The sequence below is a fragment of the Oncorhynchus mykiss genome, chromosome 18 (genome assembly GCF_057628025.1).
Source record: "Oncorhynchus mykiss isolate SJ-2025 chromosome 18, ASM5762802v1, whole genome shotgun sequence".
In the NCBI taxonomy this organism is placed as follows: domain Eukaryota; kingdom Metazoa; phylum Chordata; class Actinopteri; order Salmoniformes; family Salmonidae; genus Oncorhynchus; species Oncorhynchus mykiss.
Genome location: NC_143039.1, coordinates 50,197,766 through 50,269,854, shown reverse-complemented (window position 1 = coordinate 50,269,854; position 72,089 = coordinate 50,197,766). Strand labels below are relative to the sequence as shown.

The window sequence follows — 72,089 nt, the reverse complement described above, 5'->3', positions numbered from 1 at the left end:
CACAAGTACTTTTACCAACAATTGTTTACAGACAGATTATTTCACTTATAATTCACTGTATCACAATTCCAGTTGGTCAGAAATGTACATACACTAAGTTGACTGTGCCTTTAAACAGCTTGGAGAATTCCTGAAAATTATGTCATGGCTTTAGAAGCTTCTGATAGAGATGAATGTATTTTGGTGCGAAAAGTGCAAATCAATCCCAGAACAGCAGACAAAGGACATTGTGAAGATGCTGGAGGAAACAGGTACAAAAGTATCTATATCCACAGTAAAATGAGTCCAATGTCAACATAACCTGAAAGGCCGCTCAGCAATGAAGAAGACACTGATCCAAAACCGCCATAAAAAAACTGCACATGGGGACAAAGATCATACTTTTTGGAGAAATGTCCTCTGGTCTGATGAAACAAAAATAAAACAGTTTGGTCATAATGACCATCATTATGTTTGGAGGAAAATGGGGGGCTTGCAAGCCGAAGAACACCATCCCAACCATGAAGCATGGGGGTGGCAGCATCGTGTTGTGGGGGGGCTTTTCTGCAGGAGGGACTGGTGCACTTCACAAAATAGATGCCATCATGAGATAGGAAAATGATGTGGATATATTGAAGCAACATCTCAAGACATCAGTCAGGAAGTTAAAGCTTGGTCGCAAATGGCTCTTCCAAACGGACAATGACCCCAAGCATTCTTCCAAAGTTGTGGCAAAAAGGCTTAAGGACAACAAAGTCAAGGTATTGGAGTTGCCATCACAAAGCCCTGACACTCGATGTGTGGGCAGAACTGAAAAAGCATGTGCGAGCAAGGAGGCCTACAAACCTGACTCCGTTACACCAGCTCTGTCAGGAGGAATGGGCCAAAATTCACCCAACTTATTGTGGGAAGCTTGTGGACGGCTACCCAAAACGTTTGACCCAAGTTAAACAATTTAAAGGCAATGCTACCAAATAGTAATTGAGTGTATGTAAACTTCTGACCTATTGGGAATGTGATGAAAGAAATAAAAGCTGAAATAAATCCTTCTCTCTATTATTATTATGACATTTCACAAAGTGGAAAGAAAAGTTAAAACACAAAGTTAAAACAAAGTGGTGATCCTAACTGACCTAAGACATGGAATTGTTACTAGGATTAAATGTCAGGAATTGTGAACAACTGAGTTTAAATGTACTTGTCTAAGGTGTATGTAAACTTCCAACTGTATGAGCACCGGGGCAAACTAACAGAGCAGTTCATTCACTCGCAGAGCGGTGGCCAATGTTCGTTCCTTCGATTCTTTCCGAGCAGGGTTGGTTCGGCTCTAAGAATCTAATCAAATCAAATCCAATTTGACTCTGTTTGGTCGCCCCAGCATTCCATAGTTTCAGCTGAATAAACCAACACTTTTAGACAAAGCAATGATTGTCTAAACTCCCTCTTCAGCTGAAACTATGGAACGCTGGAGCGACCAAACAGAGTTTTAGGGCTCTTGCAAGCTCTTTAAAAAGGATGTAAATGAACTTGGCACATGGGGAAGGACCACCTTGCCCAAAGTGACTGGCCAATAGCAGAACACCTTACAGGGTGTTATTGGACAGGGGAAAGTTACCAGTCCCCCTGTCACGATATACACACGTTGATTTACACATGCACACACATTAATACATAAAATAAGTCCATGATCCAAAGAAAGTAAAGTAGGAGGCAGAAACCTGGAACACATGGTTCTCATTAGATTGACCACTTTAATACACCCGGTCTATATTTCTTTGCATAAGAAAAACAGTATAGACCAGCATAAATGCTGGTCCATGCTGGTCGGATACTGGTCAAGCTGGTCTGACCAGCATGGTCTACCTGGTTAGGCTGGCTGACTAGCTGGTCAAGCTGGTGATGCTGGTGACCAACTAATGCTGGAATGCTGGTGATGCTGGTGACCAACTAATGCTGGAATGCTGGTGATGCTGGTGACCAACTATTGCTGGAATGCTGGTGATGCTGGTGACCAACTATTGCTGGAATGCTGGTGATGCTAGTATGCTGGTGATGCTGATATGCTGGTGATCAGCTTATGCTGTTATGTTGGTGATGCTGGTGACCAAGCTGGCCCATGTTGGTCTTCATATCATATGTATCATATTTCACAGCGTGCTCTATTGCAGTTCGATTTTTAGAATTGTTTGTTTCAATATGTTTTTGTTTGTTGTGTTCTTGCACATCTACATGTACATTGATTGATTAATTAATGTTATGCTACACAAAGATAAATAACATACAGTTTTCTAAACCAATTCAATCTTAGTTATTTTATTGCACCCGTTACTGAAATGCTTGTTCCAGTTTAGATGATTTAGGTAGTCTAATTTATAAATTTTTCTAACCCTGACAATCATTATTTTCTTGCAATTTGTGGGTGAATAAAAGTTCAAATAGGAAGGAAACATCATAATGTGACTTAACACCGGATTTGCTTGTGACCAGCATATACCATATACCAATGTCCAAAACAAAGTGAAGGCTGGTCACCAGCAAAAACACAGCAAAGTCTGGTCACCCGTGTTCAAAACATAGCAAAGGCTGGTCACCCGTGTTCAAAACATAGCAAAGGCTGGTCACCCGTGTTCAAAACCCAGCAAAGGCTGGTCACCAGCAAAAAAACACAGCAAAGGCTGGTCACCAGCAAACACACAGCGGAGGCTGGTCACCAGTGTTCAAAACACACCGAATGCACCAGCCAAAACACAGCAAGGGCTGGTCAACAGCAAAACCAGAACTCGTCACCAGCATATGCTGGTTTATGCAGTTTTTTTTCAGCAGGGTTGCCAGAGTTTTGACAAGAAGACATGACAATGAAATGTGTCCACCCCCAGTCAGAAACATACACTACATGAACAAAGAGGACACCTGCTCGTCAAACATCTAATTCCAAAATCATGTGCATTAATATGGAGTTGGTTCCCCCATTGCTGCTACAACAGCCTCCACTCTTCTGGGAAGGCTTTCCACTAGATGTTGGAACATTGCTGCCAGGACTTGCTTCCATTCAGCAACAAGAGCATTAGTGAGGTTGGTCACTGATGTTGGGGGTGATTAGACCTGGCTCGCAGTCGGCGTTCCAATACATCCCAAAGGTGTTCTATGGTGTTGAGGTCAGGGCTCTGCGCAGGTCAGTCAAGTTCTTCCACACCAATCTCAACAAACCATTTCTGTATGGACCTCGCTTTGTGCATGGGGGCATTGCCATGCTGAAACAGGAAAAGGCCTTCCCCAAACTGTTTCCACAAAGTTGGAAGCACAGAATCATCTAGAATGTCATTGTATGCTGTAGAATTAAGATTTCCCTTCACTGGACCTAACGGGCATATCTCGAACCAAGAAAAACAGCCCCAAACCATTACTCCTCCTCTACCAAACTTTGCAGTTGGCACTTTGCATTGGGGCAGGTAGCATTCTGACATCTGCCAAATCCAGATTTGTCTGTCTGACTGGCAGATGGTGAGGCGTGATTCACCTCTCCAGCCGATGCTTGGCATTACGCATGGTGATAATGCTTCCAGAGGCAGTTTGGAACTCGGTAGTGAGTGTTGCAACCGAGGACAGACTATTTTTACGCGTTGCGCGCTTCAGCCCTTGGTTCCGTTCTGTGAGCTTGTGTGATCTACCACTTCGCGGTTGAACCGTTGTTGCTCCTAGACATTTCCACTTCACAATAACAACACTTACAGTTGACCGTGGCAGCTGTAGCAGGGCAGAACTTTGCCGAATTGACTTGTTGGAAAGGTGGCATCCTATGACGGTGCCACTCATTACCCCGATCCACCAGCTTTAACATGGTGGCCAGGGTCATAGAGGGGGTTGACATGGTCGTTCACGTGCTACTGTAAAAATAGCCTTGTCCCGAGCTCTTGGCACTGGCAGCCAAAGAAAACTTTACAGAGACAGCCAGATGAGGGAATTCTTTGCCATGTAAAACCCTTTAAGAGGTAGGGTGATATGAAGGTGGATATGAAGGGGGATAAGAGGGGTTTCGTTAATCGTCTTATGTGGTTAAGTGGGTGTTTTGGACTTTAGGCAAACCCTAAAAGCCTGTTTTCCAAGGAGAGTAACGTGACTCTGATCTAAACATCACGCTTATAGGGCCTTCGCCACCTGAGAAAGTTTGGTACCGTTTTTTGTTCTCTTCATATCAAAAGGCAGTCACCCAGTTAACTCTACAGAGTATTATATCAAGTTGCTAGCTTCACTGTGTCAATATCCTGTCAATTCAGAGCACCACTACAGCTTCTTAGGTGTCATCATCATCTCTCTCCCAATGCTCAGAAGTTCTAGTTGACCAAAGCTTCAAACGTGGCCTTCGTTGACCCAGTAGAAAGATCAGGATAACTCCCTCTGAATCCCCTGTCTTCTCTACCGCTGTTTATGTTCCCCCTGTAGGCACTCATCTGATGCAACACGGAGATTTCCGCTGTTTGTGATGTCCATTCTGTCATTTTCATTGGGTAACCCCACTAAGCCTGAAGAAGAGCTTAAGAGTGTGGAGGCAAGATAAGCCAGTAGGCACAGGTTCTGGTTTAAGCGCGCTACTGCTTCCTGAGTTGGACTTGACTTGAAAAAATAAAGGACTTGTATGAGTAGATGTATGAAGATACATTTATTAAGAATTATTGTAGATGTCAACTTCCACCTTCCGCCTACTTATAGCAATTGGTAGGGATGGGTAGCCACAGCCAATCGCTTCAGTATTAGGCAACTCGGTTAAGTGTGGGTGAAAAGTAACCGCACTCTATATTTAGACAACTCAATTTGATTAACAACTTTGTTGCTGGAAATCTGCTAGACCAGTGGTTCCCAACTTTTTCCTTCTCTGGGGAAAATTACTACCAGATCACTGTCCAAAGCTCTAGAGAACCACCATTTGTGGAATTGCTGAATTTGATCAGTCAAATGTGTCAGTGAATGCCGTACCCAAACTGCTGCTCTAGTGTAACTAGCTGTGCATTTGGGTAGATGGAGTTTCCAGTATTGTTAGGTCGGTGGTGGGGAGATTTCTGGAGGGCACTTTGGGAGAATTAGGACCACCACCAAAAATGTGGCTGCAACCTCAATGTAGAACTATCCACAAAATCCATTTCTTCATGATCAGAAAAGGTTGGCTTCTCACCCTTCTACTCTGCATCACCACTATCTTGGTTTTTTTATTTTTTTTGACAGCCATCCTATTATTATTTTTGACAGCCATCCTATTATTATTTTTGACAGCCATCCTATTATTTTTTTTGACAGCCATCCTATTATTTTTTTGGACAGCCATCCTATTATTTTTTTTGACAGCCATCCTATTATTTTTTTGGACAGCCATCCTATTATTTTTTTTGACAGCCATCCTATTATTTTTTTTGACAGCCATCCTATTATTTTGTTGAATGCCCTCCGGTCGCTGGAGTTCCAGTACAGTAGCTCTGCACGTCACTGTCTCAAATGTACGACACAGCCGGACGATGACCTCTAGTTTCAGAAGTGCTTGTGACCTCTATGTGGACGTTGCGCTGTGGTGGAGAACTCTGGGAACATCAAATGCTGTATGTATGTAGACCTCATCAACTCCAATGATGTCATTATCAGAATGTACAAGGCAGTAACCAAGGGCTATGAGGAGGTTGTGGGGAGCAGGACCAGCCATCACGTCATGTACACAAAGAGTGCCAGAGATCTGGACCACACCACGAGTCTCCTGCTCTTTAATTTCAAGACTTGTGATGAGGTGAATGTGTATGGATTTGGGAGGGGCATAAATGGGAACTGGCACCGCTACATTAAACACTAACCGACAAAAGGTTTGATACTGGACAAGAACACGAAGGGCCGGTTTCCCAGATACAGATGAAGCCTATTCCTGGACTAAAAAGCCAACTCAACGGAGCCTACGAGTACAATGTTATCACGAAGCTCTCTGAAAAACACAAACTACGTCCTTTAGAGGACGTTGACAATTCATCCAGGCAGTAATGTCGCTGTTAAAGAGTGAGTGGGATCATTTGGAATTAAAATGACATAGTTCCCACTTCCGGGTAAGAATAGATTACTCTGTGTCCGAGAAGTCGTCCATGGGGTTTACTTGACTTCACTGCATTACTGACCTGGAGTATGGTAACAGAGACTTTGACTTCACTGCATTACTGACCTGGAGTATGGTAACAGAGACTTTGACTTCACTGCATTACTGACCTGGAGTATGGTAACAGAGACTTTGACTTCACTGCATTACTGACCTGGAGTATGGTAACAGAGACTTTGACTTCACTGCATTACTGACCTGGAGTATGGTAACAGAGACTTTGACTTCACTGCATTACTGACCTGGAGTATGGTAACAGAGACTTTGACTTCACTGCATTACTGACCTGGAGTATGGTAACAGAGACTTTGACTTCACTGCATTACTGACCTGGAGTATGGTAACAGAGACTTTGACTTCACTGCATTACTGACCTGGAGTATGGTAACAGAGACTTTGACTTCACTGCATTACTGACCTGGAGTATGGTAACAGAGACTTTGACTTCACTGCATTACTGACCTGGAGTATGGTAACAGAGACTTTGACTTCACTGCATTACTGACCTGGAGTATGGTAACAGAGACTTTGACTTCACTGCATTACTGACCTGGAGTATGGTAACAGAGACTTTGACTTCACTGCATTACTGACCTGGAGTATGGTAACAGAGACTTTGTAACACGTTTATTCCGGACTCATGATCATGTTATTATTTCTCACAACCCCAATTTGCACTGTCTCAGTTCTATTAAGTCAGATTGACATTCGCTCGAGCTTTTGACGACCGAAAAGGGAAAAACATTTTGTCCAGAGTACCCAAGATATTTGGCACAGTAGCAGATAAAAAAAAAGAATTGAGGTCAGTGGGTCAAAATAACAACAATTAGAAAGCCCAGGAATGTCAGCTCATTTGGGCAGAGCGAGGCCTCAAGTTACTCTTGTGTCGCTCTTTTTGGAGACAGAGGGGTCATGCAATGTTTGGGAACAAGAAATGCCGCTTGATCAAATAGGTTCAAAATGCAGTGTACGTGCCGTGTACGTGCCCTTCAGGATCTGGTCTAGGAGTATGGGTGGTTGGTGAACTACTTAAAAGAGTTCTGTTCCAGAAGTGGCACACAGGAGCCGAGCTTAGCCGAGCCAAGTCAGCTGCACTGAGCTGACCTGGCTACGCATCCACCAGTTGCTTGGAACCATGCTTAAAAGAAACTAATAATAATAATAATAATATCATCTTCAGAGGAAGCAGTTTGGTTCCGGTCGGCGGCATGATAGTGTGAAACTGTCATCAGGCCTTGACAGGGAGCTCCATGCCTCGTGTAGGCACAACATGGCAACCCTTATCTACACATAACCATCACTCGCCCACTAACCCCCTCCATCTGCCTGGGATTGAAAGAAGACACATCATCACCCACCGCCTACTACATGACGGGACTAACGTGCTGACCACACCACTCGCATCGCGTGCGCGAGCGTTGCAAAATACATTTAAACGTACATGTTATTCAATTGTTGCACCCACACTGCTCGCGAGCGCCAACAAGTGTCTACATTGCCAAGCTCTAAAAGGGAAGTCCGTTCTATTTGTGGCGCTGAACGCAGTGCAAGTCCTGCCTCTCCCATCTCCTCATTGGTTTATAGAAGCAGATACCCACGTGCTATCTACTCATTGGTTATACCCACGTGGGTGTTTGAAAGATAAACTGAGTTGGGTCTGTCGTTGTGGTAGCTATGAAAGTTGCCAATCACCATATAAAGTCCAAAGAAGAAAACCCCAGGAAGGAGGAGAGATGACTAGAAACGATTTGGTTGACCGTTTTATGTGTGGATTAATTGGCGGAGTAGAGGACCTTGTGCATTTCAGGTAAAACAACAACTCAATGTTTGTATCCCTGGACAAATTAGCTAGCAACAGCAAGCTAGCTAAATAGGACAAATTAGCTAGCAACTGTAAGCTAGCTAGCTAAATTGCCATAAATGGTTAATGCTATTCGACCTGTCCCCCAAATTAATATAATTGGTTCAGAGTTTGTTTTGATATTTCAACCTGTGTGTCGTGATTGCGGTTGGTGTGGGGGGGGGACAAAATCAATTTGCGCACAATGGCACACGAAGGCCCACACGCACGGACGGTTTGGGTACGGTGTGAGGGTCACCCTCACAATGTACTCAAGGATTATTCTATTTAATTTCACTGTAAAATATGAAAGAGTATAGGTTGACATCACGGCCCCACTAGAGACACTTCATGTCATGACTGTACATTTTTTGGGGTTTGTTAGGCTCATCTCCAGCAGGTGTTGTTGTTATGTACAGTGTGTTGCTAATGAATGAAAAAATCCTGTTTATAGTATACAGTCTGTGGGAACCTGTGGGAAAATCCCTGGGCCAATTGATTTCACAGTAATCAAAATAGAATCTGCCCTAACTTAATTACCATGGACAAGAGTGCTTGTTCTTTGGACACTGTGTTAACTAACCAGACGAGCTTCAATGTCATACAACTCTCCTTCCGTGGCCTCCAACTGCTCTTAAATGCTAGTCAAACTAAATGCGTGCTCTTCAACCGATCGCTGCCTGCACCTGCCCGCCCGTCCAGCATCACTACTCTGGACGGTTCTGACTTAGAATATGTGGACAACTACAAATACCTAGATGTCTGATTAGACTGTAAACTCTCCTTTCAGACTCACATTACGCATCTCCAATCCAAAATTAAATCTAGAATGTGCTTCTTATTTCGCAACACAGCATCCTTCACTCATGCTGCCAAACATACACCTCATAAAACTGACTATCCTGCCGATCCTTGACTTTGGCGATGTCATTTACAAAATAGCCTCCAACACTCTACTCAGCAAATTGGATGCAGTCTATCACAGTGCCATCCGTTTTGTCACTAAGGCCCCATGTGCTACCCATTACTGCGACCTGTATTCTCTCGTTGGCTGGCCCTCGCTTCATATTCGTCGCCAAACCCACTGGCTCCAGGTCATTTATAAATCTTTGCTAGGTAAAGCCCCACCTTATCTCAGCTCACTGGTCACCATAGCAGCATCCACCCGTAGCACGCGCTCCAGCAGGTATATTTCACTGGTCACCCCCGAAGCCAACTCCTCCTTTGGCCACCTTTCCTTCCAGTTCTCTGCTGCCAATGACTGGAACGAATTGCAAAAATCACTGAAGCTGGAGACTCATATCTCCCTCACTAGCTTTAAGCACCAGCTGTCAAAGCAGCTCACAGACCACTGCACCTGTACATAGCTCATCTGTAAATAGCCCATCCAACTCCTCATCTCCATTCTGTTATTTATTTATTTTTGCTCCTTTGCACCCCAGTATCTCTACTTGCACATTCTTCTTCTGAACATCTATCACTCCAGTGTTTAATTGCTAAATTGTAATTATTTCGTCACTATGGCCTATGTTTTGCCTTACCTCCCTTATCTTACCTCGTTTACACACACTGTACATAGACTTTTTCTATTGTGTCATTGACTGTATGTTTGTTTATTCCATGTGTAACTCTGTGTTGTTGTTTGTGTCGCACTGCTTTGCTTAATCTTGACCAGGTCGCAGTTGTAAATGAGAACTTGTTCTCAACTGGCCTACCTGATTAAATAAAGGAGAAATAAAAAATACAAAAATACCATGGTAATTGTCTCTGTAACACACAAATAGAGCTCAGCTGCTTGGATAACAAGCAAGAGATCTCTCCAAAATAAATGTCAATATAATCATCATGAAACCACATGTACTGTAGGCCTGAACTTAGTCAATAGGTAACCCCTGGACTTCAAGTGTTAATCTGTCATTATGATTACCGTGGCTACCTGGGATCACTAAATTCTTCCCCACACATAGCCCTAACTGGGGCAGGATTTCCACACCACTCTGAGGAGACAGCCTGATCTGGGGTACGTAGCTGCCTGATTTTGAACTCTTATTTAGAAAATAGAAAATACTCAAATGGCAGAGGATGTTTTGGCTGGCATTCAGAGTCCCCTCCGGGTCTGGCCTCTCAGATGCAGAATGCCTTCCACCTCTCCATAATTGTACATACCATCCTGATCTTGCAACTATCATGCAGTCACATTGTCAGCAGTGCTTGTTTTCTCAGATTAAATACACTCATTTTACTCTGAGGGGAATTATGGCAGTGAAAACAAGGGATGACAGTATCAATGAAAAGAAAGGGACACAAAACATCAGGGAATCCTGTGGAGCATGTATGCCAGCTTGGCTCGATTGGAAGACTGCCGCTGAGACGACTGAGGTAGTTATTAAGGCGTTCCACTCTCAGCCCTGTCCCCAGAGATCTGGTCGCTGTGGTTACAGGCTTATTGGTGACGCGAATGGTCCCAAGGGAGGACATGGTGGCTCAGCGACAGCTTGGTGACAGCTTCAGGTCAAACCTGGCCTGTCCTGAGCGTTATGTAACCCAAATGGCTCATTTGCACAAACCGTTATTTCACTCTCACTCTCAGCCAGTCATCTTCCCTGTCACTTAAAGAGGAGGTGCCAATCCGCAAAATGTGTTGCCTGGAAGGCTCCCATACAGGGCCAGGTTGAGTCAGTTGCATGTTGTAAAACGTGTCGCCATGGATACATTGTCCCTGGCCTGTAGTTTTCCTTTAACAGCTCCGCAGGTCATCTTCGGCTGTCAATCCAATGGGAGAGTGAGCATACACTGTGAGGAAGATCGATAGAGAAAGGGAAATTATAAATGCAGATGAACTGATGGAATGAAACTACCTCCACATGATGTGACATTATACTTGTAAACCTTGCTTGAAGATGGCACACACACACATACAGACACACACACACACACACACACACACACACACACACACACACACACACACACACACACACACACACACACACACACACACACACACACACACACACACACACACACACACACACACACACACACACACACACAGCCACGCACAATTCATACACACACACCCCTCTCTCTTTGTGTGCCACCCCCAAGCAAGTACATCGACCAGGTACAAGTAGGGGTATGGTTCGCGCAAACCCGAGTGCCGGGGACAAAAATACCCCATTCTTTCCACTGTTGATCTCTGTCGCCACAGCGATTAGATAGCGATGTTTGCCTGGGAAGATAAGAAGCAGCAGGATCCCAGCGCTGGAACACTTTCATTCAGGATTGGCGATAAGAAAGCGGGTCCCCTTGGGAGGAAGTCCAACCACAACATAATGGCGTTGAGTGTGCAGCCACCTGCAGAACAGGTGACTCACATCTGCCCAGTGAGATGGGAGTTCTAGGAAGACGTCAGTCAGACATGCAAGACCGTGGATGGTGATTTATATGGTGCACTGAGGGTTGTGCATCAACAGTACGCATCATGTTACCATCTCGCACGTCTGGGACTGCCGGTGACGTTTTGAAGATCAGATTGCCTGTGAAAGGGTTGAAATTGAAACAGTGCCTAATGAATGGTATTCGCTGTAGTCACAGATCTTCCCTCTCCTGTAACGAAGATCTGCATTTATCAAATACATTTGTCCAAGGTAGTCATAATCTATAAAAAAATATATGTATATATTTTTTGACACACATTTAACTTGTTTTGTTAGGCACTAAACTACTTCCATATACTGTATATTTGCATAAATTTTTTAAACTGGTACCGGGATACCTTTTTGCCGTACTACATGTACGTGGCTGTGAGAGTCATAATAGTTTGTAGCCCAAACTGCTAAGACGCTACAGACAGAAGTTGGTAAATCGGTGGTACCGACTTCAGACGTGTCCCTTGATGCTTCTGGGGGTCGTAGAGCGAATTGGAGAACACCCTGGTGTTCGTGATGGTCTCATCTTACCATAGAGGGGGTCAATAGTTTGTTGGTCAAACCGTTCGGACGCTACAGACGTTTCCGTGAGAAGACCGATTTTCGGGACGTCTCATGGTCTGACCAACACCGTGTAGAAAGGTGTAGCTCTGCCACCTTTCCCTGCAGATGCGGATGACGTAGAAACAACGTTGATTCAACCAATGTGTGCCCCGTGGGAAGGCACTAACCTTGAATAGGAAGAAAGAAAGACTTCCTTTCTGAAACCTGGAAGTACTGTCACCGATCCAAAAAACGCCTTTACTTTTCCGGGTCAGTGGTATGGACAGTGCTTCTTGACTACGGTGCACAAGGTTGTGAGTTCAAGCCTCGGTCAGGTAGGATTCCCACTCTGTCCGCACACACCTAAACACAGCAACTGGACAATAATGTACTAATGTAAGAAGAAAACGAACGTCAGCTTACAGTGTACTGACCTCAAGCAGAAGAGGCACTGTACTAATTCGTCCTTTGCTAGTGCTTGGTTGTATAAAGCAGATCTTAATTACACTAACTGCTAAATAGAGGGACAGCGACGAGGGAGGTTTGAGTCTGAAGATAGGAGAAGAAGAATACTTTATTGTCCATTATGTCCTTGCAGAGAACAGAAATGTGAGATCTTGTAGCCTCTATGTAAGCGTACTAGAGCCACTGCTAAGACATCTGGTTCTTTGTGGCTCAGGATGTAACTACAAGGATGCTGGTTCAAGCCCTGCATAGCACTGCATTATGTATGGTACAGGAAAATGACTACCATGGTGCTAATTGGATCCATGGGAAACCTATTGTGGAATATAAACACAGCTTGACTTTGGGGACACTTCTAAGGAATGGAAACCATTTACATTTTTTTGGTGAACTGTCGTTGTCCTCGTGCCACATGTCTGATCGTCGCTGAGATTCAATTCATTTCAGCTAAAAGCGTCCCATTGAGAAATAAGTCAATTAGGCCCTGAAACACTTACAGCAGTGGGGAAGGGATGCTGCTTGAATGAGAGGAAAAACAAACCTGCTTATTTTGAATGAACGGAATTGAATTGAAATCCATAACAAAGACACTGGCAGGTGGCATGAGGATATGGGCTTACGCATACAGTACCAGTCAAACCTACTCATTCAAGGGTTTTTCTTTATTTGTACAGTTTTCTACATTGTAGAATACTAGTGAAGACATCAACACTATGAAAAAACACATATGGAATCATGTAGTAACCAAAAAAGTGTTAAACAAATCAAAATACATGTTATATTTTATATTCTTCAAAGTAGCCACCTTTGCCTTGATGACAGCTTTGCACACTATTGGCATTCTCTCAACCAGCTTCATGAGGTAGTCACATGGAATGCATTTCAGTTAACAGGTGTGCCTTGTTAAAAGTTAAATAGGGGAATTTCTTTCCTTCTTAATGCATTTGAGCCAAATAGTTGTGTTGTGACAAGGTAGGGTTGGTATACAGAAGATCGCCCTATTTGGTAAAAGACCAAGTCCATATTATGGCATGAATAGTTCAAATAATCAAAGAGAAATGACAGTCCATCATTACTTTAAGACATGAAGGTCAGTCAATATGGAAAATGTAAGTGCAGTCGTAAAAACCATCAAGCGCTATGATGAAACTGGCTCTCATGAGGACCGCCACAGGAAATCAAGACCTAGAGTTACCTCTGCTGCAGGGATACGTTCATTAGAGTTAACTGCACCTCAGAAATTGCAGCCCAAATAAATGCTTCACAGAGTTCAAGTAACAGACATCTCAACATCAACTGTTCAGAGACTACGGCCTTAAGGGTCAAATTGCTGCAAAGAAACCAGTACTAAAGGACACCAATAATAAGAAGAGACTTGCTTGGGCCAAGAAACACGAGCAATGGGCATTAGACCGGTGGAAATCTGTCCTTTGGTCTGATGAGTACAAATTTGAGATTTTTGGTTCCAACCGCTGTGTCTTTGTGAGACGCAGAGTAGGTTTGAGTTTGAGTTTGAGTTTATTTTTTATTTTTACAGGGACAGTGCACATTAATCAACGTTTCAGTAAAAGTGCCGGTTTTAGCCAGCCGGCTAATTTTCAACCGCAGTCCCTGGGCAGGTTATTAAAAGCAATTACAATATAGACAATAGCAGCATAGAACAAGCAAGACATAGCAACATAGGACAAGCAAGACATAGCATACAGACAGAGCAACATAGGACAAGCAAGACGTAGCATACAGACAGAGCAACATAAAACAAAAAGCAGCAAGACAAAATTCATAAAAGCAACAAAGTGTTTCCACACCTCACAAGCTACAGACAACAGACAACATGGAAAGCGGCAACACACAGCTAGGGACCATGTTCACAAATCTGATTGACCTTTAGCCATGTCTTCAAGCATTTTGTGAAAGTGTGATATGTGGTGCAGTTATGTGTGTCTGATGGCAGTGTATTCCAGACATGGGAAGCTCTCACAGAGAATGCAGATTTACTAAAGGTGCTTTTCCTTAGGGGAACTATACAGTCACCTCTCATGGCAGACCTTGTGGATCTGCTGCCATATGTCTGGGTTTTCTGTTTAACAAAAGTACAGAGTGGAGGGGGAGCCAGGCCATTAAGGATCTTGAATACAAGACATGCGTCGGTGTATTGCACAAGATTTTCCCAACTCAAGAGCTCATGCTTTCTAAGGATGTGACAATGATGAGGGCTATTGGGCTTCCTATCAAGCACTTTGAGAGCCTGTTTGTAGACAGACTGAATAGGTTTTAATGTTGTACAGCAAGCTTGGGCCCAACTAGTCAAGCAGTATGTTAAGTGGGGGAGTATCATAGATTTGAAGTACAGTTTTGCTACCTCTGTAGTCAAACAATTTCGTATAAATCGGAAATTAGCTAGGTTGAATTTGGTTATTTGAATTACCTTTTTCACATGCTTTTTAAAAGAGAGGTTGGAATCAAGTATGATGCCAAGGTACTTAAAATCGGATACCACCTGGAGCTTCTCCCCTGACACATACACATCTGGCTCAGTAGCATCTGTTGCCTTCTTTGTGAAGAACATGCAAACAGTTTTTTTCACATTGAGATGCAAACACGAGTCACTGAGACACTTTGTAACCTGGACCATTACAGTAGTGAGTTCTTGTGCAGCTTGTTGTTTGCTCTTTGCATGCACATATATCACTGTATCATCTACATACATTTGAACTTCAGACCCAGTACAGACAGAAGGCAGATCATTAATGTACAGGCTGAACAGGAGGGGCCCCAGTATTGACCCTTGGGGCACGCCCACATCATAGCTACGAGTGGGCGACAGCTCATTGCTCACTCTGACACACTGAGTGAACGGATGATCTCTGCATGTGTGGTTCCCACCATGAAGCATGGAGGAGGAGGAGTGATGGTGTGGGGGTGCTTTGCTGGTGACACTGTCTGTAATTTATTTAGAATTCAAGGCACACTTAGCCAGCTGGGCTACCACAGCATTCTGCAGCGATATCCCATCCCATCTGGTTTGCGCTTAGTGGGACTATCATTTGTTTTTCAACAGGACAATGACCCAACACACCCCCAGGCTGTGTAAGGGCTATTTGACCAAGAAGGAGAGTGATGGAGTGCTGCATCAGATGACATGGCCTCCACAATCACCCGACCTCAAACCAATTGAGATGATTTGGGATGAGTTGGACCGCAGAGTAAAGGAAAAGCAGCCAACAAGTGCTCAGCATATGTGGTAACTCCTTCAAGACTGTTGGAAAAGTATTCCAGGTGAAGCTGGTTGACAGATTGCCACGAGCGTGCAAAGCTGTCATCAAGGCAAAGGGTGGCTACTATGAAGAATCTAAAATATATTTGGACTTGTTTACCACTATTTTGGTTACTACATGATTCCATATGTGTTATTTCATAGTTTTGATGTCTTCACTATTATTCTACAATGTAGAAAATAGTACAAATAAAGACAAACCCTTGAATGAGTAGGTGTTTACAAACTTTTGACTGGTACAGTATTTACACACACACAAATATACAATTGAAATGTGTGTTTGGACACAATAAACACAGAGAGAGAGAGAGAGAGAGAGAGAGAGAGAGAAGCGTGGGAGGAAAGAAGGTCAAAAGAAAATGTTTTCCGGCAGCATACTTGTTGAGTCTGTTCTTAATGGCATAGTACCCCCTCCGTTCTGTCGTCATGCACTCTACGTGAGTGTAACATACGCACCAGGAGTAGAGAGGGGGCGAGAGGAGGCGAGAGGAGGCGAGAGGAAGAACCTGAGAGAAAGAGAGTGAAAAATATGAATGAGCGTAGGAGCAATCAACAGCTGCTGATTCAGACTGATATAAACAAGTAAGAGAGCAGAAGGGGGAATGACACACACACACACACACACACACACACACACACACACACACACACACACACACACACACACACACACACACACACACACACACACACACACACACACACACACACAGCAGCTGCTCCTTATTCATACAAGTGCAAACACTCAAACACAGCCAGTCAAACTGTATGCAACCATGAGAGTAAATGGGCACTTCATAGAAACAGTAAGGATCTCCATCTATATCACCTATACTACAGTGGAGGCTGGTGAGGGGAGGATGGTTCGTATTAATGGCTGGAACAGAGTGAATGGAATGGCATCAAACACATGGAAACCATTTGATACCATTCCACTGATTCCGCTCCAGCCGCTACTACAAGCCATCCTCCCCAATTAAGGTGCCACCAACCTCCTGTGCTATACTATAATTCACAGAATTTCCCACTCTCATGCATGATCACATGCAAAACTCAACAGATGCTGGTTGATAGCTACACAAACATGCTTGTCACGCACATGCATACAAATACACACATAGACATGAGCAACCCCCCCCCCCCCCCCCCCCCCACACACACACACACACACACACAATGCACAGAACCACAGGCATAGGGACAAAACACAAAAAGGCAAACACAAAACCATTTAGCCAGCCATCAACTGTCCTTATGTTGTTCAAGGTCCCCCAGAACATCACATATTGTACCCATACAAAAACATGAACTACTCTCATGGTTGCAGCATGTTGTCCAGGGTCTTCCTCCAAACACGTTGAACAGGATTTTATACAGTACATCAATGCTCTGCTAACATGTGACCAAAGACATAAAGAATTGTCCGCTATTTGGTTCCTTCAAGTTGTCAAGGCATTCAGTTCTAGCATCACAAAAGTTCATACAAACTGTACACACTTGACAAAACACGCACAAATGTATACATGCACGCACGCACAAACACACAGTAAAGTATACTGACAGTGATTTCAACAAAAGATCTTCAGCCCTATTTCTGGCACACAGATACACTTACATAACTAACGGCTAAGTTCCTGTCTGTTACCTTTAACCTGTTATCTACAGACATCCTTGACTTCCTGACTGCTGGGCGGGTTAGGGTCAGGAGGTTAAATACAGTTCAATGCAGTGCTTATTGCAGTGCTTAGCTGTCTATTGACAGCTACCTTTCACCTATTGATACCTTTCACCTATTCCTGGGCGGAACTCACGCACACACGTGCACATGCATGCACGCACACACGCGCCGTGCACGCTCGCTTTGATATGTTATTCTTTAAATCCGACACTTCTCGTCGTCAAGCATTGCTCGAACTATGACCGAACCACTATTTGACTATGACCGCATACTATTCTGATGAGTTGGAAGTCACGCCATTCTTGACATTCCTTATCTGATTCTCATAAATGTCAAATAACAGTAGATATGCAACCGTGTACAATAACCAATTGTATAATTTGTTCTTCATGCATTAACTGAACAGGGGCGCCCTCTTGTGTTGATAAGAGGGACTGCATGAAGTAGACAAATGTTTTCAGTAGAGTATACACTACAGTTCAAAAGTTTGGGGTCCCTTGTTTTTTAAAGAAAAGCTTCTTTTTTTGTCCATTAAATAACATCAAATTGATCATAAATACAGTGTAGACATTGTTCATGTTGTAAATAACTATTGTAGCTGGAAACAGATGATTTTTAATGGAATATCTACATAGGTGTACAGAGGCCCATTATCAGCAACCATCACTCCTGTGTTCCAACGACACGTTGTGTTAGCTAATCCAAGTTGATCATTTTAAAAGGCTAATTGATCTTTAGAAAACCCCTTTGCAATTATGTTAGCACAGCTGAAAACTGTTGTCCTGATTAAAGAAGCAATACAACTGGCCTTCTTTAGACTAGCTGAGTATCTGGAGCATCAGCATTTGTGGGTTTGAGTACAGGCTCAAAATGGGCAGAAACAGAGAACTATCTTCTGAAACTCGTCAGTCTAGTCTTGTTCTGAGAAATGAAGGCTATTCCATGCGAGAAATTGCCAAGAAACTGAAGATCTCGTACAACGCTGTGTACTACTCCCTTCACAGAACAGCGCAAACTGTCTCTAACCAGAATAGAAAGAGGACAAGAACATTAGAGTGTCTAGTTTGAGAAACAGACACCTCACAAATCCTCAACTAGCAGCTTCATTAAATAGTACCCGCAAAACACCAGTCTCAACATCAACAGTGAAGAGGTGACTCCAGGATGCTGGGCTTCTAGGCAGAGTTGCTAAGGAAACAAATCTCAGACTGGCCAATAAAAATAAAATATTAAGATGGGCAAAAGAACACAAACACTGGACAGAAGAAGATTGGAAAAAAGTGTTATAGACAGACAAATCTACGTTTGCGGTGTTCGGATCACAAAGAAGAACATTCGTGAGATGTAGAAAAAATTAAAAGATGCTGGAGGAGTGCTTCACGTCGTCTGTCAAGCATGGTGGATACAATGTGATGATCTGGGGGTGTTTTGGTGGTGATAAAGTGGGAGATTTGTACAGGGTAAAAGGGATCTTGAAGAAGGAAGGCTATCACTCCATTTAACAACGCCATGCCATACCCTGTGGACGGCACTTAATTGGAGCCAATTTCCTCCTACAACAGGACAATGACCCAAAGCACAGCTCCAATATATGCAAGAACTACTTCAGGAAGAAGCAGTCAGCTGGTATTCTGTTTATAATGGAGTGGCCAGCACAGTCACCGGATCTCAACCCTATTGAGCTGTTGTGGGAGCACCTGACCGTATGGTACGTAAGAAGTGCCCACCAAGCCAATCCAACTTGTGGGAGGTGCTTCAGGAAGCATGGGGTGAAATCTCTTCAGATTACCTCAACAAATTGACAACTAGAATGCCAAAGGTCTGCAAGGCTGTAATTTCTGCAAATGGAGGATTCTTTGACAAAAGCTAAGTTTGAATGACACAATTATTTCAATTAAAAATCATTATTTATAACCTTGTCAACATCTTGACTATATTTCCTATTCATTTTGTAACTCATTTCATGTATGTTTTCATGGAAAACCAGGACATTTCTAAGTGACCCCAAACTTTTGAACGGTAGTGTACATGTATATTCAGCAACAGTTGAGTGTAAAAAAAATCATTCTCTGCTCGTTATCACACTATTTCCCTGGTTAGTTTGGGCAAATAGCAGAAGCTCGAAGCTTCTTAGCAGAGTTGTGGGTCTATTAAAAATCTCACTTGTCAACAAAAGACTGGAGCACAGGCTATATTTATTGTAGCATGTGTGCCACCAACACATGAATCTCTCAACTATACAGTGCTGCAGGCCTATTTTTTATTTTTTTTTAAACCTCCCTAACATGGTGCAGCCACCACCAAGCTTGAAAATATAAAGAGTGGTATTCAGTGATGTATTGTGTTTGCCCCAAACATAACACTTTGTATTCAGGACATAAAGTTAATTTTTGAGCCACATTTGTTGCAGTTTTACTTTAGTGCCTTATTGAAAATAGGATCCATGTTTTGGAATATTTTTATTCTGTACAGGCTTCTGTCACTCTGTCATGTAGGTTAGTCCTGTATTGTGGAGTAACTACAATGTTGTTGATCCATCCTCAGTTTTCTCCTATCACAGCCCTTAAGCTCTGTAACTGTTTTAAAGTCACCATTGGCCTCATGCTTAAATCCCTGAGCGGTTTCCTTCCTCTCCAGCAACTGAGTTAGGAAGAACGCCTGCACTTTTGTAATAACTGGGTTTATTGCTACACCACCCAAAGTGTATTTAATAACTCATTAATAAATAATGCTCAAAGGGCTATTCAATGTCTTTTTTTTTTTTACCCATCTACCAATAGGTGCCCTTCTTTGTGAGGCATTGGAAAACCTCCCTGGTCTTTGTGGTTGAATCTGTGTTTAAAATTCCCTGCTCGACTTGGGGACTTTACAGATAATTGCACGTCTGGGGTACAGAGATGAGGTAGTCATTACAAATTCATGTTAAACACTGTTATTTGCAGTCCACTTTGACATGGTGGGGTATTGTGTGTAGGCCAGTGACACAAAATCTCAATTTAATCAATTTCAAGTTCAGGCTGGAACACAACAAAATGTGGATAAAGTCAAGGAGTGTGACTACTTTCTGAAAGCACTGTATTTCACTGTGGTGCTGGGGGACCAGTCACAACATGTTCCGTTCAACGCTACAAGGATTAAATGTTCAGTACTGTATTAGATCAGGGCCTCTCATTTACACAGAAGGAATGGCCTTCCCACACACCTCCACCATCGGGGGCAGGTTAATATTAAAATGGCGTGCTTTCATCATCTCTTTTTCTTAATCTGCAGACTGCACTGATTTGAAATTATTTGGACAGGTGATCTGTGAATCCTTGGTTAACATCCACGATGTTGCCCTTGTTTCATTTTCTAATCAAAGATCAGTCAAATGAAGGATGGTCTCACTACTGGTGTCCCTCAGGGCACAGTAAAGTCCTCACTGATTATAAATGGCTCATGATAATAGCGTCTGTTCAATTTCTAAAGCCTGAAATGTAAAAATGCTTGAGTCACAGCAGTCAACGGCATTAGAATAACCCTCAACACTTACACAATAGAGCCGGCAGAGTTTAAATTAAAAGGCATTTATTTTGGGAAAACATTTTCTCCACACAGCGGCCAAGCCTCAGCACTTGTGGTACATTAATATAAAAGACAAGATTTCAAACATCCTTACTCACTGAGGAAAATAGTTGTAACAACCCGCTCCACAATTCTCCTCAAAACTGTTCAAATGTTATTTTCAAAACCATACATCATTATGCAGTCTGCCATTTGAGCGTGAATAATCGACAGTCACACCTCTACAGTGTGATTCAGGGCTCTCAAAGTAGTGTAAAATGAGATTAAACCAGAAATCATGTCCACAATTAGTGTGTCAAGGAGAATGAGTACGACGAGACCAAACGGCACACTGACTAAGTGCACAATTCTCTGGTTGCCCTGTAACAGAAAGTTCACACACCCCTGGAGATTCTTCCACATTTTGTTGTGTTGCAGCCTTTGATCAAATTGAGATTTTGTCAATTGATTAAATTGAGATTTTTTTCTGTCACTACAAATTCATAAAAAAGAAAAAGCTGAAATGTCTTGAGTCAATAAGTATTCAACCCCTTTGTTATGGCAAGCCTAAAGTTCAGGAGTAAAAATGTGCACATAAGTTGCATGGACTCACTTTGTGTGGAATATTAGTGTTTAACATGAACTTTGAATGACTATATCGCTGTACCCCACACATACAATTATCTGTAAGGTCCCTCAGTCGAGCAATGATTTACAAACACAGATTCAAACACAAAGACCAGGGAAGTTTTACAATGCCTTGCAAAGAAGGGCACCTTTGGTTGATGGGTGTAAAAAAAAAAGCAGACATTGAATATCCCTTTAAGAATGGTGACGTTATTAATTACCCTTTAGATGGTATATCAACACAACCAGTCACTACAAAGATACAGGCGTCCTTCCTAGCGCAGTTGCCGGAGAGGAAGGAAACCTGGTTCAGTCTGCCTTCCACCAGCACAACAGTAACCTAAAACACAAGACAAATCTACACTGGAATAGCATTACCAAGAAGACAGTGAATGTTCCTGAGTGGCCGAGTTACAGTTTTGACTTAAATCTACTTGAAAATCTATGGCAAGACCTGAAAATGGTTGTCTAGCAATGATCAACAACCAATTTGACAGAGCTTGAAGAAGTTAGAAAAAAACAATGAACAAATGTTGCATAATCCAGGTGTGGAAAGCTCTTAAGAGACTTTCCCAGAAAGACTCACAGCTGTAATCGCTGCCAAAGGTGCTTCTACAAAGTATTGACTCAGGGGTGTGAATACCTATGTAAATTAGATATTTCAATAATTTAGCAAATTTAACATGTTTTCACTTTGTCATTATGGGGTATTGCATGTAGATGGGTGAGACACGGGGTATGAATACTTTCTTAAAGCACTGTATATAAAGGAGAAAGTCAAAGGTTTAAAAAAAAAAAGAGCTGTTTGAAAGTTAGACTGGCTTTACGCCACTGCTGTGTCAACAGCTGAGTACACTTACATATCTATTATAGTTCCATTCACATCTGGTTGAATAGCTTCAAATGGCTTGGCCTTAATATATACTATTGATGTAATTGAGTTATACAGCTGTCGGGTCAATTCAACGAGTTAAACGGACAGAATCATTAGATGCCCGAGTTGACCGAATCATTTGATGCCCAAGTTGACCGAATCATTTGATGCCCGAGTTGACCGAATCATTAGATGCCCGAGTTGACCGAATCATTAGATGCCCGAGTTGACCGAATCATTTGATGCCCAAGTTGACCGAATCATTTGATGCCCGAGTTGACCGAATCATTAGATGCCCGAGTTGACCGAATCATTAGATGCCCGAGTTGACCGAATCATTAGATGCCCGAGTTGACCGAATCATTTGCTTTCATTTTTCTGGCTCTGTAAACATACTAATTCACGTCACGCATGCATAAATGTTGGTAATATTGCGGACATACAGTATTACCACTATCAGCACAAAAATACAGCTGACTGGCAGCCCATAAATGTCCCCTTTTACCGTTTATAAAAAGGATCCTTCACTTCAAAAGTCATTATTATTACTTATTCACACACAGTATGATCAAATATTTCACTGCACCTTTTCATTGACAAGGCTTTAATGTGTGATGGTTTTAACTTGGTAAACGTTTCCACTTATCTAGCTGTACAGCGTTCCACGGTGATGACATTGGCACATTTCCAAAACCAATACTGTACAGATAATCTTTTCCAATTACATAATTTATAACGCTAACAGGACAGAGACACTATATGGACATGGAATTGTCTCCTAACTGGAGATCAGGATTCATTTAAAACGCTGATTTAAGGTGATAAAAATGTGCTCCCCGCAGCTTGTGTTCAGACACACACAATTGAATGACGATCTGGTATTCTTTGTGCTAGGTATCACTTCACAAAGCCCATCAGTTGTGATGTACGGTGCTTCAAGGTGTTTAAACGTCTACCGGTCTGACTCAACAATTTTCCATGCGCCGGTTCTATACACTCGCATGGGGAAGGTCCTTTTCAACACCTCAACCAAATGGCTTTTGGGGAACTTTGTGTTTGAACATGTCTGAGCACGAGCTGAAATACATAAGACAGATTTCGATTACAGCGCTCATTTGCACATTTTCTCTCTTTGATTCGAAATGCCACTGTTTCAGTCCACCAACCTTCGTCCGAGCGTGATCTGCCCAAAATGCTGGCATTCCAAATAAAAAAACGCAAAACTTTCCAAGCAAGCAGTGTACAGGACCCCTGCTCTTGTGTCATGCTGCATTCCTCGACACAACAGCACTTCTTCACTTCTAGGGGACCTAAAAAGTTTGGCCAAAATGTCTCCTTCAAGGCTTGAAGAATGTTCGACTCGAGCTCGAACGTTCAACCAAATATTCTGGCTTCTTCAAGGTTTGAGCTTGAGCCAGGGGTGGACGATGGTGAGGATGGAGAGGACCGAAGAGGCCAGGCCACAGGCCCCCACGAAGCCCTGGCCGGTGGGGTAGATGCCCAGCCGGTCCAGTGGGATGAACACGTCGCACGCGTTCTTCAGCAGGTCCAGCAGCAGCGGTGGGTTGCTGCGCAGCACTGTCACCAGCAGGTGGCACTGTCTGCGGAGGCGTACAGGTAATATGGCTCCGGGAAGGGAAGAGGGGTCGGAGAGGTCGACGTTCTCGGGGGTGAGCGAAGAGGGGTGTGGAGAGGGAGGAGAAGAGGTCCAGGTAGCCTTTGACCCCACATGGGAGGAGCGGGCCTCACGCTCCATAAGCAGGCGGATCTCGTAGGCGTCCCGGGTTAGGTTGAGGATGAGGGCAAAGAGGTAGTACCTGTAGAGAACGAGAGAGAAAGATGTGAGAGATTAAGCATGTGAGGCAGAGAGAGATTCATGTCAAATCTGAGAGAAAGTAAAGATAGTGAGAGACCGGAAAAGAGAGGATGTAGGAGACATTGAACAAAAGAAAAAGTAGCAAAGAGGGGGAGTTAAGAGGTAGAAATAGATAACGAACGCGATAGAAAATAGCTCTAGGGAGAGAGAATGTAGTTAACAACTGCCAATAGTAATAAAGTTCATTACAGGACTTCTGATGACCTTGGCCACCTCAAATATACTGATTCCTAATGTGGTGAAATTTAAGGCTTAAATTTCCCAATCCTTCAGTCACCTGAAGGATCTCTGGCTCCACTTGACCTGGTCCAGTTGGGGCAGGAGGCCAGCCTTGCCGGCCCACAGCACGTTGTCACAGGCGAAGTACATGGCCTTGTTGAGGTGGGCCACAGTCAGACAGAGACGCAACACGCTGTCCGAGAGGTGCACAGCACGTTTCGCTGCCTCCACAGCCTCTGCTGAGTTCCCTAGACGCATCACTGGAGAGAGAGAGAGAGTGACGTGAAACCCAGAGTTGATGTACAGAGAGTAAGCCTGAGACACAGAGGTGTAGCATTGACTTGCAGACAGTGACTTACACTTCCTTGTTAGGCTCACATGAGCTTCCAGTTGTTTCACTGTCTTCAGGAGCTCAACACCTGCCCCACCCTTCTGGAGAGTGTAACCTAGCAACGTACAGGTGTACTGTGCAGCCCTATGTGAACACCGAAAAGGAATCAAATGTGTCAAAATCTGATTATAGCTGTTACTTTAGTGCAGTACATTTTTTGCATTTTGCGATTAATAACTTGGCCACAACTTCGTCTACTTTCTCCAGTTTTCATGTCAAGGGCAATTGGTACTTACTTTCATGTAGCTACAATAACTATCAGTATAATACCAAATGCAGTTGGGACAATGGTCACTTGATTGGGAAAGACTGAAAATATCGATTGTCATTTAATTTATCCAGGTTTGGGAGAGCCCGAGACAAAACACTGCATGAACCCCTATCCAGAACCCCTTCAATTCGAACCCAAAATCAGCTGTCCCGCAATATCCAATGACACCGGGAGGTAGGCAGTGTCGGGCAGGAGCAACCAGACAAAAACCTACAAAAAGTCGAGAACTGAACGGGTACAAAAGGTCACCAACATCGCTGGACTTTTTATAAAGTTATTTGTACTTTTTCGTCCGCTTATATCTACACATTTTTGTATACTCATGGATTTCAGTTTGTATTGACTGCTAGTGATAGTTAATAAATGTAAAAAAAAATGTTAGCTGTCTTGAGAAATCTCAACTGCAATACATTTTAGCTACTGCACCTGAAAACTCGTTCCTTGGCTTGGCTCTGCGCACTAAATCGAATCCAAGAGTCCATGCTGGCGACAGGCAACACTTGCTTTCCTTTGCAACTGTGGATTGATTAGGCCTGTGTCCGTGTCTGCTAGCAATCTATGTACAACGTTATACACCGTCTTCTCGCAAGAGCTGCCCAATGCTATCGGCACAGTTCAATATGTCACCATGTGCCCCAAACGTCCGCCACAAGAATTTGTTTATTTTATTTGGCTAGATTGATAGCTTCACAACACGAACAACATCACCTTTACCCATGGACGGAATCTGTGGAGGGACAACAAAGCGAAAGTCCTATTACACAGTAATCATTAGCTACGTTACTTGTAGGAGGTTCGTCCACAATACATGGCTTGTATTGTACATGGCGTTAGTCGTTTCAGTGGAGCACGCTATTGAATAATATGTGATAACAGACATGAAAATTAACACTTGTAGTTATTCAAAAACAATAGTCAAGGCAACTCATTGCTGTGGATTATATGTATTTACTGCGAAACCTTATACTGCCACAGAGGGGCGACACACACACACACAATAAGAGGCCAGACAACAAACCAGCAAATGGAAAAAATGGCAGGCCATTTTATTATAGCATGTTAATAGAAAATAAATTAAGGAAACAATCATGATCAAGAGGAATAAAACAAACAAAACATTATCCCATATGTGGCACTACCAGATCCACAGAGGGCTGAAATAAGAGCACAACCGGTGCACTACAGGTCAGGGAGTAATAAAGGAATGAGTGTGTATCACTCTAGAGAGGTATTGTACTTGGCATCATCTCTAGTCGCTGAAACACTATATGAAGACAATTAAACCCTGTTGTAGGCAGACAAAAAAATAAAAATGCCAGCTACGCCCATCAAATTCCATTCAAAAAATGTTTTTAAATCCAGTGATTTCTCTCATTTGGATGTGATCGACATATTGCCCAAGCCAACTATCAGCCCGTTCGGGTCAAGTATAGATCAGTGGACCATATTAGGCAATGCTGCATAGTAATGCCTTGTCAACATCACCTGTGTATTAAATATCCCCTGCAACTCAGTTCACACTCTCAAAATATACCCACTCCTACTGAAACATGGCACCAACCGTGTGTACAGTCCGGTCAGCTTACAAACACTAAGCAATAATCGATTGATGGCTTTTCAATTGAAACAGAGGAACCTAAATGCACAGTGAATGCTATCAGAATGTCTTTGTTTTCATCATCTTCTATATTACAATCTTTTAATTATTTTCATCCTTCTCTTTCATTGGCTGGCAAGATAAACCACATCCATTGGGATCCTCCCTTTAATCTTCAAACTCACGTCTCACACCCCTTCGTATTTCCCAACCAACCACCTTTAAATCAAACTTTGGAGTTCACTCCTCAGCACCTATGCCACTTTACCTACTATGTGACCTTCTGAATATTCTGCTTCCCCTCTCCAATTCCCCATAATCTCTACCTCTCTTCAGCCCCCCCCCCCCCCCCAAATACATCTCCTCACTGGGTCTCCATCAAAGAAATGTCGTAACTTCAGGCCAACTCCACAGTGTCTCAGCATTTACAATATGCAACACTACAGTCAATTGGTTTCATTGGATACTAAAATGCTAACGTCGGCTGTCGTTAAAAACCAGACCCAATTTTCAGCACAATGAGCATACAGTACATCAGCACAGTTCCTGCATTCTCTAAAGCGCACAGAAGACTCATATCTTCAGTAATGATTGTTAGTTTAATTGCCCATTGCAAACACTCAATCTAACTTGGATAAGCGTCATTGGTCTCCTCGTGGGAGTTGGAACTAGGAATTGGGGCTGTAAGGGTACCACTGGAGGACTGTCATATCTCACAGAGTCTCTCTCTCTCAGTGCTCAGAGTGCTGTTTCTTGTGGAAGGTGGAGCGCATGCGGCTCCAGAACGTCTGGCTCCTCCTGGTTTTCCTCTCGCTGCCGTGGACCGATTCTGCCTCGCGCTGGCGAATCTGGCGGACCAGGGCGGCAAAAACCTCGTCGATGTAGTAGCGAAATGCTGCTGAGGTCTCGAAGAAGGGGCACTGGAACTCCCGGGCCAGTTCCTTCCCTTCCTCTACTGACACCTAGTGCAGCGGAGGGAAGCAACATGTTCAAAGCCAATATACAAATAAAACCAACAGACAGACGATAATTGGTATATACCAGTGGCGGCTGGTGGGAGGAGCTATAGGAGGATGGGCTCATTGTAATGGCTGGAATGGAATTAATGGAACGTATCAAACATATGTGAACCACATGGTTGACTTCGTTCCACCTATCCATTCCAGCCATTACAATGAGCCCAACCTCCTATAGCTCCTCCCACCAGCCTCCTCTGGTATATACAGTAGATGGTACCAAATAGAGTCATGATATACAGTGCCTTCAGAAAGTATTCAGACCCGTAGAATTTTTCCACATTTTGTTGTGTTACAGCCTGAATTTTAAAAATGGATGAAATTGAGATGTTTTTTTCCACTGGCCTACACACAATACACCATAATGTCAAAGTGGAATTATGTTTTCCAAAATGTTTACAAATTAATAAAAAATGACAACCCATTTGTTATGGTTGCTTTGCGTGATGTATTGTAGTCTTCTACCTTCTTGCCCTTTGTGCTGTTGTCTGTGGCCAATAATGTTTGTACCGTGTTTTGTGCTGCTACCATGTTGTTGTCATGTTGCTACCATGCTGTGTTGTCATGTGTTGCTGCGTTGCTATGTTGTTGTCTTTAGATCTCTCTCTATGTACTGTTGTGTTGTCTCTCTTGTCGTGGTGTGTGTTTTGTCCTATATTTATGTGTTATTTAAAAATAAATGAATCCCAGCCCCGGTCCCCACAGGTCTTTAAACTTTTGGTAGGCCATCATTGTAAATAAGAGTTTGTTCTTAACTGACTTGCCTAGTTAAATAAAAGGTAAAATAAAATCAAATAAAAATAAAATGGCAAGCCTAAATAAGTTCAGGAGTACAAATTCTAATAACAAGTCACATAAGTTTCATGTGTTCAATAATAGTATTTAACGTGAATTTTGAATAACTACCTCATCTCTGTACCCCACACAACTATCTGTAAGGTCCCTTAGCCGAGCAGTGAATTTCAAACACAGATTCAACCACAAAGACCAGGGAGAATTTATAATGCCTCGCAAAGAAGGGCATCTATTGGTAGATTGGTAAAAACAAAGCAGACATTGAATATCCCTATGAGCATATCCCTATGAGAAAGTTATTAATTACACTTTAGATGGTGTTTCAATACACCCAGTCACTACAAAGACAGGCGTCCTTTCTAACTCAGTTGCCGGCGAGGAAGGAAACCTCTGGGATTTTACCATGAGGCCAATGGTGACTTTAAAACGGTTACAGAATTGAAAGGCTGTGATAGGAGAAAACTGAGGATGGATCAACAACATTGTAGTTACTCCACAATACTAACCTAATTGACGGAGTGAAAAGAAGGAAACCTGTACAGAAACCAAAATATATTTTTTTAAATGCAACAAGGCACTAAAGTAATACTGCAAAAAATGTGGCAAAGCAATTCACTTTTTGTCCCGAATACAAATTGTTATGTTTGCGGCAAATCCAATCCAATACATTACTGAGTACCTCTCTCCATATTTTCAAGCATAGTGGTGGCTGCATCATGTTATGGGTATGCCTGGAGTAAAACCTGGTTGAGCCTGCTTTCCACCAGGCACTGGAAGATGAATTCCCCTTTTAAAAGAATAATGGGCAAATGCTGTACAATCCAGGTGTGGAAAACTCTTGGAAACTTACCCAGAAAGACTCAGTTGTAATTGTTGCTCAAATGTGCTTCTACAAAGTATTGACTCAGGAGTGTGAATACTTATGTAAATTAGGTACTGTATTTCTAAAAACATTTTCACTTTGTCATTATGCGGTATTATGTGTAGACGGGTGAGAGAGAAAAAAAGATATACAAGGGGGTTAAATATTCAGGCTGTAACAACAAAATGTGGAATAAAGCAAGGAGTATAAATACTTTCTGAAGGCACTGTATATGCTACGGTAAATGTTTGAATCTACAGATTCCCCGTCTCCTTGCTAAATCTACAGATTCCCCGTCTCCTTGCTAAATCTACAGATTCCCCGTCTCCTTGCTAAATCTACAGATTCCCCGTCTCCTTGCTAAATCTACAGATTCCCCGTCTCCTTGCTAAATCTACAGATTCCCCGTCTCCTTGGTAATACTACAGATTCCCCGTCTCCTTGGTAAATCTACAGATTCCCCGTCTCCTTGCTAAATCTACAGATTCCCCGTCTCCTTGCTAAATCTACAGATTCCCCGTCTCCTTGCTAAATCTACAGATTCCCCAGGGAATCTAAAGGTATACTATACCAGTCAGACAGGAAATCTGTAGATCTTCCAGTAAATATGTAAAGACAGGCATTTTGAACAGCGGTAGGAATTTAATGCAGCCAGATAGCGGGCAAAACATACTGTAGTGCCAAGACTACCAATGGGCGTCCCTTTCCCCATCCCTCCTTTCCCTGAATTCTCACCTGTCGTAGATGAGTCAGGTCAGACTTGTTGCCCACCAGTACCACGGGGGTGTTGGCGGTGCGGCGCACACGGTCAATGAGCTGCTTGAACTGGCGCGCCTCCTGTAAGCTCCGCCTATCTGTGATGGAGTAGGAGATGATGAAGCCCTCGCCCGCCCGCATGTACTGGTCCCGCATGGCTGTGAACTCCGCCTGGAAAGGGGCATGTGTGAATGTATGCGAGGGGGGGGAGGAGGGGGGAGGGGGGGTAGAGAGAGTGGTTAAGGACTGATACAGAGAGCATCACAGCAAAATACTTAGATAAGATTATATATCCCGGTGCCACACACACACACTTTGTTATTCTATCCTCACGGGGACCTAAAATGTATTTCCATTCAAAATCCTATTTTCCCTAACCCTAACTTAACTCCTAACCCTAATTGTAACCCTAAACCTAACCCCTAAGCTTAAAATAGCCTTTACCCTCATGGGGACGTGGGAAATATCCTTACGAGGGAGAATTTTGCTTGTTGTTGGGGGGATTTTAGGTCCCCACAAGGATAGAAGAAACCACCCCCCTCACACACACATACTGGTATGTGTGTGTATGCCTGAGAGCAATCAAGAAAATCAATCACCATTGGTCTGTCTTTCCTACAAGCTACTGGAGGAACAACATGGAGACCCACAGAAAAAAAAAAGATTAGAATTTGGATGACTCAGAATTGAAGGGTCACTTGAGACAGTGGACTGTGTGGACAGTGGACTGCAATTCTCTGTGTGGGCACTTCCCTGACTTTGGTATGGTACAAACAAACCCAGTCACGGGCATATAGTAAAGAACATGTACATGACCATATATGGAAAATGACTCATATAATAAGTGAACCATACGTGTCTATGGATGAGTCAGAGAGACAGGGAGAGACGCCTTTGTGCGGAGCGGGTGAGAGACAGAAATGATGTACGTTTGTGGAAAAAGAAAGGGAGTAGATAGAGTGAGCGACGCTTAAAAGAAAGTTGAGAAGAATAAGGATGTTGATGTTATGACGGTGAAGGGGAGATGCGACAGAGTGAAATTTGTTCCTCTGGGTCTGCTTTGGCAATGTAAGATAATTACTTAATGATTAGTTATCATCCTAATAAGACTGGTTGATTGGAATTGAGAGACAGGGAGAGACCGTCAGAAAGGGTTGATTAAAAGGAAAGTGAGCATTGGGATAGAGGGAGAGGCTTTCCTCTCCTCTATCTGAACGGATGCAAAAGAACTAGACCGATGAAAGCAAATTCCCAGTCCTTCCCAGGTGTTTTTTAAATATTGCTTTCACCTATCCTATGTTTACAGATCAGTTGTTGAAGGAGAGGACAGGAGGAAGCCATATTAGACTATTGAGAATGAGACGCAGCCAAAAGAGGTGGAGACGTGACATTTATACAGAAGGCCTTTGTGAGGAAGTGTACCTGTCCTGCTGTGTCCAGTATGTCCAGGTTGGCAGGTTCATCGTCGATGCGGATCTGTGTCTTGTATGCATCCTCTGGGAGAGACATTGAGTGGTATTTTAATGGCTATACAGGATGATTGTGTAGTTACATGTCATAAGCCGTGGTTCATTGACTCTGGCCGATGCGACGCAGCGAGCGGATGCGCTTTACCAAGTTACGACAGGTGTTCTGTTGTCTGTGACTTGCGGTTCCTTGTACGAGTTCTGACATTTCAGGCTAGCGAGGCAAGTATTGTTCTTGGAACTGTGGGGGTCTATGGACTTGGGCTGTCGTGGCAGCGTGTCAGTGCACATAGCCAAGTTGCAGTAGGTTCTGTTTCCCTATATGGGGCACTGACAGTTCAGGCATCTCAGGTAAGTTTTAGTGAAAAAGGTGGCTTCTGTAAGTCCATTTTGAAGCCGGTGGAACCTGTGTGTGCTTTGGCTGCCGTTTGGTACCCTCTGACCCGGGTTGGGGTGTGATTGTACCCATAGTATGTTATGCAGAGTGACCGACTGAAAGGTAAAGTACAGTTATATTCATAACTGTAGGTACACCCGTCTAGTACCAGGTCGGATCCCCCTTTGCCCCCGGAACAGCCTGAATTCTTCGGGGTATGGATTTTACAAGTCAGATAAATTCCACAGGGATATTGGTCTATGCTGGCGCGATGGCATCATGCAGTTACTGGAGATTGGACGGCGGTACAGCACCGCCACCAGCCTGTACCGTTGACACCAGGCAGGATGGGTCCATGGACTTGTGCTGCTTATGCCAAATCCTGACTATGCCATCAGGAACTGAGACGCAACAGGAACTGGGATTTGTCAGACCAGGTGATGTTTTTCCACTCCTCAATTGTCCAGTGTTGGCGGTCGTTTGACCACTTCTTATTTTTAGCTGATATGAGTGGAACTCTGTGTGCTCGTCTGCTACAACAGCCCAGCCCATCCGTGATAAGGATCAACGAGTTGTGCGCTCCAAGATGCCGTTCTGCACACTACTGTTGTACTGTGCCGTTATTTGTCCGTTTGTGGCCCGCCTGTTAGCTTGCACGATTCTTGCCATTCTTCTTCGACCTCTCTCATGAACGAGCGGTTTTCGCCCACAGGAACTGCTGCTGACTGGAGGTTTGTTTGTTTGTCTCACCATTCTGGGGAAACACTAGACACCGTCGTGTGTGAAAAGCCCAGGAGGGCGGCCATTTCTGAGACACTGGATCCGGAGTGCCTGCCCGTGATGAACATACCTCTCAAAGTGTCTTAGGTCACTCGTTTTGCCCATTCTAATGTTCAATAGAACAGCCTCGATCCCTGCTTAATATAGCAAGCCACTGCCAGGTGACTCACTCTCCGTAGGAGCAATCAATTTTCATGAATGGGGAGGTGTACCCATTAAACTGTAATTAATTAATATATATATTAAAAAAATGAATGATTGATTCAAAATACAACATGATCACTGATTTGTTGTAGCCGTTTTTGGTGCGGTTAAAGCAGGCCAAATTTGACCAAATATGAGTGGCGTTAGTTTGATCAGATACCAAGCACTCTCTCACCTATGGTGGGGTCATGGTCTTCAGGGAACCTGTGGCTGATAAACTGCATTATAATAGCTGAGGAGAAAGAGAGAGAGTTTTAAGTTTTCACAAGCTATTTGGGGGGGGGGGGGGGGGGCGCATTTACGTTGTCACAAAGCTGCACAGGCACTGCATCAATAAACCAAAGAGGAGAAATCAGAAACAAACTACAGCAGATCAGAAGACAGAGCGGAAGAGAGATGGAGAGATAAAGGGATTACGAAGTCAATGCGGGAGAATTTATTACATAACGCAGGTTGTATCACACACACACTTCTCCATCTCTCCTTTGTCTCGTTTTTCTCCCTCCAGGCAGGTAGTGGTTCACACGCATAGATAAACACACCCTGCAGCTTACACAGAAACACACAGTATTTCCGCCTCTGCAGCATCAGTGTACGCCCACTAGTTTCCATGGCGAGAGCAGGCACAGATGTTTTTTTTAACGACCCATCTCTCCCGCTATCCCTCCAAATCCTCCCTCTCACCGATGTTTTTACTACTTTTCTGTGTACCTATACCAGGTGAACTCTGCCAGTCTCCATGGCAACAGTAGCCAAGAAAGGGGGGGGGGGGGTTGCTAGGCACTGACGCGTCTTCCTGACGACAGGCACCCAAACGGCACCCCAGACTGCCGTAGAAGGCGGCCAACGCCCATGCTTACGAGAAGAGAACTCTGACTATCTGACTGCACTTGGAGGGTGTGTCAGAGAAACACAGAAAAGACAAGGCGGCATTAGGAGAAGTAATGAGGTGGAGAAGAATAGCCAGTCAGACATAACATGTACAAACAGACAGCAAGACAGAAGAAAAGACATGCACTAAGTAAGAGTGAGGTGGAGTGCAGTTGTGTAATTATGAGTGGGTTATGTGTGTGTACTCACCGCTCTTCCCCACTCCCCCCTCTCCCAACATCACCAGTTTGTACTCGCGGGAGAGGCTCCCGGAGCCTCGCAATGACTCCATTTACACTATGAACAGAGAGATAAGAGGCTGTGAGTAATACACATATACCCGTTAAAACAGACACACAATAATAATTATTGGTCCCAGTTTATTAAGCCCAGGACTAACGAATAGAACTATGAAAGAGAGTGTACAGAGTTGAAAGTGACTAACACACAAACATGATACCACACATGCTAATGTGCAATCTTGCTGTCATGTGTCAAGCGCTAAAGCTAATGACAAGAGATTACAAAGAGAGAACGAGATACGCCACACACAGGCAAACGTCAACATCAATATTCACTGTCGAAAGTCGGGTCAGTCAACCACACAGTAGATCTAAAGAATAGCGACGAGACAGAGGTGAATGAGAGAGTGGTTTCAGGGACAGAAGTAGAGCAATACAGCCAACATTCTAGTCTACTTTGCCACCCTTGAAAAACAAAAAAAACGATTCAACTCATATGAATAGGCCACTATTGTCATCGCCTCGGACCCATTTGGAGTGTGTGTAGATTGACTTATAAAAGAGTCAGATGGCTCTCCAGTTTATTAGATTGGTGTATGCAGCAGCTAGTAGAACTCATGCGGAAAGAGGAACCAACTATCGACTTGACAGCAATCATGTGATTTCTAAGTGCAAGGCGAATGTGTGACATTGACCACCACAAACCCAGGCAATGTCATCACAACTATTATTGTTATCACCTAGCCTTCCCGTTCTCTAACCCAAAATAGCATGATTTAAATAACGTTTTTTACAACACCAGACTATATTAAAAACGTACTTAATTGTCAGAATAAATGATAATTAATTATATATTTATCCTTGACAAAGAGGCCTACATAAGTAGACAGTTACTTATCATTAGGGCCTAGGCTACTAATGGTAGTCATTATAAAGTGATCACATTCTCTCAATGATGGAATGCAGAGACACGACGTTTGACAAAGCCGGTTCATTGTTGTCAGGACAGAGGCAGATAGAACAGACATAACTTGGGTGGTTAAAAATAGATGTTCATATCCGCTTGAGAGTAGCTACGTTTTTTTTTTTTTTTTGCCTGGTTTTATGTAAAATAGGAGGTCTGAACTTCAATAACGCATGACTGACCCTATGTCCCCAAAATTGCATCAAAGCATATCTTTGGTAGATCCAAAAACACAAAGGAGTGGATGGTATTGTAGTATATTGCCGAGCCGACACATGCTCTATGATTCAAGGGAGTCTCCAGGCTTCAGATAGCTCAGGCCTCGGAAGTTTTATTGAAATGCCGATTAAACATATCGACTCTGTGGTAGCCTTATTCAACGTCCACAGTTAGGGGGTGTCCTTATTATTTGTAGAGGCTACCTAAACTAAGCGCAACAAAAGTAAACGTGTATTGCACTACTGTCACGTTGTTATAGCCTAATGTTACAAACAGTGAGTCGGCTACGTTTCAGCGGACGAAAATATAAAAAATATTTTCTAAATCATTGAATCTGACGAAGTCGCAGTGAAAACTGCATCCGTTGCAAACATTCACTAAAATACAAACAACTATTTAATATACATTTATTGGCTACTTTGAAACAGGATAAACAACAACATAAAATGTAAAAGGGCCATAGCGAACCTTCAAAAGACGGGTAAAGTAGCAGAATGAAGTGTGGCTGTAACGTTAGGTGTCATAGGATTAGGAAAAACAAATTACTTTACCTTTTTCTAAACTTAAAATGTAAGTTTGTTCTTCGAATAATGTGTAGGCTACGAGTCGATCATTGATGAACGTAAAACAAGCTGCATGAATTTGTTAGCCTTTTTGCAGATCAGTGTTCAATCGGACATTGCACACATTGTTTAAATGTAATTAAAGGAACGAGTTCAGTGAGAACGATGTATATTGCCGACTACGACGAAAGCAAATGATTGAACAGTTGCAAATATAAAAGAGCCTACAGACTTCATGCATACACGAATAGAAATGAGCGACTCACCTGTGTCACAGAGCTTCTTTCTTCATAATTTCCGAAATGACTTTTATGGCCATTTAGTGCTTGACGTTTGATATGTCATGCTACAAAATCCTCACTAACTGTAAACAACGCCAGCAGTCTGAAAACTACGTCACAGGATCCCACCTCCCGTCGGGTCAGTGGCTGTGACTTTTCAGGTATGGAAGTGACCTTGAAAAGTCAAAAAGGCTGTAAAATATTTGTAGTTAGTCATATCAGTAACGTTAGGTCGTCATATCAGAGCTGTTGCTCCGCCCACCTTGGAAGTTGAGCAGAGCATGCTGGGTGATCTCGAGCAATGATGACAACTAATCAATTTTGTTGCTAGATTTAGCAACTTTTCAGACTACCCTGGTAACTTTTTTATCAAACAGCACCTAGCAACAAATTTAGCTACTTAAAAAAATATATTTGGAAATTTTAGCAACTTTTAAAACGTGACTCAAACGCTAAAATGCACACATTTTCCCTCTAAATTACACAAAAATGATTTTCTCTGTCACACACTCTGTCACAACACACGTGCCTGGCTGCAAAAGTGCATTGTGAGTGACGTCAGCAGCAGGCCAGCAAAACGCAATGAATATAGTTGGTCACTAATGTTTGATCTTGAACAGAACTTACAACATCAATCAACATGCCTCAATCAAAAATGTACAGAAAAGAGTGGGAGTCTGTACCTGAACAAATCATATTTTTTTGCCGAGCTGGCCAGTCAATTTGAGTAACGTTATTCTGTGTTTTCGTAATGACGTAATGAGGTTTTTAGAAAAAAACGAAAAAAAAAAAAACGAAATACCTTATTTACATAAGTATCCATACCCTTTGCTATGAGACTCGAAATTGAGCTCAGGTGCATCCCCTGTTTCCATTGATCATCCTTGAGATGTTTCTACAATTTGATTGGAGTCAACCTGTGGTAAATTGATTTGGAAAAGTACACACCTGTCTATATAAGGTCCCACAGTTGACATTGCATGTCAGAGCAAAAACCAAACCATGAGGCTGAAAGAATTGTCCGTAGAGTTCCAAGACAGGATCATGTTGAGGCACAGATCTAGGGAAAGGTACCAAAAAATTTCTGCAACATTGAAGGTCCCCAAGAACACAGTGGCCTCCATCATTCGTAAATGGAAGAAGTTTGGAACCACCAACACTCTTCCTAGAGCAGGCCGTTCGGCCAAACTGAGCAATAGAAGAGCCTTGGACAGGGAGGTAACCAAGAACCCGATGGTCACTCTGACAGAGCTCCAGAGTTCCTCTGTGGAGATGGGAGACCTTCCAGAAGGACAACCATCTCTGCAGCACTCCACCAATCAGGCCTTTATGGTAGAGTGGCCAGACGAAAGCCACTCCTCAGTAAAAGGCACATGATAGCTCGCTTGGAGTTTGCCAAAAGGCACCAAAAGGACTCTCAGACCATGAGAAACAAGATTCTCTGGTCTGATGAAACCTAGACTGAACTCTTTGGCCTTTTGGCCTGAATGCCAAGCGTCACGTCTGGAGGAAACCTGGCACCATCCCAACGGTGAAACATCGTGGCGGCAGCATCATGCTGTGGGGATGGTTTTCAGCCGCTGGGATTTGGAGACTAGTCAGGATTGAGGGAAAGAAAAATGGCGCAAAGTACAGAGAACTTGTTCCAGAGCACTCAGGTTCTCAGACTGGGTTCACCTTCCAACAGGACAACAACCCTAAGCACACAGCCAAGACAACGCAGGAGTGGCTTCGTGACAAGTCTCTGAATGTCCTTGAATGGCCCAGCCAGAGCCCGGACTTAAACCAGATCGAACATCTCTGGAGAGACCTGAAAATAGCTGTGCAGCGATGCTCCCCATCCAACCTGACAGCGCTTGAGAGGATCTGCAGAGAAGAATGGGAGAAACTCCCCAAATACAGGTCTGCCAAGCTTGTAGTATCATACCCAAAAAGACTCAAGGCTGTAATTGCTGCAAAATGTGCTTCAACAAAGTACTGAGTAAAGGGTATGAATACTTACGTAAATGTGATATTTCAGTTTTTTTTATTTTTATGCATTTGCAAAAATGTAGAAAACTGTTTTTGCTTTGTCATTATGGGATATAGTGTTTAGATTGAGGGGGGGAAACGCTTTAATCAATTTTAGAATAAGGCTGTAACGTAACCAAATGTGTGAAACGTCAAGGAGTTTGAATACATCCTGAATGCACTGTACGGTGCTGTTCCATGCCTGTGCATCTTCAGCGTTATTAAATCACCTCAACTGGAATCCTACCTGTCTGTCATCTGTGCCCTTACCAGCACACTGAAACAAGTAAAACCTAACCTAAAGAATATACAGTCCACCAAGTCCTCACTTACATAACCAAATAATAGGCCTACTAAGACACAATTGATTATATTTTAAGTTTATTGTAACAGAATAAAGAGAGTACTTTGTTGTTAAGAGGTACATTGTCAGTCACGGTGCAGAATCCCTGGATGGGGACAATTTGGAGTTAACTGTCTTGCTCTTGGGTACACCAGCAGCCCTTCAGGTGCCAGTTCAGTTCCCATGTTTGTAATGTTCCGGCCTGGGTCTTGTGCCAACAACTTTCCCTCTAACATCTAGGCTACCTGCCATGCATCGGTGGTGATGTATACCAGACACGTACAGGTAACTGCCAAAATAATGGAAACACTTGAGTAAATGAGGGGTACAAAAGTATATTGAAAGAAGGTGATTCCACACAGGTGTGTTTCCAGAGTTAGAGTTTCAGAATCTGTGTCAAGTTGCGTTGAAGCAGTTCTGTCTCGTGGTGGCCCAACAGCCTATTAAAATACTTTATGTTGCTGTTTACTTTTATTTTGGCAGTTACCTGTGTGTCCCTATTTGCTGTGTGCTCCCTCCCTCTCTGTGTGACTTTGTTTGATCTTTTTAATTAGCTAGACCATACAATTATAGGCTACTGGATATTCTCATGCTGTAACTGCACAGAAGACCAAATCTTGTCATGTGAGTTTGTGTTTGTGAGGGGGAAAAAAAGAGGTATGCATTCACATTTTTGGTCATTTAGCAGCCACTGTTATCCAGAGAGAAATCAGTGAGCTAGTCGTGTGTCTGCCCAAGTGTGACTTAGCAAAAAGGACAAGCAAAAAAGACTCGAAAATAGTATATCAGTTTATTTATTTGCACGTTCATTGTGTTAACAAATTCAACAAGTCAGCATTAGTGTAATATATTTAGCATAGACTACATAGCATTATGCAGTTTAAACACATTTCAGAGTACTGGTCTTGTTTTGCATCTCCCCCACACACAACATACAACTCTGACCTTCAATTATGACTGAGGCGGTGAATCAATGACAGCCAATGGGATACTCACAACCCATTGATTTCTTTGTCTCTTTTTATTCACACCTCAGATTTGTCTGTACAACACACAACAGCAAAAGAGTGGGATGGGTTGTCATGGAAGGAAAAGGAGAGTGGACTAGAGAGAGGGATTCAGTCAGGGCCAAGGGATAGGAAAAGGGAGGGCACCCCAACAATTGAACACATTCACAGCGAGGGGAGAGCCCTTTGCCATTCCTGGGGGAACAATCACATACGCTAACGACAGGCGGCAGTGCATCTGCCTGATAGTGTCTGGGAACAAACTGTCATTTACACAAGGTTATACTGTATTTACATTTTGATATCTACAAAAAAGATGTATTGATTAAGCTATGGGTTTAGGGGAGGCCAGCAAAACAGAGGGTAACAAAGCCAGAGCATCTAATTTTGGTTTGGATTATTCCGTGATATGGGACATCGTTGCTGATCTTGCAGAGTGCTTTCTGTGCTATTTACAAAAGGAAATGCTCATAGGAAGAAGAAACTGTTGAATATCAATCACAGGCACCTGTAACATACACAACCCCAGAATCTCAAAGTAAGTCAAAGAAACAGTGAGAACATAGAAATAGGAAACTAGAAAATCTGTCAAAGATACAGAAACGGGAGAATGTACACGGTTTGTTTTCTAAAATATGTTAGCTAGCAATTATGATACACCTTGATTTGATCTCCACTAAACCTTCCTGTCATGAAGAGAACTCTCGCCTCTCGCAGTAATTATCTGTCATGCACAGACACGTGAGACAAAAAAACAAAAAAACACTTGTGTCCTTATCAACAGACACATTGACAGCCATCCTTTCCCACAGAACAATGCTAAGATGCTGTCATCATTCTCCTTTCATCCTCCAAAAATGTTCCACTTTAACACTTTTTAAAATATTGAACGCAACCCTCATTAGCGCAGCTACAGTTAGGAGCCTGAACACCACTCCTTTCTAGATGTACCGTCTAACTCTCCAGCGAGGACAGAGCAATGAATAAAGATGACACACTATCACACTATTCCTCAGCCACCATGTTAGAATCTCCTGGGCAAAGTTGGCCAAACGGTGACAGAGATGCTTTGAGCCTGTGCTCACACTATAAACTTGGGCATTTGTAGCCTACCTTCAGGGCCCCATATGGTAAATACAAAAACACATTTCCAGTCTACTGTCCAGCACATCTTTGCCCAAGCCAAGACTAGGTGGGGTTATGGTGTTAGGGCTAGTGCAATTTTACCTCACTCCAAAGTGCACTTATATCCATATAATTAAATCATGCCCCAGACTGGAAGCCTACTACAGAGACAAAGACAAAAGGATAGTCAGAGGACCTTTCTCTGAATTGGAAAGACTACAGTTTGAAAAATGTCTCTAGGTTATCGAAACCTGTGCGGCTGTTGTGATTTTTTTTTTTTTTTAAAGTGCTGTGCTAATTATTCAAACATTATGAAACCAAAAGTCTGAAATGGGTTTCCGAGACAGTGCTTCTTAAATTAATGACAATTACATTTTGTTTCAACAAGTCAAGATACTGTGCATGTAATTTAACAAATTTCCAATATCTCATGGCTGTGAGGGAAAACTATAGGACAAAGGACTTGAACTGCCCAGGATATTAGCCTCTTATGTTACAATAACTACAAATAGATATTTGTTTTCAAAAGTATCAAAAGAGAGCAAAAAAAAAAAGTTTGATCAAATCAACCAGTGATAAAAACAAAAAAGGTTGCTTTGGGCTTTTCAAAGTGCGATCAGATATACAAAATGTTCAGTGTGCAGCCCAGATGTGCATACTGCCTACTCTCAATTCCATGTGGAATGTGATGACTTTCATAGGAAAGGACACAACACTTACGAGTGCCAAAACCGCTATCGATGGTATCTACATAAAACTGTGATATGCCAAGCATTAACCAAAGAAGCTTGTTGAGTGACAACACCACGCAAATAACATGTAATAACAGACATTTATGGTCATTTATTTGCTAGCTTAAGTTAGCTCAAACCCAAGCTAGCATTGCAGCTAGTTTACAAGGACTCAGTTTGAGCACCTCAGAGGCCGGTGAAGCTGAATGTGTACAATGTTTACCTGTGTGTGAGTGTAGGGATATGCAACATTCAAGCTAAGTGGTTAGCAGTGTACACCTACAGTGAGATGCAGTGTATAGACACAGCAAAGAGACAGTGTGCAGTGACAGCTTGATCGCTATTGACTATCATAGTTCCAAAAAATCCTCTGACACAATGGGGACCGTGCTGTGGAGCAACAGCGGTGATAAACAGAGAGCAAGAGCTCGGGGAGAAGGGAGGGCACCAGAACCCGAGCTGACACTTTGAAGCCTTTGTTGAATTCAGTGGATGAGACATTGCAGGAGATGAACATTTGCATTCTTACACAAACTCACCCCACACAAAATGTATTTCAAAAAGACGGTGAGTTCAAACAAGGATCGACTGAGCCGTTACCAATGACGTGACTATAAATTCTACTAAATGGTGTATTCTAATAAATTGACAGGAGCAAAGCACTGACATGCAAGTGTATACAGGGCCAAATGGCCCCTGTGGAACAGCATATGAACGACAAAGCTCTCTCTGGTAAAATTGGTGATAGACAGACACAAAGTTACAGATCATTTCATGGCCTTCGGCTCATGTGGTCGCTATGACAACGGGTGTACTGTAACAACGGCTTTCGGGTACATTGAGATCCGTCCAATTATAGCTTCCCGTGCCACATGGCTACAGCCTCGCCTCGACCAATCACATCAGGTCTAAAAAATAAATGCACCAATGAAATGATAGGGAGAGCAACAGGGGTCACAAAGTAAAACCAGAAATCATCAATTTACTCTAACGGGGTAGATCCAATCCACTGAGGTTGTGTGCTACTGAGGGAGGGTTCAGTGTAGCAGAGTGATTTTCCATCCACAATGCACTCATCGTGCTTCTACACCTGCATTGCTTGCTGTTTTAGGCTGGGTTTCTGTACAGCACTTTGTGACATCAGCTGATGTAAGAAGGGCCTTATAAATACATTTGATTGATTGATTGACTTATCATAGACGCATTGTTATATACTGAACGCAGGTTTTCCAACGTGTACGTGAACGGCAGGTGAATGATGTCCGATTGTTATGCCAGCGTTGGTATGAATCTGCCCCACAAAAATGAAATTCCCCATTTTGTCTCTGCCTCGCTAATATAGGATAGGAAAGGTGGCTTGTACTCATTTGAACTCCTTTTACACTGTGCATGAAAAAGCTCTGATGCAGTTTGACTCATGAGTTTCATGGGTATTGTTGCTACATGTGAGCTTACTGATGAAACATATATGGTCTAGATAAGATCAAGACATCCCTCTAGCCTTACCTGCCCATAACGTAAAACACTTAGCGATATCAGTATTATCCCGTGAACATTGTAATATAGTACTCTATCCTGCCCCATAAATTGACCACACGTCTAATATTACCACTGCTGTTTAAAAATAAAAAAAACGCCCCTACTTTAAAAAACAGCCTCAATATAAATTAACCACACCCTCTAATTAACATAAACCCTCCCAGTTTTGTGCAGTACCAGGAGATACTTCCTGGTTTAAAGAGGAATTGGTACACTAGGTTAAGAGAAAGTCTTGCATACTGTATTCTGTGGCCACACTCCTTCCCAGGTGTGTTTTATATTTAACTTGTTCAAGCAAGCAAGTAATTGAATGTTTATACCTATGGGTGACAGGGGCTGGAGAACGAGGGTGGGAGGTTGTGACGCTCTCTGATTGGATTAACCACATCCCCTTTACACCCCCACCCAACCGGTAGGACCACATGGATATCGCTAACAGTCTTGAATGTGTAGGCTATTTATTTGTGTATACATTTGAATATGTCTTCCTATATTCAGATCTAGATTTTGAAATACTCAATCAAGTCTTTTGTCGTCAGTGATTCCTAAAAGTCTGGTCAGATTTTTTTTTCAGCCACGGTGGTCGCCTCATTGGTTGCGGTAATTTTTCATAGAAGAGAGTGGTCCTACCTTACAAGTCCATGCTGGGTGGGGTTATGGTGGTCTGGTTGGGTCTCTTTCTTTCAGACAGGAAGGGTTCTATTTCATTATTTTATTTATTTTTCTAAGAGAATAGGATTGAAATAGTAGTGGTGGTGGTTTTTCGACAGAATACCCACTCCGAGAAATTGCACGATTTTCGAAATTTTGGGGAGATTTTTCTGAGCTGTCCTAATACTCGCCCAGGGTGTGCCACTTGGCAATCTGCCGGCGGGGGTTGTCGCAGACTTCTCTCCAGTGGGTGACCCCAGTGGGCATGAGGCTCTGGCCACCCAGCACCAGGCGGCCCACCACCTCGTTCTTGGTGGTACGGTCGAAGTCGACCACCAGGAACTCCACGGAGACGTCGGCCAGCAGCTCGGCGGGCACGTCGTAGATGAATGACTCGTTGAAAACGGGGTTGAGTGTGCACTTCTTCACGTGTGTCTTCTTCTTGGCGATGCGCTTGTGGCTGTAGAACACGTTCACCTTCACGTAGGGGTCTGTGAGGGATGGATAGAGGGGAAAGGGGGTGAGGTGTGTGTGTGTGTGTGTGTGTGTGTGTGTGTGTGTGTGTGTGTGTGTAGTACTTACTGCCTGACAGGCCAGTGATGTCCATCCTGGGCAGGTGTTTGGCCTTCAGCACCACCACATTGAGCCTGTGAGTGACAGGCTGGTAGGACAAAGACACCAGCAGCTCCCCACGGCTCACACACTGCAGAGAGAACACAGGGTTAGAATGTAGATACACACACACTGCAGAGAGAACGCAGGGTTAGAATGTAGATACACACACACTGCAGAGAGAACGCAGGGTTAGAATGTAGATACACACACACTGCAGAGAGAACGCAGATACACACACACTGCAGAGAGAACGCAGGGTTAGAATGTAGATACACACACACTGCAGAGAGAACACAGGGTTAGAATGTAGATACACACACACTGCAGAGAGAACGCAGGGTTAGAATGTAGATACACACACACTGCAGGGAGAACGCAGGGTTAGAATGTAGATACACACACACTGCAGGGAGAACACCTAGTTAGAACACACACATGCACACACAAAGTATGCATACAGTACACTCATACTGTATACACTCACACAAAACCTGCCTTGCACACAAATAGGGCAGACATTATACGTCCATTACCCACTACCCACTTCCACACAATTTATACACCATAGATAATTTCCGTAAAAGTAATATACAGCATGTAGACCTGCGGCTTCCCCTGTCTTTCTGTTCATCTCGCTCTCCGTTTTACTCTTGGCCTCACTCTCTTTCTCGTGAATTCGTATACTACACCTAGGTGTCACTATGGCAACGCACTGTGGGAGGCGGCCCAAGGCTGAGCTTGAACTTAAAAAAGGAGAACTAGAGAATTACCCGGGCCGGGACGTACGCGCGTGTGTGTCTTGCCATGCGTGCGTGTGCAAATCCGCTACCATCTGCACTGGGATCTGCATGCAAAGTATGACGTAAATAGATAGCCTCCTAATTTTCTCTAGTCCAGTGCATCTGTAGCTTTTTCATTAACGAGCAGGACTTAACGCCACATCTCATTTAGAATCCCCACTAGGGGAATTCTGCTCTAAAAAAGACTAGTCTATAAAAATAGTCTGACACCACTGCAGTCGGTACACAACAATACTCTACAGTTCTCTAACACTGTACTCCTTTTGACTATATTCTGAAGTACTCATGTAGTAAATGGTACATTTCACACTTAAAAGCACCTTTTGAGTATATAAATGAACATGCCATAGACTCACTGCGGAGTGAAACGCTGACAATTTAATCTTTCAAAAAATATTTTCTCTAAAGTACAACGCAAATGGTACATTTGTCATACTTTCAAGCATTTCTTTTTATTATATGAATGGACATACCATAAACTCAGTTTGCGCTTGGTTTATTTCTTTAAGTCTCCTATGGCCTCATTAGTCAAGATGGGCTGAGAGAGAAGTCCTAACAGCGCTAGGAGCTAGTGCTGCCATATAAACCAATGTGACATTTTGGACGCCTTCGGCTGAACGGGAGTTTTGATGCGTTTTAGTGCTCCTGTAGAATGGTGGAGAATCACAATGCTCAAAATATACCTTTTTATATTCTAAACGGGTAATGGCTTTATATTTTTGAACAACTGCTAAGTGTGTGAGCTACCGCTGTCGTAATGAGTGTGACGTCTTTACTGCTCCACACTTCAATAATTTAAGCTTCCCCCCTCCACTTAAATCCCCCCCCCCCCCCGATAAAAGTTTCATGGACGTCTCCTCTGGACTTATGGTCCAGCCACACTCCTTTTTATCGCAGCGCCATCTCGCTTTCTCTCCATCCAATGATGCCCTTCTCTCTCTAATTCGTCCCCTACTACTGTATCATCCATCTCTCTCTTTCTCATGTACTCTTGTCTTTTTTTCCCCTCTTCATTTGTTCAGTGGCATCGCACTCCTTCTCCTCTTCATCAGCAGATACCCAAGTCTCTCTTTTTCATTTACTCAAACTAATCTTTCTCTCCCTCTATTTATGTCTTGTTCCTTCTCTCTCCCCACTGGAAGATCGATTCCCACCCATCTCTAAACCGCTTCAGGCTGCAGTGAAATGGGAGGGAATTCAATTTAAGGCCCTCTTCTGAACGAAGGAGTAAAGAGATGAGGAGAGAGAGAGAGAGATGGAAGGAGAGGAAGAAAGGGAGAGAGGGGGTAGAAAGAGACAGATAACAGAGAGGAAGATGAGAGACAGGGAGAGAAAGGGAAAGAGAGGGAGAGAAAAAGAAAGAGAGAGGAAATGGTAGAACTATGTACTGATAAATCTCTATAGGAGTCAGAGAGAGAGAGGGGTGTGAAATAGTGTGACTGCATGGAGATGAAATTGAGAATGTTGGCGTGAGTGTATGTGTATATGGAGGAAGATATTATGCATGTGTGTTACATATCTGTACTGCCTCGCTTGACAGGCTTACATTGGCACTGGGAATGATACTTATGCATGTAATGTGTTTACACATGTGTCGTGTGGGCATGACTGTGCATGTGTGTGTGTGTCTGCTGCTGTCTTCGAAGAGTGGAAAAGAAACAGGTTGTGTGTGCTGAATGAGCCTCTCTCTCGCTGTGTGTGTATGTGTGTGTGTGGTATGCATTTAGGTTTCTCTGTAATCTTTTTCTCAGTGCAGATTGTGTTGTGCGGAGGTCGCTCTCTCTCGGTCTCTCCCTCTCTGTGCTATGTGTGGGGCTCTTTCTTGTCAATGGGAGTAGCCTAACCCCTCAATTTATCTTTCTCTCCCCATCCCCTCTCTCTCTCCCTCCCTCCCTCACCTCTCTCTCTCTCTCTCTCCCTACTCTCTCTCTCTCTCCCTACTCTCTCTCTCTCTCTCCCTACCCTTTCTCTCTCCCTCCTCTCTCCCTATTCTCTCTCCCCCTCTCTCCCTCCCTCCCTCCCTTATTTTGCAAATGTATCGCCTTTCTGCCAACCTTTCTCTCTTTCTTCCCCGTCTCTCTCATTATCCCTCCCCCTCTTCATCTCTAGTGTTGCTGGCCATAAAAGCCCATCAACTGTTCCACTTCTCCATCCTCTCTCTCTATCCTTCTCTCCCTCCTTACCACTCCAACTCCTCCCTCTATCCTCAGATTCTGTCTACTCATCTCTCTATGAATTGCCCTCTTTTACCACACCCCATTCCCTCCCTCCCTTTCATCCTCTTTCCCCCTTTCGTCTCCCTTCTTTTCATTCTGGCCCTCATTCCCTCATTCTCAGTCTTTTTCATCATCTATCCTCCATCCCTCGATTCCTCACCTGTATTCCTCTCAATAAAATAAAATGCCTTCCTCACTTTCATCCGGTTTCTCCTCTCTCTCCCTCCTCCTCCTTCTCTCCTTTCCTAATTCCCATTCTCTAACCAGGATGTGTCTTTTGTCATTATTGTAGAAGAGAATGTTCTTAATAACATGTTTAAATAAAAAGGTAATAAATACAAGTCATTCCTTGTCTCCTTCCCTCCATCCTTCCCTTTCCCTTTCCTCACCTGGATGTGTCTCTTGCTGATCTGTTGGGTGATGTGAACTCGTCCTGTGCTGGGGTCCAGCCCGGCCAGAGGCACTGCCGCCTCCCCGATGACATCATCACGGGCGAAGCGGTCAAAGCTGAGCACCAGGAAGTGCAGTGTGAGGTCGGGCAGTGTGCTGTAGGCCACGCCGTAGAACGTAAACGTCTCGTCAAACACAGGCTCCAAGGTCTTCCTCAGGACGCGGGTCTGCAGAGCAATTGGTCATATTTCAGTCTGGTTGCTAATGTGACAATAGCACTTAAACAGTTACACGTACAGTAACAGTTAAACAGTTACACTTACAGTAACACTTAAACAGTCACACTTACAGTAACACTTAAACAGCTACAGTGACACAACTCTTTTACAATACAAAATGAGAGGGATAATGCAGGGCTCTTCAAACTTTTCTTGCCCAGGGCCCCAATCATGTTTGCATACTAAAAAATGTTTTTTAAAAATGTTCTTATTTTTATCTAATCCTGTAATAATGAAAATTCAAATAATTCAATAATAAAAGTATTAAGCTAATTGCTACCGCAACCCCAAATACCTAAACCCTAAACACAACAAAGCAAATCAAGGATTAACCCTTTAGGTAGGAAGAAACCTCCAGAGGAACCAGACTCACCTTGACCCGATGCTTCTTTTCTGGCAGTATGGTCATCTTCACGTAGGGGTCCGAGCTACCCGCCTGCTCGTCCACGGCCGGCAGACCCTGGGCGCCAACAATGGTCACCACCAGCGCCTTCTTGGGGAAGTTGTAGTCCACGGACAGGCTGAGGGTGCCTAGGGCAGCGTGCGGTGTGGTGGTGCCCTCCCCCTGGCACGGAGTAAAGGGCGAGGCTGTCTTGCTGGCATCACAGCTACTGCTACTGCTGTTACCTCCGGAGCTGCTCTCCAGGCAGCAGTAGTCGGCTCGGATGGGCAGCGCCCGCTCTAGCCTGGGCTGTCCAACAGGAGGCAGCAGGTGGCTCATCTGCAGGTGGGTGGAGCCGTTGAGCAGGCCCGTTTCTGGGTCAGCGTCCACCAGCATCACCCTTCCTCCCCCTCCTCCGGCTCCACTTCTTCCTCGCTCGCCATTACGACCCCACTCGACGCCGGATCCGCCGCCATTTCGCGAGGAGCCCGGGCGTCGACCCACGCGGACGATCTTCTTGTTACTGAGTGTCTCCGGGTAGATGCTGATTCCCTTGAGCATGTGGATGAACTTGTAGGGCGGGTCCACGGCCGGGTCGCAGGGCCCCGATTGGAGCTTGTAGCTGCCCGTCATCTGGCGGTAGCGACGCTGGCAGCAGGTCCAGAGGAAGACAGCCACCGTGACCGAGACCACCAGAACCCCGGCGCCCAGGAAGCCCGCCAGCACCGGGGACACCTCTGAGAGGGGCGAGGAGGGGAATGAGGGACAGGGAGAGAGCAGGGAAATCTTATTCATTTTATGATTTCCTTTCCACCGTTATTCACTTCATTCCTTCAATACTGATGGGTTGAAAGCCTTACTAACAGGTAGATTAGGCCTTCTAAAAAACTGCCTTCAACAAACAAAGGAAGAACACGTGCGGTATGAAAACACATAATGAAACAGAAGGTTGTATTCCATCAAAAAGCATAATTCCCTGCCTAAAGTGAGAAGATGAAAGGCTGTCAAAAATGTGTCCCGAAAAGCAGGAAAACTGGTTAAACCTTGTAAAATGGATGGACTTGATCAGAGTATTTCAATTTTTTTTCCCCTGTTCACGTTTCGTGGGGCCTTGCCCCATACAGTCAGTCAGATGAGGAAGTTGAAGTTCGTATAAGCCGTTGCAGAAGGATTACAGTATGTTCTACACCATGTTCTACCCGGAGCGTTTAGGAAAACACACAACACCACTGACCTACATTTGGACTAAGCATGTGACCCAGTTTAAAAAGTGACTGACAGCTGTGGCACCAGCCTGGATCCAAGCTTCGGCTGGCACCTTATTTGACAGTACACGTTTAACTGGTATTCAAAATCAAATCACATGTTATTTGGCACATGTGCCGAATACAACAGGTAGACCTTACCGGGAACAACAGGTAGACCTTACCGGGAAATGCTTACCTACAAGCCCTTAACCAACAATGCAGTTTTAAGAAAAATAAGAGTTAAGAAAATATTTACTAAATAAACCAAATAAACAAATAAAAGAGCAACAATAAAATAACAATAACGAGGCTATACACAGGGGGTACCGGTTAGTCAAGGTAATTGACGTAATATGTACATGTAGGTAGAGGTAGTGACTATGCGAATAGTCCGGGTAGCCATTTGATTAGCTGTCGAGAAGTCTTATGGCTTGGGGGTAGAAGCTGTTATTCTTAGCAAGAAGCCTTTTGGACCTAGACTTGGAGCTCCGTACCGCTTACCGTGCGGTAGCAGAGAGAACAGTCAATGACTAGGGTGGCTGGAGTCTTTGGCACCGCCTGGTGTAGAGGTCCTGGATGGCAGGAAGCTTGGTGCCGGTGATGTACTGGGCCGTAACGCATTACCCTCTGTAGCGCCTTGAGGTCAGAGGCCGAGCAGTTGCCATACCTTAAATAGTGGTGCGAAACAAAGTGCTGCCTAGTTCTGAGGTGTGGCTATGGATGTGAGGAGAAAGGTGAGGCTAAGGATGAATGAAACATATCATTTTTAAGAGATGGATAAATAAGATCAACAAACACGTGTGATGGAATATTTGGTATTCTGAATAAAGGAAAACTATTCCATGGCATTTCTACATTAACCGTAGTAGATTAACATAAGCGGTGCAATACGTTTCGCCAGGTATCAACACAATCAGTGAATTTAAAAGGGGTCAAATTATGAAATGAACAGTGCATAGCATTGTGTATTGTGAGTCACTGGAAATGTGTAACAGAAATATAGTTGGATTGATGTTGATATAGACACTGAAAGCAGTCAGGGAACGCTTCACTCTGTAGACTATTAAACACTACAAGGTATTATAATAGGAACGAATCTGAATAAAGTATTCCATTACTGTGGCCATGTTCAGTATAATTTGATATAAAAAATAATAATTCTGCACTTGGCTTGCTGCTACCGGTCATTTTACATCCTCTGTTGGGAAAATGACATTGTTGTATAAAACCATATCAGCTGTTTCGTTTGTTTGTGTAGCCTAATAAAAATAAAATCATTGCATGGAGAGAAAAATAGTATGCCGATCTCTAGGATGTACAGTACAGAGTACTCTTTACTGTTCAATATTGGTGTTTGTAGACTAGGTGACAAACTTGAAAACACTCATTGTTTCCCCTCATCAATCGACACACAATACCCCATAATGACAAAGCACAAACAGGTTTTTAGAATTTTTTGCTAATTGATTACAAATAAAAAACTGAAATGTGACATTTACATAAGCATTCAGACCCTTTACTCGGTACTTTGTTGAAGCACCTTTGGCAGCGATTAGCTGTGACGCTACAAGCTAGGCAGACAGGTATTTACAGGTACAGGTGCATCAAAGCCTGGGACCGAGGTGACTGAAAAACATCTATCTCAAGACCACCAGACTGATAAACAGCAATCACTAACTCAGAGAGGCAGCTGCCTACATTGAGACCCAATAACTGGCCCCTAAATGGGTCACTAGTCACTTTATACAACGGCACTCTAAATAATGCCACTTTATTAATGTTTACATATCACATGTGTATACTGTATTTTATTTAGAATGTTTACATATCTTACATTACTCATATCACATGTGTATACTGTATTTTATTTAGAATGTTTACATATCTTACATTACTCATATCACATGTATATACTGTATTTTATTTAGAATGTTTACATATCTTACATTATTCATATCACATGTGTATACTGTATTTTATTTAGAATGTTTACATATCTTACATTACTCATATCACATGTATATACTGTATTTTATTTAGAATGTTTACATATCTTACATTACTCATATCACATGTACAGTGGGGTAAAAAAAAGTATTTAGTCAGCCACCAATTGTGCAAGTTCTCCCACTTAAAAAGATGGCAGAGGCCTGTAATTTTCATCATAGGTACACTTCAACTATGACAGACAAAATGAGGAAAAAAAATCCAGAAAATCACATTGTAGGATTTTTAATGAATTTTTTTGCAAATTATGGTGGAAAATAAGTATTTGGTCACCTACAAACAAGCAAGATTTCTGGCTCTCACAGACCTGTAACTTGTTCTTTAAGAGGCTCCTCTGTCCTCCACTCGTTACCTGTATTAAATGGCACCGGTTTGAACTTATCAGTATAAAAGACACCTGTCCACAACCTCAAACAGTCACACTCCAAACTCCACTATGGCCAAGACCAAAAAGCTGTCAAAGGACACTGTATTTTATGTATCGATTGTACCTTGCCTATGCCGCTCGGCCATCGCTCATCCATATACTTACATGTACATATTCTCATTCACCCCTTTAGATGTGTGTATTAGGTAGTTGTTGGGGATTTTTTGATTACTTGTTAGATATTACTGCACTGTCGGAACTAGAAGCACAAGTACTTCACTACACTCGCATTAACATCTGCTAACCATGTGTATGTGACAAATAAAATTTGATTTACTTGGGGAGTTTCTCCCGTTCTTCTCTGTAGATCCTCTCAAGCTCTGTCACGTTGGATGGAGAGCATTGCTGCACAGATGTTTTCAGGTCTCTCAAGAGGTTCAAGTCCGGGCTCTGGCTGGGCCACTCAAGGACATTCAGAGATTTGTACCGAAGCCACTCCTGCGTTATCTTCGCTGTGTGCGTAGGGTTGTTGTCCTGTTGGAAGGGGAACCATCACCCCATTCTGAGGTCCTGAGCACTCTGGAGCAGGTTTTCATCAAAGATCTCTCTGTACTTTGCCTAGTTCATCTTTCCCTCGATCCAGACTAGTCTCCCAGTCCATGCCGCTGAAAAACATCCCCACAGCATGTTGCTGCCACCATGCTTCACCGTAGGGATGGTGCCAGGTTTCCTCCAGACGTGATGCTTGGCATTCAGGCCAAAGAGTTCAGTCTTCATTTCATCACACCAGAGAATCTTGAGTATTCTTTCGGTGCCTTTTGGCAAACTCCAAGCAGGCTGCCATGCTACTTTTACAGAGGAGTTCCTTCCATCTGGCCACTCTACCATAAAAGGCCTGATTAGCAGAGTGCTGCAGAGATTGTTGTCCTTCTGGAAGGTTCTCCCATCTCCACAGAGGAACTCTGGAGCTCTATCAGAGCGACCTCCTTGACCAAGGCCCTTCTCCCTCCTGATTGCTCAGTTTGGTCGGGCAGCCAGCTCTAGGGAGCGTCTTGGTGGTTCCAAACTTCTTCCATTTAAGGAGACCACTGTGTTCTTGGGAACCTTCAATGCCGCAGAAAGTTGTTGGCACCCTTCCCCAGATCTGTGCCTCGACACAATCCTGTCTCGGAGCTCTACGGACAATTCCTTCGACCTCATGGCTTGGATTTTGTTCTGATATGCACTGTTAACTGTGGGACCTTATATAGACAGGTGTGTGCCTTTCCAAATCATGTCCAATCAATTGAATTCACCACAGGTGGACTCCAATCAGGTTGTAGAAATATTTCAAGGATGATCAATGGAAACAGGATGCATCAGAGCTAAATTCAGAGTCTCATAGCAAAGGGTCTGAATACATATGTAAATAAGGTATTACTGTTTTGAACTTTTTTAAAATAATCTATAAACCTGTTTTCTCTTTGTCATTATGGACTATTGTGTGTAGATTTCCTCACCAATGTTTTTATTTAATCCATTTAAGAATAAGGCAGTAACGTAACAAAATGTGGAACAAGTCAAGGGTCAAAAGTCAAAATTTTCCCGAATGTACTGTAGGTACGTCATCAACTCAAGACCCTCTGAACCCTGTTGTTTTGACAGCCATTTTGACGTTACAAAACACGACTGTATTGGTCACAACATATTTGGCGGCATTTCTTTCAAAACCTCTTTGTAAGTCATCTATTAGAATGGGGCAATAATTAGTGTCGTTCTGGCTCAGGCAAGTCTTGCTTACGTTCTTACTTACAATCTCTTCAATACTGACTCAATCTCTGAGTAACCTGAGAGAGACCGCCTCTTCACCAACCCTGTAGTCACAAACATGCACACACACTGTAGTCAGTGTTGTAACGAGTCCAAAGACTAACCTGAGTGAGACCAATACCTTCTTGGTCCCGTGTGGTTCAGTTGGTAGAGCATAGTGCTTGCAATGCCAAGGTTGTGGGAACGATTCCCATGGGGGACCAGTACAACAACAAAAAACAAGTCTGAAAATGTTTGCACTCGCTACTGTAACAGTTTCATGGTCACATTTTCTAAGGGACCGATTGACAGAGGCACATTGCCTGTCTTTGAGTAAGTAGTGGGTTTTCTGTCTTGTTGCCAATGTTTAAACTACAGTGGGAATAAAAAAGTATGTGAAGCCTTTAGAATTACCTGGATTTCTGCATAAATTGGTCATAACGGCAGGGTAGCCTAGTGGTTAGAGCGTTGGGCTAGTAACCGGAAGGTTGCAAGTTCAAATCCCCGAGCTGACAAGGTACAGGCAGTTAACCCACTGTTCCTAGGCCGTCATTGAAAATAAGAATTTGTTCTTAACTGACTTGCCTGGTTAAATAAAGGTAAAAAAAATAAATAACATTTGATCTGATCTTCATCTAAGTCACAACAACAGACCAATACAGTCTGCTTAAACTTAAACAAACAATTTTTCATGTCTTTATTGAACACACGGTGTAAACATTCACAGTGCAAGGTGAAAAAAGTACAGTTGAAGTCGGAAGTTTACATCCACTTAGGTTGGAGTCATTCAAACTCGTTTTTCAACCACTCCACAAATTTCTTGTTAAAAAACTATAGTTTTGGCGTTTAGGACATCTACTGTGTGCATGACAAGTAATTTTTCCAACAACTGTTAACAGACAGATCATTTCACTTATAATTCACTGTATCACAATTCCAGTGGGTCAAAAGTTTACATACACTAAGTTGACTGTGCCTTTAAACAGCTTGGAAAAGTCCAGAAAATGATGTCATGGCTTTAGAAGCTTCTGATAGGCTAATTGACATCATTTGAGTTAATTGGAGGTGTACCTGTGGCTGTATTTGAAGGCCTAGCTTCAAACTCAGTGCTTCTTTGCTTGACATCATGGGGGAAAAAAAATTAAAAATCAGCCAAGACCTCCACAAGTCTGGTTCATCCTTGGGAGCAATTTCCAAACGCCTGAAGGTACCACGTTCATCTGTACAAACAATAATATGCAAGTATAAACACCATGGGACCACGCAGCTGTCATACCGCTCAGGAAGGAGACACATTCTGCCTCCTAGAGATGAACGTACTTTGGTGCGAAAAGTGCAAATCAATCCCAGAACAACAGCAAAGGACCTTGTGAAGATGCTGGAGGAAACAGGTACAAAAGTATCTATATCCACAGTCAAACGAGTCCTATATCGACATAACCTGAAAGGCCGCTCAGCAAAGAAGACGCCACTGCTCCAAAACCGCCATAAAAAAGCCAGACTACGGTTTGCAACTGCACATGGGGACAAAGACCATACTTTTTGGAAAAATGTCCTCTGATCTGATGAAACAAAAATAGAACTGTTTGGCCATAATGACCATCGTTATGTTTGGAGGAAAAATTGGGAGGCTTGCAAGCCAAAGAACACAATCCCAACCGTGAAGCATGGGGGTGGCAGCATCATGTGGTGGGGGTGCTTTGCTGCAGGAGGGACTGGTGCACTTCACAAAATAGATGGCATCATGAGGGAGGAAAATGATGTGGATATATTGAAGCAACATCTCAAGACACCAGTCAAGAAGTTAAAGCTTGGTTGCAAATGGCTCATCCAAATGGACAATGACCCCAAGCATACTTCCAAAGTTGTGGCAAAACGGCTTAAGGACAAGAAAGTCAAGGTATTGGAGTGGCCATCACAAAGTCCTGACCTCAATCCTACAAAAAAAATTGTGGGCAGAACTGAAAAAGCGTGTGCGAGCAAGGAGTCCTTACAAATCTGACTCAGTTACACCAGCTCTGTCAGGAGGAATGGGCCAAAATTCACCCAACTTATTGTGGGAAGCTTGTGGAAGGCTACAATTTAAAGGCAATGCTACCAAATACTAATTGAGTATGTAAACTTCTGACCCACTGAGAATGTGAAGAAAGAAATAAAAGCTGAAATAAATCACTCTCCACCATTATTCTGACATTTCACATTCTTAAAATAAATTGTTGATAAACTGACCGAAGACATGGAATTGTTACTAGGATTAAATGTCAGGATTTGTGAAAAACTGAGTTTAAATGTATTTGGCTAAGGTGTATGTAAACTTCCGACTTCAACTGATTTGAACCCTTGGATTTAATAACAGGTTGACCCTCTTTTGGCAGCAATAATATCAACCAAAGGTTTTCTGTAGTTGTGGATCAGACCTGCCCAACGGTCAGGAGGAATTTTGGACTACTCCTCTTTACAAAACTGTTTCAGTTCCACAATATTCTTGGGATGCCACAGCATCTCAATCGGGTTGAGGTCAGGACTGACTGGGCCACTCCATTTTCTTCTGTTCAAGCAATTCTGTTGTTGATTTACTTCTGTCTTTTAGGTTGTTATCCTGTTGCATCACCTAACTTCTGTTGAGCTTCAATTGGCGGACAGATAGCCTTACATTCTCCTGGAAAATGTCTTGATAAACTTGGGAATCCATTTTTCCGTCGATGAAAGCAAGCTGTCCAGGCCCTGAGGCAGCAAAGCAGCCCCAAACCATGATGCTCCCTCCACCATAGTTTACAGTTGGGATGAGGTTTTGATGTTCGTGTGCTGTGCCTTTTTTTCTCCACATAAAGTGTTGTGTGTTCCATCCAAACAACCGAACTTCAGTTTCATCTGTCCACAGAATATTTTGCCAGTAGCGCTGTGGAACATCCAGGTGCACTTTTTCAAACTTTAGACGTGCAGCAATGTATTTTTTGGACAGCAGTGGCTTCTTCTGGGGTGTCCTCCAATGAACACCATTCTTGTTTAGAGTTAGGTATCGTAGACTCATCAACAGAGATGTTAGCATGTTCCAGAGATTTCTGTAAGTCTTTAGCCGACACTAGGATTCTTCTTAACCTCACTGAGCATTCGGCGCTGTGCTCTTGCAGTCATCTTTGCAGGAAAGCCATTCTTAGGGAGAGTTTAATTTATTTTACGTTTATTTAACTAGGCAAGTCCGTTTTAAGAACAAATTCATATTTACAATTACGGCCTATGGACAGTAGGTTAACTGCCCCGTAGCAACAGTGCTGAAATGTCTCAATTTATAGACAATTTGTCTTACCGGACTGACTTTTAGAGATACTTTTGTTACCCTTTCCAGCTTTATGCAAGGCAACAATTCTTCATCTTAGGTCTTCTGAGATCTCTTTTGTTCAAGGCATGGTTCACATCAGGCATTGCTTCTTGTGAATAGCAAACTCACATTTTGTGAGTGTTTTATATGGGGCAGGGCAGCTCTAACCAAAATCTCCAATCTCGTCTCATTGATTGGACTCCAGGTTAGCTGACTCCTGACTCCAATTAGCTTTTGCAGAAGTCATTAGCCTACAGTAGGAGTTCATATACTTTCCCCAACCTACACTGTGAATGTTTAAATGATGTACTCAATATAGACAAGATAAATACAATCATTTGTGTGCTATTAGTTTAAGCACACTGAGTTTGTCTATTGTTGTCAAATTTATGCAGAAATCCAGGTAATTCCAAAGGGTTCACATACTTTTTCTTGCCACTGTATGTCTATTGTTACTTTTGTGTTGTATGTTTACTACCATGGAAACTTGGTTTTTATTTAGTATTTGCTCCACTCTCGTCTCTCTCTTGCATAACACTCATCTCCATTTCCCTCACTTCTATCCATATCTTGTTCTTTCTCTCTCTCTCTCTCTCTAGGTGGCCCGTGTCATGGGTCGCCCTGGCAACAGCGGGGCCCCTCTCCCATCGAGCTGGTCAGATGGAGCTGATTGGAATTCAGAGTTTGCCCAGGAACCCCAGAGCGGATGAGAACAGGATGTGTGTTCCACCATCTCCACACAAGCAGCCCTTAACCAGACGCCAGCAACCACCAGAGGGTGGGGTGGGAGGGAGGGGGGGGGGGGGGGGGATGCCTATTCTGAGAAAGTTTCTGTGTAAAGAGAGAGGCTGAGAGATGTTTTTGGCAGACATGGCGGCAGAAGTGGGTGTATGCGTATCTGTGTCTGTGCGTGTGCGTGCATGCATGTGTGTGGTTGACAGACACTGCTGTACAGCTGCACTGATCACAGCTATAATGAGGCCTCAAGAGCTTTGGAGAGTTTATCCTTGTCTCCTGTGAGTTCTATGTAAAACTCCACAGCATCATGGATAATAAGTATAGGAACTACACTATAAACACTTAGCATACTGAGTGTTCATGCATTTACAAACATTCCTAAAAACACACCCACATACAGCATTCACAAAAAGCCACTGATGCAGATGCATAAAAAAACTAAATAAATAAATACCCTGAATTATGCATGCCGTTGTCATGGGAAATTTCATGGAAGTTACTTGTCGTTTTTTGTGTAAACCAGGGATCATCAACTAGATTCAGCCGCTGGCCGATTTTATTTCTGGAGTGGATGTTCGGGGGGCCGGAACATAATTACAAATCATTTGTAGACTGCAAATTGACCACAAGAAGCCCAAACATATATAATATTTGACTTAAACATAATCAGATTCACATCTGCATTCTGATAAGCCACCTTCTACAGTTAAAATCTGTGACTGAAGCCCAAACCAACCTCAGTGGTCAGGAATAACTATGCATTGTCACATTTGCTTAAGGTTAACCTACCTCTGTTATAAAACAAAGATGACAGAGGCCCCAGCTATCGACTACAATAATTCTGCACGAGATTTTCTCTTGGAGGAAAATGGAAGTACAATTATAAGTCCTCTTGCTTTCTATATAAAAAAAAACAGGTTTCGGCAATAGCTGCCTTCATTAACCTTCATGCACCTTGGCGGGAACTAGTAGCCTGGTAAAACCAGACTGAACACAGCCTTCACGATTGGAAACAATAGTGAGTGCAACATTAAGCCTGGTTTGACCAGGCCAGTTCTTGACTGGATGACCCCAGATGCTTGAGCCTGCAGCCAGCCACACCCTGGGCCACCAGTAAGCTGCATGTGCAGGGATTTAGCTGTGTGTTAGCAGTCAATATTCATATCCAGCAGTGAAGTCAGTTGGAGGGGCTTAGCAACAGTGCAGGAGGCCAAAATTGGGTCAGCAGGCACTTGTCCAGTTGTGTGACAGCCAGGAGGCTTTTAAGAGCTTTTGGAAAAACCAAAATGGCCAGAAAGGAAAGTTGCAAACATGGTTACTTGAGGACAGGAAGTGTGTTAGAAATCAAAGGTAGAGGCCTCCCGAGTGGTGCAGTGGTCTAAGACACTGCATCACAGTGCTAGTTGTGCCACTAGAGATCCTGCGTTCGAGTCCAGACTCTGTCGCAGCTGTTTCCTCCGACACATTGGTGCGGCTGGCTTCCGGCTTAAGTGGGCATTGTGTCAAGAAGCAGTGCGGCTTGGTTGGGTTGTGTTTCGGAGGACGCACGACTCTTGACCTTCTCCTCTCCTGAGTCCGTACGGGAGTTGCAACGATTAGACAAGACTGTAACTACCAACCGGATACCACGATATTGGGGAGGAGAAAAAAAGGGGTTAAAGAGAAAATAAATCAAAAGGTAGCAGGAAGACGAGAGAGAGATGGATCGTCAGGAGAGAAAGAGGAGAGGAAATGGTGAAAGGAAGAGAGAGAGTGAGGAAATGGGGTACGAATGAGTGGTGACATTAGCTGCTAACAGAGAGACAAACAGTGAGACAAAGGATGCATAGCTAGGTCCCAGACTGAGAGTCGAGAGCAAGCGTGCCAGACAAACAGACTGGTTGGGACATTTCTGAAGAGTGACTTCCCTGCGGGCCATGGGAATTCAGAACAGCAGGCGGCTAAACCATTTAGAATATTTTTTGTATTGGCATTCAAAACAGTTACTGGCATCCAATTCTGCTTCCCTTCTCTCTTTCTCCTGATCCACCAAGGAAATGTTCTCCCTTTTTCTACTCTATTTTGTCATCTCTCTCTTCCTCTCTCATCCACTCACTGTATCTCCATAGTGTCTAGCTACCCACACCCACTATCCCCCTCTAGACAAAGACTCGACCCCCCTCTACTCCATTGATCATTGCGACCTCAGTGGGGCTTGAGAATCAGATGATGTCACTTTTTTGGAGGGTCTTTAAAGCCCAGCTGAGCAGCTCTTGTTGCCTAGAGGCGTTCCCCCAGCGAGAGACTGACATTACCCATAAGGTCAAGGTCTAAATGAAATAAACCGTTCAAACCTCAATAGCAATACTGAAGAAAAGGTTGAAATCCAGGACTTACTAATAAAACCAACAGTATCAAAAGGAGCACAATGCTTGAAAGAACAAGCGCGTGTGTGTGTGTGTGTGTGTGTGTGTGTGTGAGAGAGAGAGAGAATGTGTGTGTGCTCGTGCCTATGCACACGTGTCTGTGCACAAGCAGGGGGCATCCATGATTAATAGACTGCAGTAAATTGTTAATCACGAGCAATGATTCTAATTGTCTGATTCATACGCGAGGAGGGGAATGGGGAAGTGTGGGACCGTGGAGGAATACAGGAACACAGAGGAGTGTGACGGTAGGGCAGGAAGAGGAGGACGAGGTTATGATGGAGAGAGGAGCGTTGTGCAGTTACCGAAGAGAGGAGGAAAGGAGGAAATGAGGAGTGTGTTATTAAGGATAAAGTGTGACGTCTGGGCTTAGACTACCAGAAGAGTAGTAAATATAACCAACACTCCATACTCTGAATTCACTCATTCTACCCACTAAATGAATGGGCAGGTAGCAACAACGTAACCACATGTAACATTGGGATTTTGCATTAGTATATGCATCAAAAGTACCAATGCAAAGTGGCCTCCCTTTTCTATTGTTGGCGTTATTACATAAAACCGATTAGAATTCCGAAGTATGGCGAAGTCCTGTCGGGAAAAGGTTTTCCATGGTGTGATGTAATATAGAGGAACAGGTAAGCCAGTCTGATCCCTATAATGTAAACTCCAACAGAAATAACGTCAAATCTATAACTTCAAATTAATCAAAATCGCCATGACTACTGGTTTCAACAACATTTTCAGCCAACTTACAAGCAATTACTTTTTGAATTTATTGTTACAACAACTTGCAAAATTGCTAGCCAACTAGTCTGCTCACGTTAGCCATACTACCCTGCTTACGTTAGCACTGAATGAGTCAGCCAGTTGCTATCAACAGCTAGCTTACAGCTACATTAAAGTAAACCAACGTTTAGGAAATACATAACGCCATAATATTAGCTACTGTATATGCAGTTATTTTAGCCAGCAAGCTAGCCAGCCAGCGTTAGCTATTTAGCCAACTAGCTATTAGCTTAGCCAGCCTAGCCAACCACCACAGTTATAGTCAGTAAGCTAGAATCCAACTTCTGGAGACCAGCTAGAAAAAAAACGAATACAACACAACTAAAAAATAACTGCAGATTAAAAGCAAAGAGAGAGCAGAGACTTACAGATTGAAGGTTGGGGTCCATCCGATGGTAAAACGTTTAAAAGAGTGCAGGCTGAGTTAGCTACCAAAGCGAGGGGGAGGAGAGTGCTTCACCGGGCAGAAATCCAAAATAGATAGATTCTAGATGTCTGTCAACTAGTGTGCTAGCACTAAGCCAAGGTGGAAAAAGTTACAAAACTCATGTAGCCTATTTCATAGCGAACACGGCAAAAGTTGACAAAACAAAAAGGAGAACAGATGAGGTACTACACAATTAAAGCAAGTAGGTATGATATTCTTTCATTTTAAGCCCATGGCAAGCACTAGAGCCTACCGTGCCAACAGGTTCTCACTAGATAACACAGCCACAAAGTCTGTGAGAAGCATGATGTGTGGTCGACGTTTGCCAGCTCGAGCTACCTACAGAGCTAGCATACAAACTCGGTTGCAGAGTAGATCCTCCTTATGAGAAATAGTGCATTGTGGATAGTTTAGAAGTTATCTGGAAATAATAAATATGTAATAACCCCAAAACATAACTATGTTTGAACTTATAGGTAACCAGATCATGACTGCAACTAAGTTACTAAGTCTTTGACCACACTGTGTTGTTACATTGGTGAGTAAAAACTCATGCTTCCTACCCTTTCGGTGCCAAACCAACCAGGATTGACCACTAACTTCAGGAAAGGTGATGTCAAGGTGCGAGGAAATAATACCTTCCTAAGTAACTCCACTCCAAAGAGTTGTGTGTCTCAAGTATTCTTCAAATAACCCCAAAACTCATAGAAATGTTCTCGTAAACACACCCGTTTCCCTCTTTAATGTACAACATATGGCACACAGACAAAACACATCTGTAAATGTCCATCTCCCCTACCGCCATCAACACGCTGGGGTAAACCACTGCTGCTCAGCTTCTCACAGGACTGAGCTATTAGACCAGCTAAACCCCCTTTCACACAACGTTAGCTTTCTCTGTGTGTGTTTCTTCATCCTGAAATCTCTGTGAATATGAGTGACACAGACAGACACCTTGTCCCGAGGTGGAGTGTGCTGTATTTCACCACTGGAACAGAAAGAGGCTTGTCACTCTGACACCAGTCACTATGGCATTAAATCACAAGCTCTGTTCGGCACTGCCACTGCGGCTATGCCGGACACACTGCAGAGAGAAGGAACGGAGAGAGCTGGAGGGAGGGGAGAGGTAGGACTGTGTGTCGGCTCACCTCTTCATCCAGGCTAGATTGCCTCAGTAAGAGATGTAGCCCTGAAGAGATAAAGTCAATAACATAAGGGTACTAAACAAGGAAAACCTTTTAAGTGACTTATACCATCTTCATAAGACATATAAAGGTGTTTTATATTGCTTATGTTATGACTGTGTAATGTCCTCATCAAGTACGTACACTACGGGTCAAAAGTTTTAGAACACCTACTCATTCAAGGGTTTTTCTTTATTTTTACTATTTTCTACATTGTAGAATAATAGTGAAGACATCAAAGCTATGAAATAACACATATGGAATCATGTAGTAACCAAAAAAGTGTTAAACAAATCAAAATATATTTTACATTTGAGATTCTTCAAATAGCCACCCTTTGCCTTGATGACAGCTTTGCACACTCTTGGCAATATGTACATAGCCCATCCAACTACCTCATCCCCATACTGTTATTTATTTATTTATCTTGCTCCTTTGCACCCCAGTATCTCTACTTGCACATTCATCATCTGCACATCTGTCACTCCAGTGTTTAATTTGTATATTGTAATTACTTCGCCACCATGGCCTATTTATTGCCTTACCTCCCTATCTTACCTCATTTGCACATACTGTATATATACTTTTCCTACTGTATTATTGACTGTATGTTTGTTTATTCCATGTGTAACTCTGTGTTGTGTCGAACTGCTTTGCTTTATCTTGGCCAGGTCGCAGTTGTAAATTAGAACTTGTTCTCGAAGAAATCCGGAACAACATCCAGAAGTGTCTATAAGCAACAAAGGTCAATATCGATAGGCTAAAAGCAACAAAGGTCAAAGGTCAATTGATCGGCTAAGAAGGATATTTACAGAAGATTCAAACTACAAAAACAGACACTAGGAACTGTGAAGAGACTAAATACACTAAGAAACCAAGTTGGTCAGTCATAGACAATCTCGTCTGGTTTAAATCCTAAAAGGACACTCACTTTGATTATTCCAATATTAAGTATGGTGTTCCACAAGGTTCTGTGCTAGCACCTATGCTGTTCTCATCAAATACAACTCTTACACGCAAACCACACCGGACACGCTGCGCGCGTGAGCATTGCAAAATCAATTTACACATACATGTTATTCAATCATTGCTAACTTATTTCTCACCATAGCTCTCTGTTTTAGGTGCAGACTATCCCTCAAGTAGCTCCTATTTGGCTACTCCCTGACTCAACAAGTCTTTCTCCCTGCCAGTCCTTCAGGTAACTCCTACGCCATGGTTTTGGATCCATGATGGCATTGCAGGCTGGGGATCTTAAAATATCTGCCCTCTTTTACATCAAAGACTGCCAACCCACACACCCACCGTCATCCCAACTATCCCCTCTGTCCACATGCATGCCTGGGATAATAAGTGATGGTGTGTAGTGATGGTTAAGAATAGAGTGGGGTCCAATGGAACACAGTTTTACACTCCAATATCGTTTTCAAACTATATCACGGCGAACCAAACCATACTGTGCTCGCTCGGGTATACGCTGATGAAAGTGACCACCCCAACAGCATTGTCTTTCAACTTTTGTATGTTATATATAATATATATGGCCATGTTTTCATGAATTTGATGATATGATCTTGAAGCCCATTCAAAACAGTATGGGACTGGATACGGAAGTAAAGCAGAAGGGGTCATCACATTCACATCGTATTTCATTTTCACATTGTCCTTTCCAGAACAGTTACAGCAACAACCAGGCCAGCTCAGTACAACTTGTTTTGGCTCGGCTCAGCTCAGCAGTGTGAGCCCTCAGGTGGGGTAAACTGCAGCTGTTCCCTCCAGCTTTGGCACTGGCCTCAACTCTGAAGGAAAGTCCTGAATCAAAGCAAAACCGTGCACGTTGCTCTGGGCGATAGCTATCTGTTAAGGAGAGGAATTATGGTAATGTGAATTTAACAATGCATATAAATTGGTAATGAAGAGATGATAGAACATAGAGTGCTTTTGTTGGTGTAATTAGACTCCCCACGCCCTCTCACCGAGGAGCTGCTCTAACACTCCTGACACAAACAAACACACATTAGGGCCTCACCCATCCACTGCAGACAAAGAACATAATAATCTTCTCAGGAGCTAATTTATTTTTCGGGGACTTTGTGCAGGTCAGAGGAGAGGAGAATTAGACTGTTTCGTACTGCTTTTGTCAATGTGATATGTCCCATTAGTTGTCTACACTGGTTGCTGTATATTGCGTAATTGATTGCTGAGTAATTATAGGTGTAAACCATATATTTATACAGTAGGCTAAATATATGTGTGTGACTGGGTGTAGCCAGTGTTTTTTTCAATTTTTGTCCACTCATTCTCCAGTCATTCTCTAAATAACAACATATTCTGCACAAGGCTAAGCCCCATAGCCGGTGTTTTAACTCTGACAGTGATACGTGATGCACTATTGGCAAAACATCCATCAATGCTTCCGACAGTCCCACGGTTACATAACTAGATTACAATGAGCACTCGAATTGATTGCCCAGCGAGTGAGGTTTTTGGGGAGATGTGAGACCACCCACCCCGCCCAAATGTTCTGTTTAGCTATGGACAACGGGTCCAGTTCAGGAATTTGGGTAGATGTTCATTGAAACAATAGAAGAGCAAGCAGTCGGGCATGGTTGATGCCAAGCCTCAAGAATAGACATAACGTCATCATCCTCTCTAACCCACATGCGCAGTCAACGCCATTAGAGAAGGCTGGAGAAAGCATGAGCGCAATAGGAGCAGGCCAAACAGGTCTCACCCATAACAATAAATACGTACCGCACAATAAATATATACTGGAAATCAACTTTATTTGTTTTTACATACTGTCAAAAGGCACATTTTTATTCAGTCCATTTCCCTGCCAATATTCCCCCTTCAAGCCAAAATCTGACGAAGCAGTATTGGTGACTGCCGGGAACTAATGCACGCATGACCACACATTTTCATATACATGCCTATTTCTAATCCCAACAAATTAAACAAATTAAACATTAGGCCTATTCTCCGTTTTAAAATTATTCGAATTTGTTGACGCAGAGTCAAGTCCTTCGCTGGCCTGTGTTCTCAACAACTTTAAACATTGTTGATAATAATTCATGCACCCTAAACTAACATTGTTTAAAAGAGGTTTCCCATATACATATATCTATATTTTAAATGTATTCCAGTTGTTGGCTCAAAGCTTTCTAATCATCAGAATAACATCCATTCTAGGAGATAAACCGTGTCTTGTGAAATATTAAAATAGACATGTGCCATTTAATTTCAAACATCAAATTAATTGAATATACAAAAAAAACTAGGCTTTGGGGGAGATAATTAAAGTAAATGTGTAGAGAATAAACAACACATTTAGCACCTGGCGTCTTTCAGCCTTTCTAGGCCAACATGACACCATTTAGAATCTGAGGAGAACCTGAGAAACACTCATTTTTCTTCGGCTAGCCTAAAACAGTTGGCTGGCATCCAATAAGTAGCCTAAATACAGCTGTTTTTCGTGAATTATTATGAGGAAAAATATGTCTTACCATATGCTGGTCTTAAATTGGTTATCTCAGTCATTTTGGGGTTGAAATGGCTGTGTTGTTGTCAGAAAAAAAAGATTAAAAGAAAACAATTAAAACTCGCAGGTTTCTATTTTATTTCCATGAATGTTCTTGTCCCTCCGCTTTTTCTTAGGGTCAGATGAGACGATGTTTGACCGTGGTATTTTTCTCAGTCCGAAATGATTGTTTTGATCCTGTCGCTTCTCAATGATGCGCTCGGGATGGCATTTGCGCTTGCTTCTTCCCACTCCAGTTTCGAGCTCGGGTGCGGCTGCTGAGCGCGACTACTACAACCAGAGTTGGTTCCCCCCCTGATAACGGGGAGTCTAGGGGAGAATCTCAATTGATTCACTTGATTCCTCGCGTCCCCTCTTCTCGCCTCTTTCTCAAAACACATTGGATGAGAAGGTCAGAGGTCCAGCCCCTCCAAACCTTCTCATCCAATCATATCGCCCTTCACTGCCAAGATCTGCCAAGACGCTACCAAGAATTGGCGAATGAGAACAAAGCAGTGGAATTGGCCACAAAGACGATAGGGCTAGGGAGGGACCCAGAAGACGAGAATCTTTTTTTTCTTGCACTAGTTAAGTACAACTGTTTTTCACAGTATAGCAACCAACTTGAAAAAAAAATGGATGTTGATGTACTCTTATTTTTAACCCCTACAGATGTCAGGTCTGAACTTGATCACTCTTTTGTCTGCTTTTGCATCAGGAAATTCAAACGCAGTTGTCGTTCTCTCCAGGCTGGGGCAGTAGAGTCATTGGGATCAGGTCTGCTATCAAAATAATATTCTCTCTCGCTCTTTCAAACATTAGGCCTAGATCCTATTACTGCAACATTCAAATGTACAAAAATGGATCTGCCATGTAGCCATACATGTCAACAACCATCATTTTACATAGCTAATTATAAACTGGGTGGTTTGAGCCCTGAATGTTGATTGGCTGACAGCTGTGGTATATCAGACCGTATACCACGGGTATGACAAAACACATATTTTTACTGCTCTAATTATGTTGGTAAACAGTTTATAATAGCAATAAGGCACCTCTGGGGTTTGCAATAGATTATCCCAATATGCCACGGCTAATGGCTGTGTCCAGGCACTCCGCGTTGCGTCGTGCTAAGAACAGCCCGTAGCCGTGGTATATTGGCCATATACCACACCCCCTTGGGCCTTATTGCTTAAATAACACAAGATAGATATTGTACTCTACTAGGCTACGATATACAAGCACGGAGTGTGTCCTAAGGTTTTGAATGAACTGTCAAAATTGAATTCAATCGTAGGGTGGTCTAGCAGTTATGGCCGCATCCTTCAGCGTGCCCATATAGACCTATTGTGTCAGCGTGGGTTTATTCCCACTAATGATGTATATAAACCCTGGATTGCTGATGCTACAGTGCCGTCAGAAAGTATTCACGCCCCTTGATTTACTCCACATTCTTTTGTGTTACAAAAAAAGTGGGATTAAAATGTATTTAATTGTTTTTTTTTGTCAATGATCTACACAAAATACTAGAAGTGTAAGAACAATTCTAACATTTGTAAAACAAAAAAAAAAATATATATATATATATACAGTGCCTTGCGAAAGTATTCGGCCCCCTTGAACTTTGCGACCTTTTGCCACATTTCAGGCTTCAAACATAAAGATATAAAACTGTATTTTTTTGTGAAGAATCAACAACAAGTGGGACACAATCATGAAGTGGAACGACATTTATTGGATATTTCAAACTTTTTTTAAAAATCAAAAACTGAAAAATTGGGCGTGCAAAAGTATTCAGCCCCTTTACTTTCAGTGCAGAAAACTCTCTCCAGAAGTTCAGTGAGGATCTCTGAATGATCCAATGTTGACCTAAATGACTAATGATGATAAAAACAATCCACCTGTGTGTAATCAAGTCTCCGTATAAATGCACCTGCACTGTGATAGTCTCAGAGGTCCGTTAAAAGCGCAGAGAGCATCATGAAGAACAAGGAACACACCAGGCAGGTCCGAGATACTGTTGTGAAGAAGTTTAAAGCCGGATTTGGATACAAAAAGATTTCCCAAGCTTTAAACATCCCAAGGAGCACTGTGCAAGCGATAATATTGAAATGGAAGGAGTATCAGACCACTGCAAATCTACCAAGACCTGGCCGTCCCTCTAAACTTTCAGCTCATACAAGGAGAAGACTGATCAGAGATGCAGCCAAGAGGCCCATGATCACTCTGGATGAACTGCAGAGATCTACAGCTGAGGTGGGAGACTCTGTCCATAGGACAACAATCAGTCATATATTGCACAAATCTGGCCTTTATGGAAGAGTGGCAAGAAGAAAGCCATTTCTTAAAGATATCCATAAAAAGTGTAGTTTAAAGTTTGCCACAAGCCACCTGGGAGACACACCAAACATGTGGAAGAAGGTGCTCTGGTCAGATGAAACCAAAATTGAACTTTTTGGCAACAATGCAAAACATTATGTTTGGCGTAAAAGCAACACAGCTCATCACCCTAAACACACCATCCCCACTGTCAAACATGGTGGTGGCAGCATCATGGTTTGGGCCTGCTTTTCTTCAGCAGGGACAGGGAAGATGGGTAAAATTGATGGGAAGATGGATGGAGCCAAATACAGGACCATTCTGGAAGAAAACCTGATGGAGTCTGCAAAAGACCTGAGACTGGGACGGAGATTTGTCTTCCAACAAGACAATGATCCAAAACATAAAGCAAAATCTACAATGGAATGGTTCAAAAATAAACATATCCAGGTGTTAGAATGGCCAAGTCAAAGTCCAGACCTGAATCCAATCGAGAATCTGTGGAAAGAACTGAAAACTGCTGTTCACAAATGCTCTCCATACAACCTCACTGAGCTCGAGCTGTTTTGCAAGGAGGAATGGGAAAAAAATTCAGTCTCTTGATGTGCAAAACTGATAGAGACATACCCCAAGCGACTTACAGCTTTAATCGCAGCAAAAGGTGGCGCTACAAAGTATTAACTTAAGGGGGCTGAATAATTTTGCACGCCCAATTTTTCAGTTTTTGATTTGTTAAAAAAAGTTTGAAATATCCAATAAATGTCGTTCCACTTCATGATTGTGTCCCACTTGATGTTGATTCTTCACAAAAAAATACAGTTTTATATCTTTATGTTTGAAGCCTGAAATGGTGGCAAAAGGTCGCAAAGTTCAAGGGGGCCGAATACTTTCGCAAGGCACTGTATATATGAAAAATGAAACACTCATATATCTTGAGAAGATACATTTTAAACCCCCTGAGTAAATACATGTTAGAAGCACATTTGGCAGTGATTACAGCTGAGTCTTTCTGGGTATTTCCCATCCTGTCCTATACAGGCCTGTGTTCTCAACAACTTTGAACATTGTTGATAATAATACATGCACCCTAAACCAACATTGTTTAAAGAGGTTTCCCATATATATATATCTTTTTTTTATGTATTCCAGTTGTTGGCTCAAAGATTTCTAATCATCAGAATAACATCCATTCTAGGAGATAAACCGTGTCTTATGAAATATTAAATAGACGTGTGCCATTTAATTTCAAACATCAAATTAATTGAATATACAAAAAAAACTAGGCTTTGGGGAAGATAATTAAAGTAAATGTGTAGAGAATAAACAACACATTTAGCACCTGGCGTCTTTCAGCCTTTCTAGGCCAACATGACAACATTTAGAATCTGAGGAGAACCTGAGAAAAACTCATTTTTCTTCAGCTAGCCTAAAACAGTTGGCTGGCATCCAATAAGTTGCCTAAATGCAGCTGTTTTTTGTTAATTATCACGCAGAAAAATATGTCTTACCATATGCTGGTCTTAAATTGGTTATCTCAGTCATTTTGGGGTTGAAATGGCTGTGTTGTTGTCAGGATTTATTTTTTTAAATAAAACAATTAAAACTCGCAGGTTTTAATTGAGCTCTGCACACCTGGATTGTACAATATTTACCCATTATTATTTAAAACATTCTTCAAGCTCTGTCAAGTTGGTTGTTGATCATTGCTAGACAGAGATTTTCAAGTCTTGCCATAGAGTTTCAAGCCGATTTAAGTCAAAACTGTAACCAGGCCACTCAGGAACATTCCATTTTGTCTTCGTAAGCAACTCCAGTGTATATTTGGCCTTGTGTTTTAGGTTATTGTCCTGCTGAAAGGTGAATTCATCTTTCAGCAGGACAATAGAAAGCAGACTGAACCCCGTTTTCCTCTAGGATTTTGCCTGTGCTTAACTCCATTCCGTTTTTTTTTAATCCTGAAAAAGATTTGGTCTTTAACGATTACAAGCATTCCCATAAAGTGACGCAGCCACAACTACGCTTGAACATATGGAGAGTGGTACTCAGTAATGTGTTGTATTGGATTTGTCCCTAACGTTACAATTTGTATTCAGGAGAAAAAGTGAATTGCTTTGCCACATTTATTTTGGCATTATTACTTTAGTGCCTTGTTGCAAACAGGATGCATGTTTTGGAATATTTGTATTCTGTACAGGCTTCCTTCTTTTCACTCTGTCAATTAGGTTAGTATTGTGGAGTAACTATGTTGTTGATCCATCCTCAGTTTTCTTCTATCACAGCCATTAAACTTTGTAGCTGTTTTAAAGTCACCATTGGCCTCGTGGTAAAATCCCCTCCTCTCCGGCAATTGAGTCAGGGAGGACGCCTGTATCATTGTAGTGACTGGGTGTATTGATACACCATCCAAATTGTAATTATTAACTCCAACATCCTCAAAGGGATATTCAATGCCTGCTTTTTGTATTCTACCAATAGGTGCCCTTATCTGCGGGGCATTAGAAAACCTCCTTGGTCTTTGTGGTTGAATTTGTGTTTGAAATTCACTGCTCGACTGAGGGACCTTAAAGATAATTGTATGTGTGGGGTACAGAAATGGGGTAGTCATTTAAAAATCATGGTAAGCACTATAATTTCACACAGAGTGAGTCCATGCCACTTATTATGTGACTTGTTGAGCAAGTGTCCATTTTTTATTAATTTGTAACAATTTCTAAAAAACAGTGTTGTGTTCAATACCACATAAACAAGAACAATTCAAGACCAAGACCGGAGCGAATCGAGACCGAGTCAAGGCCGAAACCAGGAGGGGAAGAGAGTTCCGAGACAGAGTCAAGACCAGAAAAATGTGAATCCAATTCAAGACCATTACTGTAATTTTGTCAAATCGTCACCATAAGAGTTGAAAATGTCCACTATTTCTGTGTTCATATTTCAAAAGAACATACGGATTCTTTAGACATTCAGATTGGTGAAAAAAGGCATGCCGAGGGAAAATGGAGCCACTGGACATTGTTACTAACCCAAACACAGTGGGGAACGATGAGGGCCTTCTACGCTTTCAGAGAAAGGCTAAGGATTTATAACGTAATAAAAATAATAATAATAATAATAATATTTTCAATGTTTTGTTTTAATCTCTTCCGTTTTTGATCGAAAAGAAAAAGGTTAACGCTGAAGAGAAAAAAATATCCAATCAGGATTTTTCTTTGGTGGTCTCTGGGGAGATGAATCTAGCTATCTAATTTCAGCTATTGGCTAGGCCATTAGAAGCTTGATAGAAGGCATCTGCCGTTCAACTGTATTAGGGGAATATTTTGGAGTGACAGTGGAATCAAGCAATCACATTGACTTGTAATGCCAACAAGTCTCCCCTTAACTAATAGTAAGCGCACAACTCCAACAATTTCCCCCAATCTTCCCTACCAGCGAGTCAGGGAAATTTCAACAAAGTTCGAGGATATTGTCCAATGAAAGTAAAGGACAGTAATGTTATGAGTAAAGTAGAAAGCAAAGGTTTCAGTAGACGATAAGATATTAAGATTTCAAGAAAGGAGTGTATATATTTGGTCTTATATTTGACTGAATGAAAGCTGATAATGATTTTTTTTTTTTTTTACTCTGCTGGTCTTGGCTGGTCTCGGGAAGAAATGAGAAATGAGTCCTCACTGTCCGAGACCAAGTCAAGACCAAGTAAAAATGTATCCGACACCAAGACAAGAACGAGAAACTCAATATGTGGTCTCGAGAGAGAGAGAGAGAGAGAGAG

The 72,089-nt window shown here is 42.7% G+C and overlaps 3 protein-coding genes across 4 annotated transcripts; all 3 read right to left on the bottom strand.

The window, feature by feature from the left end:
- Positions 1–22,965: 22,965 nt before the first annotated feature.
- Positions 22,966–26,108, bottom strand: LOC110496305 (peroxisomal membrane protein 11B). Its single transcript, XM_021572126.3, has 4 exons — positions 25,562–26,108; positions 24,833–24,948; positions 24,532–24,733; positions 22,966–24,195 (listed from the first exon to the last, which is right to left on the bottom strand). The coding sequence occupies exons 1-4, from the start codon at positions 25,615–25,617 to the stop codon at positions 23,775–23,777; spliced, it is 795 nt and encodes a 264-aa protein (XP_021427801.1). The 5' UTR covers positions 25,618–26,108; the 3' UTR covers positions 22,966–23,774.
- Positions 26,109–26,157: 49 nt separating this feature from the next.
- Positions 26,158–36,507, bottom strand: LOC110496306 (GTP-binding protein Rit1). The gene is made up of 6 exons (XM_021572127.3): positions 36,112–36,507; positions 34,068–34,154; positions 33,163–33,219; positions 31,584–31,657; positions 30,141–30,332; positions 26,158–27,694 (listed from the first exon to the last, which is right to left on the bottom strand). Exons 2-6 carry the CDS (start codon positions 34,147–34,149, stop codon positions 27,464–27,466), a joined length of 636 nt encoding a protein of 211 aa, XP_021427802.2. The 5' UTR covers positions 34,150–34,154; positions 36,112–36,507; the 3' UTR covers positions 26,158–27,463.
- Positions 36,508–39,257: 2,750 nt separating this feature from the next.
- On the bottom strand, positions 39,258–66,598 carry LOC110496304 (synaptotagmin-11). 2 transcript variants are annotated; one of them, XM_021572125.3, is made up of 5 exons: positions 65,991–66,598; positions 48,205–48,950; positions 47,553–47,780; positions 44,115–44,235; positions 39,258–44,023 (listed from the first exon to the last, which is right to left on the bottom strand). In XM_021572125.3, the coding sequence occupies exons 1-5, from the start codon at positions 66,022–66,024 to the stop codon at positions 43,713–43,715; spliced, it is 1,440 nt and encodes a 479-aa protein (XP_021427800.1). In that variant the 5' UTR covers positions 66,025–66,598; the 3' UTR covers positions 39,258–43,712. The 2 variants fall into 2 exon arrangements, with proteins under 2 accessions (XP_021427800.1, XP_090064851.1); XM_090208725.1 differs by lacking the exon at positions 65,991–66,598 and adding an exon at positions 61,242–61,366.
- Between the last annotated feature and the right edge of the window lie 5,491 nt (positions 66,599–72,089).

Coding starts and splice junctions, on each gene's coding strand:
- LOC110496304 (XM_021572125.3), bottom strand. CDS start 66,024: ATGACTGAGATAACCAATTTAAGACCAGCATATG. Junction 44,236..47,552: donor TCAGCAAGAGACACATCCAG/GTGAGGAAAGGG, acceptor TTCTCTCTGCAG/TGTGTGAGCCGTGGGGAGCT. Junction 44,024..44,114: donor CATCACTGGCCTGTCAGGCA/GTAAGTACTACA, acceptor CATCCCTCACAG/ACCCCTACGTGAAGGTGAAC.
- LOC110496305 (XM_021572126.3), bottom strand. CDS start 25,617: ATGGACTCTTGGATTCGATTTAGTGCGCAGAGCCAAGCCAAGGAACGA. Junction 24,949..25,561: donor GCCAAGGAACGAGTTTTCAG/GTGCAGTAGCTA, acceptor GTGTTCACATAG/GGCTGCACAGTACACCTGTA. Junction 24,196..24,531: donor TGGAGCCAGAGATCCTTCAG/GTGACTGAAGGA, acceptor CGTTCTCTACAG/GTACTACCTCTTTGCCCTCA.
- LOC110496306 (XM_021572127.3), bottom strand. CDS start 34,149: ATGGAGTCATTGCGAGGCTCCGGGAGCCTCTCCCGCGAGTACAAACTG. Junction 30,333..31,583: donor TACTGGACACAGCAGGACAG/GTACACTTCCTC, acceptor GCCCCTTTCCAG/GCGGAGTTCACAGCCATGCG. Junction 27,695..30,140: donor ACCTGACTCATCTACGACAG/GTGAGAATTCAG, acceptor CCGCTGCACTAG/GTGTCAGTAGAGGAAGGGAA.